Below are 72089 nucleotides of genomic sequence, written 5' to 3'. Positions count from 1 at the left end.
TACGTGTGCCTCAATTTGGCGCACGAACCCCTCCGCATCTGGTGGTGTGCTCACTGCTCGGGAAAGAGTGTCCGCCACGATGAGATCCTTCCCCGGAGTGTAGATCAGTTCGAAATCGTACCTCCTGAGTTTAAGTAAGATGCGCTGGAGGCGAGGAGTCATGTCGTTCAGGTCTTTGTTAATGATGTTGACCAGGGGGCGGTGGTCAGTTTCGACCGTAAATCGTGGCAGGCCATACACATAGTCGTGGAACTTGTCCAGTCCAGTTAACAAGCCCAGGCATTCTTTTTCGATTTGCGCGTAGCGCTGTTCGGTAGGGGTCATGGCTCGTGAGGCATATGCAACCGGGGCCCATGACGACGTGCTGTCTTTTTGCAGGAGTACCGCTCCAATACCAGATTGGCTGGCGTCTGTTGAGATCTTTGTAGGGCGAGTCGTGTCAAAGAAGGCCAGCACTGGTGCCGTGACCAGTTTGTGCTTGAGCTCCTCCCATTCCCGCTGATGCGATTGGTGCCAGTTGAATTCTGTCGATTTTTTTACGAGATGGCGCATATTTGTTGTATGAGAAGCCAGGTTGGGAATGAACTTCCCAAGGAAGTTGACCATGCCCAGGAATCTTAGGACAGCCTTCTTGTCAGCCGGTCGTGGCATGGCTGTGATGGCGCTAACCTTGTCTGCATCGGGACGGACCCCTGACCTTGAGATGTGGTCCCCGAGGAATTTCAGCTCCGCCTGGCCGAAGGCACACTTCGCACGGTTGAGACGCAGGCCATTTTGTCGTATGCGGGTGAAGACACGTCGTAGACGATGCATGTGTTCCTGCGGAGTGGTGGACCAAATGATGATATCGTCCACATATACACGTACCCCTTCGATGCCTTCCATCATCTGCTCCATAATGCGGTGGAAAACTTCAGATGCTGAAATGATGCCGAATGGCATCCGATTGTAGCAGAATCTGCCAAAAGGGGTGTTGAATGTGCATAGTCTTCGGCTGGCCGGGTCCAGTTGGATCTGCCAAAATCCTTTGGACGCATCCAATTTGGTGAATATTTTGGCTCGCGCCATCTCGCTGGTGAGGTCCTCTCGTTTCGGGATGGGATAGTGTTCCCGCATGATGTTGTTATTCAGATCTTTAGGATCTATACATATACGGAGCTCGCCAGAGGGCTTCTTTACACAGACCATGGAGCTGACCCATGGCGTGGGCTCCGTGACCCTGGATAGGACCCCTTGGTCCTGAAGAACCTGCAGTTGTACCTTGAGGCGGTCTTTGAGTGGCGCAGGAACCCTGCGAGGTGCGTGAACGACAGGGATGGCGTCCGGTCTGAGTCGAATCTTGTACGTGTATGGCAATGTCCCCATGCCTTCAAAAACCTCCTGGTTGTGAGCAAGGAGGGAATGGAGATTTGCGTGGAACTCAGCATCCGGGAAGTCGGATATCTCATCTGGAGAGAGAGACATAATGCGCTGTACCAGGTGAAGGACCTTACACGCCTGTGCGCCCAGTAACGAGTCCTTTGATGAGCCGACAACTTCGAAGGGGAGTGTAGCCGTGTGCATCTTGTGAGTTACCTGTAGCTGGCAAGATCCTATGGACGGGATGACGTTCCCGTTATAGTCAACCATCTTGAGCCGGGATGGCATGATGGGTGGTTTGACCTTCATGGCCTGGACTGCAGAATATGCAATCAGGTTGGCGGATGCGCCGGTGTCCAGACGGAAGGCGACGCGCGATCGGTTGACCGTCAGGGTGGCACACCACTCATCGGCTGGATTGATGGCATTGACCTTGTTGACATCGATGACGGAAACGCGGAAGGCATCCTGGTCATCTGCATCACTTAACTGGAAGTCTTGATGCGTGGGCTGGACGGTCCTGACTTGTCTGCGAGATTGTCGAGGATGCGCCGGATCCATGGGTTGAGCCGAACGACAGTGGGCTGCGTAGTGGCCCATCTTGCCACATCTGAGGCACTGTCGGTTTTTTGCAGGACATTGCCCTTTTAAATGTAGAGCTCCACAATTGCCGCACGTCATGACGTCACGGCGTTCGTTGCGCCACTGCGCATGCGCAGTGCGATCTTGCGGTGGGCGCGCCTGCACAGTGCGTCCCTCGTTGTGGCCGTTATTTTTGGCGCGCACCTGCGCGGGAGACCGCGAAAAGCGCGGGAAGCGGCCGCTGTCGTCCGGGCCGTGGGTCGGGAAGTAATCGACGGCCTGGATGCGTTCGACGTCGTGGGCGGCCTGGCTTGCCGATTCGACGGCTGGGGACCCCCTCCGTGCCAACTCGGACGCCTGAAATCGGGCAAAACGGCAGGTAGCATTTTCGTGGAGGACACAGGCTTCCACAGCAGACGCTAAGGTGAGGCTTTTTATTTTAAGAAGCTGCTGGCGTAGGCCACTAGAGGCAACGCCAAAAACAATCTGGTCCCTGATCATGGACTCTGTGGTGGTGCCGTAACCGCAGGACTGCGCTAGAATCCGGAGGTGCGTCAAGAAGGGTTGAAAAAGCTCCTCCTTACCTTGCAGGCGTTGCTGAAAGAGGTATCTTTCAAAACTTTCATTTACTTCAATTTGAAAGTGCTGGTCCAGTTTGAGGATGACCGTGTCATATTTGGATTGGTTTTCGCCTTCTTCGAACACCAGTGAGTTGAAGACGTCGGTGGCGTGCTGACCTGCGTAGAAGAGGAGCATTGCAATCTTCGTTTCATCCGAGGCACTCTGTTTTTCGGTGGCACGGATGTACAGGTCAAATCGCTGCCTGAAGAGCTTCCAATTGGTACCTAGGTTCCCCGCGACTTGCAACGGCTGCGGTTTGTCGGTGCGGTCCATGTCCAGAATGGCAGGTTAGTAGGCAGGTATCGATCCACTCCTGTACCATGTGGTGTTGGGTGTTCTGACACACAGATGAGCCAACACGGTTGTATATGGTACAACGCTATTTTATTCAAACTTACTATGTACAGTTTGGTCTTTGCACTCTGCACGTGGGGGTTCCCTGCTTGTGATGTTGTAACAGCTCTTCTCTGTTTCTTTGTCCCCAGACCTACTGACCACCAGGTGTCGTGCTCGTGCTTTTTATGTGGTTGGTGTTCTTGTCTGTGATTGGTTGTGGTGTTGTGTGCTCTGATTTGCCTGTTGGTGTGTCCATCATGATGTGTGTGTTTGAATATCATGACAGTCCAGTCCATACAGTGCCGGGGAAATCGTACTGTCACCTTCCCACAATGGGAAACATCGAACAAATGCCACTGGGGCCCCTCAAAAGAGCGCAAAAGTCTGTTTCTGGCGGGAGCTGCTGAACGTGCGACTTAGCTCAGCATAGCCGCAACCGGAAGTCGTATTTACCCATAGTCATCTTGTGCACATAACAGGGACTTTGTATTAATGAGCTCATTGTAGGTTAAGATGTATTTTGCAAACTGTGTTAATCTTAAAATCTGTGTGTTAAGCTAAGGGGGTAATAAAGGCTTATTGTATATTAATCAAATTTTTCTATGTATAATATTTTTTTCTTGCTAAAACTAATGAGTGGGCCTGTGACTCTGTTGCTTCACATTTTATAAAACATAAGAATAAAAGTTCGATCTTTTGAGCCAGAATTCCAGACTGGGATCTTCCCGTTCAGTTATAACATCAACTCGGATTGTAACAATTGTCACCATTACTCTCGTGTCTTTTGTTTCCTTCTCTCTGGAGTCTCTTTCGACCTGTTCTCTGGAGTCTTTTGTTGCCCTTGCCCGATTGGCATAGTCAGGGTTACCAGCCCAAATTTTAGACTTGCTCCATCTGAGATTAATGGCTCTTGTGCCCATCTATGATCTGGAATGCCAGATCTTCTTGCCATTGTATTAGGCTGTCAGGTTAATTTGTCCTCTCGCGATGGGTCTTGTGCTCTCTTACAGCCTCAATCTCACTTTCGAGCACTACATCACGATGAGGTACTCTGTACAGGTCTAAAAAGGACATTATGTTGCATGATTCACAAGGGGTAGTGCAGTGGTTCGTGCTGCAACCTCACAACACCGAGGACCCGGGTTCGATCCCGGCCCGGGTCACTGTCTGTGTAGAGTTTGCACAATCTCCCCATGTCTGCGTGAGTTTGACCCCCACAACCCAAAAACATGTGCAGGCTAGGTGGATTGGCCACACAAAATTGCCTCTTAATTAGAAAAAAATAATTGGGTACTCTAAAAAAAAGGGCACCCAAATATCTTTAAAAAGGGTTGCATGATAGCTATGGAGATAGCTATGGAGAATGATAGGTCTGGCCCAAGAGTTAAAATTCTTAATTGGGGCAAGGCCAATTTTGATGGTATCAGACAGGAACTTGCAGAGGTAGATTGGGGGAGACTGTTGGCAGGCAAAGGGACGGCTGGTAAATGGGAGGCTTTTAAAAATGTGTTAACCAGGGTGCAGGGTAAGCACATTCCCTTTAGAGTGAAGGGTAAGGCTGGTAGAAGTAGGGAACCCTGGATGACTCGAGATATTGAGACTCTGGTCAAAAAGAAGAAGGAGGCATATGACGTACATAAGCAACTGGGATCAAGTGGATCCCTTGAAGAGTATAGAGATTGTCGAAATAGAGTTAAGAGGGAAATCAGGAGGGCAAAAAGGGGACATGAAATTGCTTTGGCAAATAATGCAAGGGAGAATCCAAAGAGATTCTACAAATACATAAAGGGGAAAAGAGTAACTAGGGACAGAGTAGGGCCTCTTAAGGATCAACAAGGGCATCTATGTGCAGAGCCACAAGAGTTGGGTGAGATCCTGAATGAATATTTCTCATCGGTATTCACGGTGGAGAAAGGCATGGATGTTAGGAAACTAAGGGAAATAAATAGTGATGTCTTGAGAAGTGTGCATATTACAGAGGAGGAGGTGCTGGAAGTCTTAAAGCGCATCAAGGTAGATAAATCCCCGGGACCTGATGAAATGTATCCCAGGGTGTTGTGGGAGGATAGGGAGGAAATTGCGGGTCCCCTAACAGAGATATTTAAATCATCGGCAGCCACAGGTGAGGTGCCTGAAGATTGGAGAGTGGCGAATGTTGTGCCCTTGTTTAAGAAGGGCAGCAGGGAAAAGCCTGGGAACTACAGACCGGTGAGCCTAACGTCTGTAGTAGGTAAGTTGCTAGAAGGTATTCTGAGAGACAGGATCTACAAGCATTTAGAGAGGCAAGGACTGATTCGGGGCAGTCAGCATGGCTTTGTGCGTGGAAAATCATGTCTCACAAATTTGATTGAGTTTTTTGAGGGGGTGACCAAGAAGGTAGATGAGGGCAGTGTAGTAGACGTTGTCTACATGGACTTTAGCAAAGCCTTTGACAAGGTACCGCATGGTAGGTTGTTGCAGAAGGTTAAAGCTCACGGGATCCAGGGTGAGGTTGCCAATTGGATTCAAAATTGGCTGGACGACAGAGGGTGGTTGTAGAGGGTTGTTTTTCAAACTGGAGGCCTGTGACCAGTGGTGTGCCTCAGGGATCGGTGCTGGGTCCACTGTTATTTGTGATTTATATTAATGATTTGGATGAGAATTTAGGAGGCATGGTTAGTAAGTTTGCAGATGACACCAAGATTGGTGGCACAGTGGATAGTGAAGAAGGTTATCTAGGATTGCAACGGGATCTTGATCAATTAGGCCAGTGGGCCGACGAATGGCAGATGGAGTTTAATTTAGATAAATGTGAGGTGATGCATTTTGGCAGATCGAATCAGGCCAGGGCCTACTCAGTTAATGGTATGGCGTTGGGGAGAGTTATAGAACAAAGAGATCTAGGAGTACAGGTTCATAGCTCCTTGAAGGTGGAGTCGCAGGTGGACAGGGTGGTGAAGAAGGCATTCGGCATGCTTGGTTTCATTGGTCAGAACATTGAATACAGGAGTTGGGACGTCTTGTTGAAGTTGTACAAGACATTGGTACGGCCACACTTGGAATACTGTGTGCAGTTCTGGTCACCCTATTATAGGAAGGATATTATTAAACTGGAAAGAGTGCAGAAAAGATTTACTAGGATGTTGCTGGGACTTGATGGTTTGAGTTATAAGGAGAGGCTGGATAGACTGGGACTTTTTTCCTTGGAGCGTAGGAGGCTTAGGGGTGATCTTATAGAAGTCTATAAAATAATGAGGGGCATAGATAAGGTAGATAGTCAACATCTTTTCCCAAAGGTCGGGGAGTCTAAAACTAGAGGGCATAGGTTTAAGGTGAGAGGGGAGAGATTCAGAAGGGCCCAGAGGGGCAATTTCTTCACTCAGAGGGTAGTGAGTGTCTGGAATGGGCTGCCAGAGGTAGTAGTAGAGGCGGGTACAATTGGGTCTTTTAAAAAACATTTAGATAGTTACATGGGTAAGATGGGTATAGAGGGTTTTGGGCCAAGTGCGGGCAACTGGGACTAGCTTAATGGTAAAAACTGGGCAGCATGGACTGGTTGGGCCGAAGGGCCTGTTTCCATGCTGTAAACTTCTATGATTCTATGATTCTATGATGCACTTGTCCCTAATGGCCATCTCTTATCTGCTTGATGCTCTTCTCCTGTTGTCATCATGATGACAGTCACAAGCCATTTGTCTCCCTTAGACTTGACGGAACCACCTTTGGAAAGGGCACCCCAATATCTTGAAGGTCGAGGATGCTGGCGGGGCAAGCTCATTCAGAGCTGTCCCACCGTGTGACATTGTGGGATCCTCCTTCTGCAGGCTCATTCAGAGACTGTCCCACCGTGTGACCCACCTTCAGCAAGCTCATTCAGAGACTGTCCCATCATGTGACCCACCTTCAGCAAGCTCATTCAGAGACTGTCCCACCGTGTGACCCACCTTCAGCAAGCTCATTCAGAGACTGTCCGACCGTGGGACCCACCTTCAGCAAGCTCATTCAGAGACTGTCCCACCGTGGGACCCACCTTCAGCAAGCTCATTCAGAGACTGTCCCACTGTGTGACCCACCTTCAGCAAGCTCATTCAGAGACTGTCCCACCGTGTGACCCACCTTCAGCAAGCTCATTCAGAGACTGTCCCACCGTGGGACCCACCTTCAGCAAGCTCATTCAGAGACTGTCCCACCGTGGGACCCACCTTCAGCAAGCTCATTCAGAGACTGTCCCACCGTGGGACCCACCTTCAGCAAGCTCATTCAGAGACTGTCCCACCGTGGGACCCACCTTCAGCAAGCTCATTCAGAGACTGTCCCACCGTGGGACCCACCTTCAGCAAGCTCATTCAGAGACTGTCCCACCGTGGGACCCACATTCAGCAAGCTCATTCAGAGACTGTCCCACCGTGTGACCCACCTTCAGCAAGCTCATTCAGAGACTGTCCCACCGTGTGACCCACCTTCAGCAAGCTCATTCAGAGACTGTCCCACCGTGGGACCCACCTTCAGCAAGCTCATTCAGAGACTGTCCCACCGTGTGACCCACCTTCAGCAAGCTCATTCAGAGACTGTCCCACCGTGGGACCCACCTTCAGCAAGCTCATTCAGAGACTGTCCCACCGTGGGACCCACCTTCAGCAAGCTCATTCAGAGACTGTTCCACCGTGGGACCCACCTTCAGCAAGCTCATTCAGAAACTGTCCCACCGTGGGACCCACATTCAGCAAGCTCATTCAGAGACTGTCCCACCGTGTGACCCACCTTCAGCAAGCTCATTCAGAGACTGTCCCACCGTGGGACCCACATTCAGCAAGCTCATTCAGAGACTGTCCCACCGTGTGACCAACCTTCAGCAAGCTCATTCAGAGACTGTCCCACCGTGGGACCCACCTTCAGGAAGCTCATTCAGAGACTGTCCCACCGTGGAACCCACCTTCAGCAAGCTCATTCAGAGACTGTCCCACCGTGTGACCCGCCTTCAGCAAGCTCATTCAGAGACTGTCCCACCGTGTGACCCACCTTCAGCAAGCTCATTCAGAGACTGTCCCTCCGTGGAACCCACCTTCAGCAAGCTCATTCAGAGACTGTCCCACCGTGTGACCCACCTTCAGCAAGCTCATTCAGAGACTGTCCCACCGTGGGACCCACCTTCAGCAAGCTCATTCAGAGACTGTCCCACTGTGGGATCCACCTTCAGCAAGCTCATTCAGAGACTGTCCCACCGTGTGACCCACCTTCAGCAAGCTCATTGACAGACTGTGGGACCCACCTTCAGCAAGCTCATTCAGAGACTGTCCCACCGTGGGACCCACCTTCAGCAAGCTCATTCAGAGACTGTCCCACCGTGGGACCCACCTTCAGCAAGCTCATTCAGAGACTGTCCCACTGTGGGACCCACCTTCAGCAAGCTCATTCAGAGACTGTCCCACCGTGGGACCCACCTTCAGCAAGCTCATTCAGAGACTGTCCCACCGTGGGACCCACCTTCAGCAAGCTCATTCAGAGACTGTCCCACCGTGGGACCCACATTCAGCAAGCTCATTCAGAGACTGTCCCAGCGTGGGACCCACCTTCAGAAAGCTCATTCAGAGACTGTCCCACCGTGTGATCCACCTTCAGCAAGCTCATTCAGAGACTGTCCCACCGTGGGACCCACCTTCAGCAAGCTCACTCAGAGACTGTCCCACCGTGGGACCCACCTTCAGCAAGCTCATTCAGAGACTGTCCCACCGTGGGACCCACCTTCAGCAAGATCATTCAGAGACTGCCCCACCGTGTGACCCACATTCAGCAAGCTCATTCAGAGACTGTCCCACCGTGTGATCCACCTTCAGCAAGCTCATTCAGAGACTGTCCCACCGTGGGACCCACCTTCAGCAAGCTCATTCAGAGACTGTCCCACCGTGTGACCAACCTTCAGCAAGCTCATTCAGAGACTGTCCCACTGTGGGATCCACCTTCAGCAAGCTCATTCAGAGACTGTCCCACCGTGGGACCCACCTTCAGCAAGATCATTCAGAGACTGTCCCACCGTGGGACCCACCTTCAGCAAGCTCATTCAGAGACTGTCCCACCGTGGGACCCACCTTCAGCAAGCTCATTCAGAGACTGTCCCACCTTGGGACCCACCTTCAGCAAGATCATTCAGAGACTGTCCCATCATGTGACCCACCTTCAGCAAGCTCATTCAGAGACTGTCCCATCATGTGACCCACCTTCAGCAAGATCATTCAGAGACTGTCCCACCGTGGGACCCACCTTCAGCAAGCTCATTCAGAGACTGTCCCATCATGTGACCCACCTTCAGGAAGCTCATTCAGAGACTGTCCCATCGTGTGACCCACCTTCAGCAAGCTCATTCAGAGACTGTCCCACCGTGTGACCCACCTTCAGCAAGCTCATTCAGAGACTGTCCCACCGTGGGACCCACATTCAGCAAGCTCATTCAGAGACTGTCCGACCGTGGGACCCACCTTCAGCAAGCTCATTCAGAGACTGTCCCACCATGTGACCCACCTTCAGCAAGCTCATTAAGAGACTGTCCCACCGTGGGACCCACCTTCAGCAAGCTCATTCAGAGACTGTCCCACCGTGGGACCCACATTCAGCAAGCTCATTCAGAGACTGTCCCACCGTGTGACCCACCTTCAGCAAGCTCATTCAGAGACTGTCCCACCGTGTGACCCACCTTCAGCAAGCTCATTCAGAGACTGTCCCATCATGTGACCCACCTTCAGCAAGCTCATTCAGAGACTGTCCCACCGTGTGACCCACCTTCAGCAAGCTCACTCAGAGACTCTCCCACCGTGGGACCCACCCTCAGCAAGCTCATTCAGAGACTGTCCCACCGTGGGACCCACCTTCAGCAAGCTCATTCAGAGACTGTCCCACCGTGGGACCCACCCTCAGCAAGCTCATTCAGAGACTGTCCCACCGTGGGACCCACCTTCAGCAAGCTCATTCAGAGACTGTCCCACCGTGGGACCCACCTTCAGCAAGATCATTCAGAGACTGTCCCATCATGTGACCCACCTTCAGCAAGCTCATTCAGAGACTGTCCCATCATGTGACCCACCTTCAGCAAGATCATTCAGAGACTGTCCCACCGTGGGACCCACCTTCAGCAAGCTCATTCAGAGACTGTCCCATCATGTGACCCACCTTCAGCAAGCTCATTCAGAGACTGTCCCACCGTGGGACCCACCTTCAGCAAGCTCATTCAGAGACTGTCCCACCGTGGGACCCACCTTCAGCAAGCTCATTCAGAGACTGTCCCAGCGTGGGACCCACCTTCAGCAAGCTCACTCAGAGACTGTCCCACCGTGTGACCCACCTTCAGCAAGCTCATTCAGAGACTGTCCCACCGTGGGACCCACCTTCAGCAAGCTCATTCAGAGACTGTCCCAGCGTGGGACCCACCTTCAGCAAGCTCATTCAGAGACTGTCCCATCATGTGACCCACCCTCAGCAAGCTCATTCAGAGACTGTCCCACCGTGGAACCCACCTTCAGCAAGCTCATTCAGAGACTGTCCCACTGTGTGACCAACCTTCAGCAAGCTCATTCAGAGACTGTCCCACCGTGTGACCCACCTTCAGCAAGCTCATTCAGAGACTGTCCCACCGTGTGACCCACCTTCAGCAAGCTCACTCAGAGACTGTCCCACCGTGGGACCCACCTTCAGCAAGCTCATTCAGAGACTGTCCCACCGTGGGACCCACCTTCAGCAAGCTCATTCAGAGACTGTCCCACCGTGTGACCCACCTTCAGCAAGCTCATTCAGAGACTGTCCCACCGTGGGACCCACCTTCAGCAAGCTCATTCAGAGACTGTCCCATCATGTGACCCACCTTCAGCAAGCTCATTCAGAGACTGTCCCATCGTGGGACCCACCTTCAGCAAGCTCATTCAGAGACTGTCCCACCGTGTGACCCACCTTCAGCAAGCTCATTCAGAAACTGTCCCACCGTGGGACCCACCTTCAGCAAGCTCCTTCAGAGACTGTCCCACCGTGTGACCCACCTTCAGCAAGCTCATTCAGAGACTGTCCCACCGTGGGACCCACATTCAGCAAGCTCATTCAGAGACTGTCCCACCGTGGAACCCACCTTCAGCAAGCTCATTCAGAAACTGTCCCACCGTGTGACCCACCTTCAGCAAGCTCATTCAGAGACTGTCCCACCGTGTGACCCACCTTCAGCAAGCTCATTCAGAGACTGTCCCACTGTGGGACCCACCTTCAGCAAGCTCATTCAGAGACTGTCCCACCGTGCGACCCACCTTCAGCAAGCTCATTCAGAGACTGTCCCACCGTGGAACCCACCTTCAGCAAGCTCATTCAGAAACTGTCCCACCGTGTGACCCACCTTCAGCAAGCTCATTCAGAGACTGTCCCACCGTGGGACCCACCTTCAGCAAGCTCATTCAGAGACTGTCCCACCGTGGGACCCACCCTCATCAAGCTCACTCAGAGACTGTCCCACCGTGGGACCCACCTTCAGCAAGCTCATTCAGAGACTGTCCCACTGTGGGACCCACCTTCAGCAAGCTCATTCAGAGACTGTCACACCGTGTGACCCACCTTCAGCAAGCTCATTCAGAGACTGTCCCACCGTGGGACCCACCTTCAGCAAGCTCATTCAGAGACTGTCCCACCGTGGGACCCACCTTCAGCAAGCTCATTCAGAGACTGTCACACCGTGTGACCCACCTTCAGCAAGCTCATTCAGAGACTGTCCCACCGTGGGACCCACCTTCAGCAAGCTCATTCAGAGACTGTCCCACCGTGGGACCCACATTCAGCAAGCTCATTCAGAGACTGTCCCACCGTGGGACCCACCTTCAGCAAGCTCATTCAGAGACTGTCCCAGCGTGGGACCCACCTTCAGAAAGCTCATTCAGAGACTGTCCCACCGTGTGATCCACCTTCAGCAAGCTCATTCAGAGACTGTCCCACCGTGGGACCCACCTTCAGCAAGCTCATTCAGAGACTGTCCCACCGTGTGACCCACCTTCAGCAAGCTCACTCAGAGACTGTCCCACCGTGGGACCCACCCTCAGCAAGCTCATTCAGAGACTGTCCCACCGTGGGACCCACCTTCAGCAAGCTCATTCAGAGACTGTCCCACCGTGGGACCCACCCTCAGCAAGCTCATTCAGAGACTGTCCCACCGTGGGACCCACCTTCAGCAAGCTCATTCAGAGACTGTCCCACCGTGGGACCCACCTTCAGCAAGATCATTCAGAGACTGTCCCATCATGTGACCCACCTTCAGCAAGCTCATTCAGAGACTGTCCCATCATGTGACCCACCTTCAGCAAGATCATTCAGAGACTGTCCCACCGTGGGACCCACCTTCAGCAAGCTCATTCAGAGACTGTCCCATCATGTGACCCACCTTCAGCAAGCTCATTCAGAGACTGTCCCACCGTGGGACCCACCTTCAGCAAGCTCATTCAGAGACTGTCCCACCGTGGGACCCACCTTCAGCAAGCTCATTCAGAGACTGTCCCAGCGTGGGACCCAACTTCAGCAAGCTCACTCAGAGACTGTCCCACCGTGTGACCCACCTTCAGCAAGCTCATTCAGAGACTGTCCCACCGTGGGACCCACCTTCAGCAAGCTCATTCAGAGACTGTCCCAGCGTGGGACCCACCTTCAGCAAGCTCATTCAGAGACTGTCCCATCATGTGACCCACCCTCAGCAAGCTCATTCAGAGACTGTCCCACCGTGGAACCCACCTTCAGCAAGCTCATTCAGAGACTGTCCCACTGTGTGACCAACCTTCAGCAAGCTCATTCAGAGACTGTCCCACCGTGTGACCCACCTTCAGCAAGCTCATTCAGAGACTGTCCCACCGTGGGACCCACCTTCAGCAAGCTCACTCAGAGACTGTCCCACCGTGGGACCCACCTTCAGCAAGCTCATTCAGAGACTGTCCCACCGTGGGACCCACCTTCAGCAAGCTCATTCAGAGACTGTCCCACCGTGTGACCCACCTTCAGGAAGCTCATTCAGAGACTGTTCCACTGTGGGACCCACCTTCAGCAAGCTCATTCAGAGAGTGTCCCATCGTGGGATCCACCTTCAGCAAGCTCATTCAGAGACTGTCCCACCGTGTGACCCACCTTCAGCAAGCTCATTCAGAGACTGTCCCAGCGTGGGACCCACCTTCAGCAAGCTCATTCAGAGACTGTCCCACCGTGGAACCCACCTTCAGCAAGCTCATTCAGAAACTGTCCCACCGTGGGACCCACCTTCAGCAAGCTCATTCAGAGACTGTCCCACCGTGGGATCCACCTTCAGCAAGCCCATTCAGAGACTGTCCCACCGAGGAACCCACCTTCAGCAAGCTCATTCAGAGACTGTCCCACCGTGGGACCCACCCTCAGCAAGCTCATTCAGAGACTGTCCCAGCGTGGGACCCACCTTCAGCAAGCTCATTCAGAAACTGTCCCACCGTGGGACCCACCTTCAGCAAGATCATTCAGAGACTGTCCCACCGTGGGACCCACCTTCAGCAAGCTCATTCAGAGACTGTCCCACCGTGGGACCCACCTTCAGCAAGCTCATTCAGAGACTGTCCCAGCGTGTGACCAACCTTCAGCAAGCTCATTCAGAAACTGTCCCAGCGTGGGACCCACCTTCAGCAAGCTCATTCAGAGACTGTCCCACCGTGGGACCCACCTTCAGCAAGCTCATTCAGAGACTGTCCCAGCGTGTGACCAACCTTCAGCAAGCTCATTCAGAGACTGTCCCACCGTGTGACCAACCTTCAGCAAGCTCATTCAGAGACTGTCCCACCGTGGGACCCACCTTCAGGAAGCTCATTCAGAGACTGTCCCACCGTGGAACCCACCTTCAGCAAGCTCATTCAGAGACTGTCCCACCGTGGAACCCACCTTCAGCAAGCTCATTCAGAGACTGTCCCAGCGTGGGACCCACCTTCAGCAAGCTCATTCAGAGACTGTCCCAGCGTGGGACCCACCTTCAGCAAGCTCATTCAGAGACTGTCCCACCGTGGGACCCACCCTCAGCAAGCTCATTCAGAGACTGTCCCAGCGTGGGACCCACCTTCAGCAAGCTCATTCAGAGACTGTCCCACCGTGGGACCCACCTTCAGCAAGCTCATTCAGAGACTGTCCCACCGTGGGACCCACCTTCAGCAAACTCATTCAGAGACTGTCCCACCGTGTGACCCACCTTCAGCAAGCTCATTCAGAGACTGTCCCACCGTGTGACCCACCTTCAGCAAGCTCATTCAGAGACTGTCCCACCGTGGGACCCACCTTCAGCAAGCTCATTCAGAGACTGTCCCACCGTGTGACCCACCTTCAGCAAGCTCATTCAGAGACTGTCCCACCGTGGGACCCACCTTCAGCAAGCTCATTCAGAGACTGTCCCACCGTGGGACCCACCTTCAGCAAGCTCATTCAGAAACTGTCCCACCGTGGGATCCACCTTCAGCAAGCTCATTCAGAGACTGTCCCACCGTGCGACCCACCTTCAACAAGCTCATTCAGAGACTGTCCCACCGTGGAACCCACCTTCAGCAAGCTAATTCAGAGACTGTCCCACCGTGGAACCCACCTTCAGCAAGCTCATTCAGAGACTGTCCCACCGTGGGACCCACCTTCAGCAAGCTCATTCAGAGACTGTCCCACCGTGGGACCCACATTCAGCAAGCTCATTCAGAGACTGTCCCACCGTGGGACCCACCTTCAGCAAGCTCATTCAGAGACTGTCCCACCGTGGGACCCACCTTCAGCATGCTCATTCAGAGACTGTCCCAGCGTGGGACCCACCTTCAGAAAGCTCATTCAGAGACTGTCCCACCGTGGGACCCACCCTCAGCAAGCTCAATCAGAGACTGTCCCACCGTGGGATCCACCTTCAGCAAGCTCATTCAGAGACTGTCCCACCGTGCGACCCACCTTCAGCAAGCTCATTCAGAGACTGTCCCACCGTGGGACCCACCTTCAGCAAGCTCATTCAGAAACTGTCCCACCGTGGGACCCACCTTCAGCAAGCTCATTCAGAGACTGTCCCACCGTGGGACCCACCTTCAGCAAGCTCATTCAGAGACTGTCCCACCGTGTGACCCACCTTCAGCAAGCTCATTCAGAGACTGTCCCACCGTGGGACCCACCCTCAGCAAGCTCATTCAGAGACTGTCCCACCGTGCGACCCACCTTCAGCAAGCTCATTCAGAGACTGTCCCACCGTATGACCCACCTTCAGCAAGCTCATTCAGAGACTGTCCAACCGTGGGACCCACCTTCAGCAAGCTCATTCAGAGACTGTCCCACCGTGGGACCCACCTTCAGCAAGCTCATTCAGAGACTGTCCCACTGTGGGACCCACCTTCAGCAAGCTCATTCAGAGACTGTCCCAGCGTGGGACCCACATTCAGCAAGCTCATTCAGAGACTGTCCCACCGTGTGACCCACCTTCAGCAAGCTCACTCAGAGACTGTCCCACCGTGGGACCCACCTTCAGCAAGCTCATTCAGAGACTGTCCCACCGTGGGACCCACCTTCAGCAAGCTCATTCAGAGACTGTCCCACCGTGGGACCCTCCTTCAGCTAGCTCATTCAGAGACTGTCCCACCGTGGGACCCACCTTCAGCAAGCTCATTCAGAGACTGTCCCACCGTGTGAGCCACCTTCAGCAAGCTCATTCAGAGACTGTCCCACCGTGGGACCCACCTTCAGCAAGCTCATTCAGAGACTGTCCCACCGTGGGACCCACCTTCAGCAAGCTCATTCAGAGACTGTCCCACCGTGGGACCCACCTTCAGCAAGCTCATTCAGAGACTGTCCCACCGTGGGACCCACCTTCAGCAAGCTCATTCAGAGACTGTCCCATTATGTGACCCACCTTCAGCAAGCTCATTCAGAGACTGTCCGACCGTGGGACCCACCTTCAGCAAGCTCATTCAGAGACTGTCCCACCGTGGGACCCACCTTCAGCAAGCTCATTCAGAGACTGTCCCACCGTGGGACCCACCTTCAGCAAACTCATTCAGAGACTGTCCCACCGTGGGACCCACCTTCAGCAAGCTCATTCAGAGACTGTCCCACCGTGCGACCCACCTTCAGCAAGCTCATTCAGAGACTGTCCCACCGTGCGACCCACCTTCAGCAAGCTCATTCAGAGACTGTCCCACCGTGGGATCCACCTTCAGCAAGCTCATTCAGAGACTGTCCCACCGTGGGACCCACCTTCAGCAAGCTCATTCAGAGACTGTCCCACCGTGTGACCCACCTTCAGCAAGCTCACTCAGAGACTGTCCCACCGTGGGACCCACCCTCAGCAAGCTCATTCAGAGACTGTCCCACCGTGGGACCCACCTTCAGCAAGCTCATTCAGAGACTGTCCCACCGTGGGACCCACCCTCAGCAAGCTCATTCAGAGACTGTCCCACCGTGGGACCCACCTTCAGCAAGCTCATTCAGAGACTGTCCCACCGTGGGACCCACCTTCAGCAAGATCATTCAGAGACTGTCCCATCATGTGACCCACCTTCAGCAAGCTCATTCAGAGACTGTCCCATCATGTGACCCACCTTCAGCAAGATCATTCAGAGACTGTCCCACCGTGGGACCCACCTTCAGCAAGCTCATTCAGAGACTGTCCCATCATGTGACCCACCTTCAGCAAGCTCATTCAGAGACTGTCCCACCGTGGGACCCACCTTCAGCAAGCTCATTCAGAGACTGTCCCACCGTGGGACCCACCTTCAGCAAGCTCATTCAGAGACTGTCCCAGCGTGGGACCCACCTTCAGCAAGCTCACTCAGAGACTGTCCCACCGTGTGACCCACCTTCAGCAAGCTCATTCAGAGACTGTCCCACCGTGGGACCCACCTTCAGCAAGCTCATTCAGAGACTGTCCCAGCGTGGGACCCACCTTCAGCAAGCTCATTCAGAGACTGTCCCATCATGTGACCCACCCTCAGCAAGCTCATTCAGAGACTGTCCCACCGTGGAACCCACCTTCAGCAAGCTCATTCAGAGACTGTCCCACTGTGTGACCAACCTTCAGCAAGCTCATTCAGAGACTGTCCCACCGTGTGACCCACCTTCAGCAAGCTCATTCAGAGACTGTCCCACCGTGTGACCCACCTTCAGCAAGCTCACTCAGAGACTGTCCCACCGTGGGACCCACCTTCAGCAAGCTCATTCAGAGACTGTCCCACCGTGGGACCCACCTTCAGCAAGCTCATTCAGAGACTGTCCCACCGTGTGACCCACCTTCAGCAAGCTCATTCAGAGACTGTCCCACCGTGGGACCCACCTTCAGCAAGCTCATTCAGAGACTGTCCCATCATGTGACCCACCTTCAGCAAGCTCATTCAGAGACTGTCCCATCGTGGGACCCACCTTCAGGAAGCTCATTCAGAGACTGTCCCACCGTGGGACCCACCTTCAGCAAGCTCATTCAGAGACTGTCCCACCGTGTGACCCACCTTCAGCAAGCTCATTCAGAAACTGTCCCACCGTGGGACCCACCTTCAGCAAGCTCCTTCAGAGACTGTCCCACTGTGTGACCAACCTTCAGCAAGCTCATTCAGAGACTGTCCCACCGTGTGACCCACCTTCAGCAAGCTCATTCAGAGACTGTCCCAGCGTGTGACCCACCTTCAGGAAGCTCATTCAGAGACTGTCCCACTGTGTGACCCACCTTCAGGAAGCTCATTCAGAGACTGTCCCACTGTGGGACCCACCTTCAGCAAGCTCATTCAGAGAGTGTCCCATCGTGGGATCCACCTTCAGCAAGCTCATTCAGAGACTGTCCCACCGTGTGACCCACCTTCAGCAAGCTCATTCAGAGACTGTCCCAGCGTGGGACCCACCTTCAGCAAGCTCATTCAGAGACTGTCCCACCGTGGAACCCACCTTCAGCAAGCTCATTCAGAAACTGTCCCACCGTGGGACCCACCTTCAGCAAGCTCATTCAGAGACTGTCCCACCGTGGGATCCACCTTCAGCAAGCCCATTCAGAGACTGTCCCACCGAGGAACCCACCTTCAGCAAGCTCATTCAGAGACTGTCCCACCGTGGGACCCACGCTCAGCAAGCTCATTCAGAGACTGTCCCAGCGTGGGACCCACCTTCAGCAAGCTCATTCAGAAACTGTCCCACCGTGTGAGCCAACTTCAGCAAGCTCATTCAGAAACTGTCCCAGCGTGGGACCCACCTTCAGCAAGCTCATTCAGAGACTGTCCCACCGTGGGACCCACCTTCAGCAAGCTCATTCAGAGACTGTCCCAGCGTGTGACCAACCTTCAGCAAGCTCATTCAGAGACTGTCCCACCGTGTGACCCACCTTCAACAAGCTCATTCAGAGACTGTCCCACCGTGGGACCCACCTTCAGCAAGCTCATTCAGAGACTGTCCCACCGTGGGACCCACCTTCAGGAAGCTCATTCAGAGACTGTCCCACCGTGGAACCCACCTTCAGCAAGCTCATTCAGAGACTGTCCCACCGTGGAACCCACCTTCAGCAAGCTCATTCAGAGACTGTCCCACCGTGGAACCCACCTTCAGCAAGCTCATTCAGAGACTGTCCCACCGTGTGACCCGCCTTCAGCAAGCTCATTCAGAGACTGTCCCACCGTGTGACCCACCTTCAGCAAGCTCATTCAGAAACTGTCCCACCGTGGGATCCACCTTCAGCAAGCTCATTCAGAGACTGTCCCACCGTGGGACCCACCTTCAGCAAGCTCATTCAGAGACTGTCCCACCGTGGGACCCACCCTCAGCAAGCTCATTCAGAGACTGTCCCAGCGTGGGACCCACCTTCAGCAAGCTCATTCAGAGACTGTCCCACCGTGGGACCCACCTTCAGCAAGCTCATTCAGAGACTGTCCCACCGTGTGACCCACCTTCAGCAAGCTCATTCAGAGACTGTCCCACCGTGGGACCCACCTTCAGCAAGCTCATTCAGAGACTGTCCCACCGTGTGACCCACCTTCAGCAAGCTCATTCATAGACTGTCCCACCGTGGGACCCACCTTCAGCAAGCTCATTCAGAGACTGTCCCACCGTGGGACCCACCTTCAGCAAGCTCATTCAGAAACTGTCCCACCGTGGGATCCACCTTCAGCAAGCTCATTCAGAGACTGTCCCACCGTGCGACCCACCTTCAACAAGCTCATTCAGAGACTGTCCCACCGTGGAACCCACCTTCAGCAAGCTCATTCAGAGACTGTCCCACCGTGGAACCCACCTTCAGCAAGCTCATTCAGAGACTGTCCCACCGTGGGACCCACCTTCAGCAAGCTCATTCAGAGACTGTCCCACCGTGGGACCCACCTTCAGCAAGCTCATTCAGAGACTGTCCCACCGTGGGACCCACATTCAGCAAGCTCATTCAGAGACTGTCCCACCGTGGGACCCACCTTCAGCAAGCTCATTCAGAGACTGTCCCACCGTGTGACCCACCTTCAGCAAGCTCATTCAGAGACTGTCCCACCGTGTGACCCACCTTCAGCAAGCTCATTCAGAGACTGTCCCACCGTGGGACCCACCCTCAGCAAGCTCATTCAGAGACTGTCCCACCGTATGACCCACCTTCAGCAAGCTCATTCAGAGACTGTCCCATCATGTGACCCACCTTCAGCAAGCTCACTCAGAGACTGTCCCACCGTGGGACCCACCTTCAGCAAGCTCATTCAGAGACTGTCCCACCGTGGGACCCACCTTCAGCAAGCTCATTCAGAGACTGTCCCACCGTGGGACCCTCCTTCAGCAAGCTCATTCAGAGACTGTCCCACCGTGGGACCCACCTTCAGCAAGCTCATTCAGAGACTGTCCCACCGTGTGAGCCACCTTCAGCAAGCTCATTCAGAGACTGTCCCACCGTGGGACCCACCTTCAGCAAGCTCATTCAGAGACTGTCCCACCGTGGGACCCACCTTCAGCAAGCTCATTCAGAGACTGTCCCATCGTGGGATCCACCTTCAGCAAGCTCATTCAGAGACTGTCCCACCGTGGGACCCACCTTCAGCAAGCTCATTCAGAGACTGTCCCACCGTGGGACCCACCTTCAGCAAGCTCATTCAGAGACTGTCCCATTATGTGACCCACCTTCAGCAAGCTCATTCAGAGACTGTCCCACCATGGGACCCACCTTCAGCAAGCTCATTCAGAGACTGTCCCACCGTGGGACCCACCTTCAGCAAGCTCATTCAGAGACTGTCCCACCGTGGGACCCACCTTCAGCAAACTCATTCAGAGACTGTCCCACCGTGGGACCCACCTTCAGCAAGCTCATTCAGAGACTGTCCCACCGTGCGACCCACCTTCAGCAAGCTCATTCAGAGACTGTCCCACCGTGCGACCCACCTTCAGCAAGCTCATTCAGAGACTGTCCCACCGTGGGATCCACCTTCAGCAAGCTCATTCAGAGACTGTCCCACCGTGGGACCCACCTTCAGCAAGCTCATTCAGAGACTGTCCCACCGTGGAACCCACCTTCAGCAAGCTCATTCAGAGACTGTCCCACCGTGGGACCCACATTCAGCAAGCTCATTCAGAGACTGTCCCACCGTGGGACCCACCTTCAGCAAGCTCATTCAGAGACTGTCCCTCCGTGTGACCCACCTTCAGCAAGCTCATTCAGAGACTGTCCCACTGTGGGACCCACCTTCAGCAAGCTCATTCAGAGACTGTCCCAGCGTGGGACCCACCTTCAGCAAGCTCATTCAGAAACTGTCCCACCGTGGGACCCACCTTCAGCAAGCTCATTCAGAGACTGTGCCACCGTGGGACCCACCTTCAGCAAGCTCATTCAGAGACTGTCCCACCGTGGGACCCACCTTCAGCAAGCTCATTCAGAGACTGTCCCTCCGTGGGACCCACCTTCAGCAAGCTCATTCAGAGACTGTCCCACCGTGTGACCCACCTTCAGCAAGCTCATTCAGAGACTGTCCCACCGTGGGACCCACCTTCAGCAAGCTCATTCAGAGACTGTCCCTCCGTGGGACCCACCTTCAGCAAGCTCATTCAGAGACTGTCCCACCGTGTGACCCACCTTCAGCAAGCTCATTCAGAGACTGTCCCACCGTGTGACCCACCTTCAGCAAGCTCATTCAGAAACTGTCCCACCGTGGAACCCACCTTCAGCAAGCTCATTCAGAGACTGTCCCTCCGTGGGACCCACCTTCAGCAAGCTCATTCAGAGACTGTCCCACTGTGGGACCCACCTTCAGCAAGCTCATTCAGAAACTGTCCCACCGTGGGACCCACCTTCAGCAAGCTCATTCAGAGACTGTCCCTCCGTGGGACCCACCTTCAGCAAGCTCATTCAGAGACTGTCCCACTGTGGGACCCACCTTCAGCAAGCTCATTCAGAGACTGTCCCACCGTGGGACCCACCTTCAGCAAGCTCATTCAGAGACTGTCCCTCCGTGGGACCCACCTTCAGCAAGCTCATTCAGAGACTGTCCCACCGTGTGACCCACCTTCAGCAAGCTCATTCAGAGACTGTCCCACCGTGGGACCCACCTTCAGCAAGCTCATTCAGAGACTGTCCCTCCGTGGGACCCACCTTCAGCAAGCTCATTCAGAGACTGTCCCACCGTGTGACCCACCTTCAGCAAGCTCATTCAGAGACTGTCCCACCGTGTGACCCACCTTCAGCAAGCTCATTCAGAAACTGTCCCACCGTGGAACCCACCTTCAGCAAGCTCATTCAGAGACTGTCCCTCCGTGGGACCCACCTTCAGCAAGCTCATTCAGAGACTGTCCCACTGTGGGACCCACCTTCAGCAAGCTCATTCAGAAACTGTCCCACCGTGGGACCCACCTTCAGCAAGCTCATTCAGAAACTGTCCCACCGTGTGACCCACCTTCAGCAAGCTCATTCAGAAACTGTCCCACCGTGGAACCCACCTTCAGCAAGCTCATTCAGAAACTGTCCCACCGTGTGACCCACCTTCAGCAAGCTCATTCAGAGACTGTCCCACTGTGGGACCCACCTTCAGCAAGCTCATTCAGAGACTGTCCCACTGTGTGACCCACCTTCAGCAAGCTCATTCAGAGACTGTCCCACCGTGGGACCCACCTTCAGCAACCTCATTCAGAGACTGTCCCACCGTGGGACCCACCTTCAGCAACCTCATTCAGAGACTGTCCCACCGTGTGACCCACCTTCAGCAAGCTCACTCAGAGACTGTCCCACCGTGGGACCCACCTTCAGCAAGCTCATTCAGAGACTGTCCCACCGTGGGACCCACCTTCAGCAAGCTCATTCAGAAACTGTCCCGCCGTGCGACCCACCTTCAGCAAGCTCATTCAGAGACTGTCCCACAGTGTGACCCACCCTCAGCAAGCTCATTCAGAGACTGTCCCACCGTGGGACCCACCTTCAGCAAGCTCATTCAGAGACTGTCCCACCGTGTGACCCACCTTCAGCAAGCTCATTCAGAGACTGTCCCACCGTGGGACCCACCTTCAGAAAGCTCATTCAGAGACTGTCCCACTGTGTGACCCACCTTCAGCAAGCTCATTCAGAGACTGTCCCACCGTGCGACCCACCTTCAGCAAGCTCATTCAGAGACTGTCCCAGCGTGGGACCCACCTTCAGCAAGCTGATTCAGAGACTGTCCCACCGTGGGACCCACATTCAGCAAGCTCATTCAGAGACTGTCCCACCGTGGGACCCACCTTCAGCAAGCTCATTCAGAGACTGTCCCACCGTGGGACCCACATTCAGCAAGCTCATTCAGAGACTGTCCCAGCGTGGGACCCACCTTCAGCAAGCTCACTCAGAGACTGTCCCACCGTGCGACCCACCTTCAGCAAGCTCATTCAGAGACTGTCCCAGCGTGGGACCCACCTTCAGCAAGCTCATTCAGAGACTGTCCCACCGTGGGACCCACCTTCAGAAAGCTCACTCAGAGACTGTCCCACCGTGCGACCCACCTTCAGCAAGCTCATTCAGAGACTGTCCCAGCGTGGGACCCACCTTCAGCAAGCTCATTCAGAGACTGTCCCAGCGTGGGACCCACCTTCAGCAAGCTCATTCAGAGACTGTCCCACCGTGGGACCCACATTCAGCAAGCTCATTCAGAGACTGCCCCACTGTGGGACCCACCTTCACCAAGCTCATTCAGAGACTGTCCCAGCATGGGACCCACCTTCAGCAAGCTCATTCAGAGACCGTCCCACTGTGTGACCCACCTTCAGCAAGCTCATTCAGAGACTGTCCCACCGTGGGACCCACCTTCAGCAAGCTCATTCAGAGACTGTCCCAGCGTGGGACCCACCTTCAGCAAGCTCATTCAGAGACTGTCCCACCGTGGGACCCACATTCAGCAAGCTCATTCAGAAACTGTCCCACCGTGGGACCCACCTTCAGCAAGCTCATTCAGAGACTGTCCCACCGTGGGACCCACCTTCAGCAAGCTCATTCAGAGACTGTCCCAGCGTGGGACCCACATTCAGCAAGCTCATTCAGAGACTGTCCCACCGTGGAACCCACCTTCAGCAAGCTCATTCAGAGACTGTCCCATCGTGGGACCCACCTTCAGCAAGCTCATTCAGAGACTGTCCCACCGTGTGACCCACCTTCAGCAAGCTCATTCAGAGACTGTCCCACCGTGGGACCCACCTTCAGCAAGCTCATTCAGAGACTGTCCCATCATGTGACCCACCTTCAGCAAGCTCATTCAGAGACTGTCCCACCGTGGGACCCACCTTCAGCAAGCTCATTCAGAGACTGTCCCACCGTGGAACCCACCTTCAGCAAGCTCATTCAGAGACTGTCCCACCGTGTGACCCACCTTCAGCAAGCTCATTCAGAGACTGTCCCACCGTGGAACCCACCTTCAGCAAGCTCATTCAGAGACTGTCCCACCGTGTGACCCACCTTCAGCAAGCTCATTCAGAGACTGTCCCACTGTGTGACCCACCTTCAGCAAGCTCATTCAGAGACTGTCCCACCGTGGAACCCACCTTCAGCAAGCTCATTCAGAGACTGTCCCAGCGTGGGACCCACCTTCAGCAAGCTCATTCAGAGACTGTCCCACCGTGGGACCCACATTCAGCAAGCTCATTCAGAGACTGTCCCAGCGTGGGACCCACCTTCAGCAAGCTCATTCAGAAACTGTCCCACCGTGTGACCCACCTTCAGCAAGCTCATTCAGAGACTCTCCCAGCGTGGGACCCACCTTCAGCAAGCTCATTCAGAGACTGTCCCACCGTGTGACCCACCTTCAGCAAGCTCATTCAGAGACTGTCCCAGCGTGGGACCCACATTCAGCAAGCTCATTCAGAGACTGTCCCACCGTGGGACCCACCTTCAGCAAGCTCATTCAGAAACTGTCCCACTGTGGGACCCACCTTCAGCAAGCTCATTCAGAGACTGTCCCACCGTGGGACCCACCTTCAGCAAGCTCATTCAGAGACTGTGCCACCGTGGGACCCACCTTCAGCAAGCTCATTCAGAGACTGTCCCACCGTGGGACCCACCTTCAGCAAGCTCATTCAGAGACTGTCCCACCGTGGAACCCACCTTCAGCAAGCTCATTCAGAGACTGTCCCACCGTGTGACCCACCTTCAGCAAGCTCATTCAGAGACTGTCCCACCGTGGGACCCACCTTCAGCAAGCTCATTCAGAGACTGTCCCTCCGTGGGACCCACCTTCAGCAAGCTCATTCAGAGACTGTCCCACCGTGGGACCCACCATCAGCAAGCTCATTCAGAGACTGCCCCACTGTGTGACCCACCTTCAGCAAGCTCATTCAGAGACTGTCCCACCGTGGGACCCACCTTCAGCAAGCTCATTCAGAGACTGTCCCATCGTGTGACCCACCTTCAGCAAGCTCATTCAGAGACTGTCCCACCGTGGGACCCACCTTCAGCAAGCTCATTCAGAGACTGTCCCACCGTGGGACCCACCTTCAGCAAGCTCATTCAGAGACTGCCCCACTGTGTGACCCACCTTCAGCAAGCTCATTCAGAGACTGTCCCACTGTGTGACCCACCTTCAGCAAGCTCATTCAGAGACTGTCCCACTGTGTGACCCACCTTCAGCAAGCTCATTCAGAGACTGTCCCACCGTGGGACCCACCTTCAGCAAGCTCATTCAGAGACTGTCCCAGCGTGGGACCCACCTTCAGCAAGCTCATTCAGAGACTGTCCCACCGTGTGACCCACCTTCAGCAAGCTCATTCAGAGACTGTCCCACCGTGGGACCCACCTTCAGCAAGCTCATTCAGAAACTGTCCCCCCGTGGGACCCACCTTCAGGAAACTCATTCAGAGACTGTCCCACCGTGGGACCCACCTTCAGCAAGCTCATTCAGAGACTGTCCCACTGTGTGACCCACCTTCAGCAAGCTCATTCAGAGACTGTCCCACCGTGGGACCCACCTTCAGCAAGCTCATTCAGAGACTGTCCCACCGTGGGACCCACATTCAGCAAGCTCATTCAGAGACTGTCCCACCGTGGAACCCACCTTCAGCAAGCTCATTCAGAAACTGTCCCCCCGTGGGACCCACCTTCAGCAAGCTCACTCAGAGACTGTCCCACCGTGGGACCCACCTTCAGGAAGCTCATTCAGAGACTGTCCCACCGTGGGACCCACCTTCAGCAAGCTCACTCAGAGACTGTCCCACTGTGTGACCCACCTTCAGCACGCTCATTCAGAGACTGTCCCACTGTGTGACCCACCTTCAGCAAGCTCATTCAGAAACTGTCCCACCGTGGGATCCACCTTCAGCAAGCTCATTCAGAGACTGTCCCACCGTGGAACCCACCTTCAGCAAGCTCATTCAGAGACTGTCCCACCGTGGGACCCACCTTCAGCAAGCTCATTCAGAGACTGTCCCACCGTGTGACCCACCTTCAGCAAGCTCATTCAGAGACTGTCGCACCGTGGGACCCACATTCAGCAAGCTCATTCAGAGACTGTCCCAGCGTGGGACCCACCTTCAGCAAGCTCATTCAGAGACTGTCCCAGCGTGGGACCCACCTTCAGCAAGCTCATTCAGAGACTGTCCCACTGTGTGACCCACCTTCAGCAAGCTCATTCAGAGACTGTCCCACCGTGGGACCCACCTTCAGCAAGCTCATTCAGAGACTGTCCCACTGTGTGACCCACCTTCAGCAAGCTCATTCAGAGACTGTCCCACCGTGGGACCCACCTTCAGCAAGCTCATTCAGAGACTGTCCCACCGTGTGACCCACCTTCAGCAAGCTCATTCAGAAACTGTCCCACCGTGGGATCCACCTTCAGCAAGCTCATTCAGAGACTGTCCCACCGTGGGACCCACATTCAGCAAGCTCATTCAGAGACTGTCCCACCGTGGGACCCACATTCAGCAAGCTCATTCAGAGACTGCCCCACTGTGGGACCCACTTTCACCAAGCTCATTCAGAGACTGTCCCACCGTGGGACCCACATTCAGCAAGCTCATTCAGAGACTGCCCCACTGTGGGACCCACCTTCAGCAAGCTCATTCAGAGACTGTCCCACCGTGTGACCCACCTTCAGCAAGCTCATTCAGAGACTGTCCCAGCGTGGGACCCACCTTCAGCAAGCTCATTCAGAGACTGTCCCACTGTGTGACCCACCTTCAGCAAGCTCATTCAGAGACTGTCCCACCGTGGGACCCACCTTCAGCAAGCTCATTCAGAGACTGTCCCAGCGTGGGACCCACATTCAGCAAGCTCATTCAGAGACTGTCCCACCGTGGAACCCACCTTCAGCAAGCTCATTCAGAGACTGTCCCACCGTGGGACCCACCTTCAGCAAGCTCATTCAGAGACTGTCCCACCGTGGGACCCACCTTCAGCAAGCTCATTCAGAGACTGTCCCACCGTGTGACCCACCTTCAGCAAGCTCATTCAGAGACTGTCCCACCGTGAGACCCACCTTCAGCAAGCTCATTCAGAGACTGTCCCACCGTGGGACCCACCTTCAGCAAGCTCATTCTGAGACTGTCCCACCGTGGGACCCACCTTCAGCAAGCTCATTCAGAGACTGTCCCAGCGTGGGACCCACCTTCAGCAAGCTCATTCAGAGACTGTCCCACCGTGGGACCCACATTCAGCAAGCTCATTCAGAGACTGTCCCAGCGTGGGACCCACCTTCAGCAAGCTCATTCAGAAACTGTCCCACCGTGTGACCCACCTTCAGCAAGCTCATTCAGAGACTCTCCCAGCGTGGGACCCACCTTCAGCAAGCTCATTCAGAGACTGTCCCACCGTGTGACCCACCTTCAGCAAGCTCATTCAGAGACTGTCCCAGCGTGGGACCCACATTCAGCAAGCTCATTCAGAGACTGTGCCACCGTGGGACCCACCTTCAGCAAGCTCATTCAGAGACTGTCCCACCGTGGGACCCACCTTCAGCAAGCTCATTCAGAGACTGTCCCACCGTGGGACCCACCTTCAGCAAGCTCATTCAGAGACTGTCCCACCGTGGAACCCACCTTCAGCAAGCTCATTCAGAGACTGTCCCACCGTGTGACCCACCTTCAGCAAGCTCATTCAGAAACTGTCCCACCGTGCGACCCACCTTCAGCAAGCTCATTCAGAGACTGTCCCTCCGTGGGACCCACCATCAGCAAGCTCATTCAGAGACTGTCCCACCGTGGGACCCACCATCAGCAAGCTCATTCAGAGACTGCCCCACTGTGTGACCCACCTTCAGCAAGCTCATTCAGAGACTGTCCCACCGTGGGACCCACCTTCAGCAAGCTCATTCAGAGACTGTCCCATCGTGTGACCCACCTTCAGCAAGCTCATTCAGAGACTGTCCCACCGTGGGACCCACCTTCAGCAAGCTCATTCAGAGACTGTCCCACTGTGTGACCCACCTTCAGCAAGCTCATTCAGAGACTGCCCCACTGTGTGACCCACCTTCAGCAAGCTCATTCAGAGACTGTCCCACCGTGGGACCCACCTTCAGCAAGCTCATTCAGAGACTGTCCCACCGTGGGACCCACCTTCAGCAAGCTCATTCAGAGACTGTCCCACCGTGGGACCCACCTTCAGCAAGCTCATTCAGAGACTGTCCCACCGTGGAACCCACCTTCAGCAAGCTCATTCAGAGACTGTCCCACCGTGTGACCCACCTTCAGCAAGCTCATTCAGAGACTGTCCCACCGTGGGATCCACCTTCAGCAAGCTCATTCAGAGACTGTCCCACCGTGTGACCCACCTTCAGCAAGCTCATTCAGAGACTGCCCCACTGTGTGACCCACCTTCAGCAAGCTCATTCAGAGACTGTCCCACCGTGGGACCCACCTTCAGCAAGCTCATTCAGAGACTGTCCCTCCGTGGGACCCACCTTCAGCAAGCTCATTCAGAGACTGCCCCACTGTGTGACCCACCTTCAGCAAGCTCATTCAGAGACTGTCCCACCGTGGGACCCACCTTCAGCAAGCTCATTCAGAGACTGTCCCATCGTGTGACCCACCTTCAGCAAGCTCATTCAGAGACTGTCCCACCGTGGGACCCACCTTCAGCAAGCTCATTCAGAGACTGTCCCACCGTGGGACCCACCTTCAGCAAGCTCATTCAGAGACTGCCCCACTGTGTGACCCACCTTCAGCAAGCTCATTCAGAGACTGTCCCACCGTGGAACCCACCTTCAGCAAGCTCATTCAGAGACTGTCCCACTGTGTGACCCACCTTCAGCAAGCTCATTCAGAGACTGTCCCACTGTGTGACCCACCTTCAGCAAGCTCATTCAGAGACTGTCCCACCGTGGGACCCACCTTCAGCAAGCTCATTCAGAGACTGTCCCAGCGTGGGACCCACCTTCAGCAAGCTCATTCAGAGACTGTCCCACCGTGTGACCCACCTTCAGCAAGCTCATTCAGAGACTGTCCCACCGTGTGACCCACCTTCAGCAAGCTCATTCAGAGACTGTCCCACCGTGGGACCCACCTTCAGCAAGCTCATTCAGAGACTGTCCCACTGTGTGACCCACCTTCAGCAAGCTCATTCAGAGACTGTCCCACCGTGGGACCCACCTTCAGCAAGCTCATTCAGAGACTGTCCCACCGTGGGACCCACATTCAGCAAGCTCATTCAGAGACTGTCCCACCGTGGAACCCACCTTCAGCAAGCTCATTCAGAAACTGTCCCCCCGTGGGACCCACCTTCAGCAAGCTCACTCAGAGACTGTCCCACCGTGGGACCCACCTTCAGGAAGCTCATTCAGAGACTGTCCCACCGTGGGACCCACCTTCAGCAAGCTCACTCAGAGACTGTCCCACTGTGTGACCCACCTTCAGCAAGCTCATTCAGAGACTGTCCCACTGTGTGACCCACCTTCAGCAAGCTCATTCAGAAACTGTCCCACCGTGGGATCCACCTTCAGCAAGCTCATTCAGAGACTGTCCCACCGTGGAACCCACCTTCAGCAAGCTCATTCAGAGACTGTCCCACCGTGGGACCCACCTTCAGCAAGCTCATTCAGAGACTGTCCCACCGTGTGACCCACCTTCAGCAAGCTCATTCAGAGACTGTCGCACCGTGGGACCCACATTCAGCAAGCTCATTCAGAGACTGTCCCAGCGTGGGACCCACCTTCAGCAAGCTCATTCAGAGACTGTCCCAGCGTGGGACCCACCTTCAGCAAGCTCATTCAGAGACTGTCCCACTGTGTGACCCACCTTCAGCAAGCTCATTCAGAGACTGTCCCACCGTGGGACCCACCTTCAGCAAGCTCATTCAGAGACTGTCCCACTGTGTGACCCACCTTCAGCAAGCTCATTCAGAGACTGTCCCAGCGTGGGACCCACCTTCAGCAAGCTCATTCAGAGACTGTCCCAGCGTGGGACCCACATTCAGCAAGCTCATTCAGAGACTGTGCCACCGTGGGACCCACCTTCAGCAAGCTCATTCAGAGACTGTCCCACCGTGGGACCCACCTTCAGCAAGCTCATTCAGAGACTGTCCCACCGTGGGACCCACCTTCAGCAAGCTCATTCAGAGACTGTCCCACCGTGGAACCCACCTTCAGCAAGCTCATTCAGAGACTGTCCCACCGTGTGACCCACCTTCAGCAAGCTCATTCAGAAACTGTCCCACCGTGCGACCCACCTTCAGCAAGCTCATTCAGAGACTGTCCCTCCGTGGGACCCACCATCAGCAAGCTCATTCAGAGACTGTCCCACCGTGGGACCCACCATCAGCAAGCTCATTCAGAGACTGCCCCACTGTGTGACCCACCTTCAGCAAGCTCATTCAGAGACTGTCCCACCGTGGGACCCACCTTCAGCAAGCTCATTCAGAGACTGTCCCATCGTGTGACCCACCTTCAGCAAGCTCATTCAGAGACTGTCCCACCGTGGGACCCACCTTCAGCAAGCTCATTCAGAGACTGTCCCACTGTGTGACCCACCTTCAGCAAGCTCATTCAGAGACTGCCCCACTGTGTGACCCACCTTCAGCAAGCTCATTCAGAGACTGTCCCACCGTGGGACCCACCTTCAGCAAGCTCATTCAGAGACTGTCCCACCGTGGGACCCACCTTCAGCAAGCTCATTCAGAGACTGTCCCACCGTGGGACCCACCTTCAGCAAGCTCATTCAGAGACTGTCCCACCGTGGAACCCACCTTCAGCAAGCTCATTCAGAGACTGTCCCACCGTGTGACCCACCTTCAGCAAGCTCATTCAGAGACTGTCCCACCGTGGGATCCACCTTCAGCAAGCTCATTCAGAGACTGTCCCACCGTGTGACCCACCTTCAGCAAGCTCATTCAGAGACTGCCCCACTGTGTGACCCACCTTCAGCAAGCTCATTCAGAGACTGTCCCACCGTGGGACCCACCTTCAGCAAGCTCATTCAGAGACTGTCCCTCCGTGGGACCCACCTTCAGCAAGCTCATTCAGAGACTGCCCCACTGTGTGACCCACCTTCAGCAAGCTCATTCAGAGACTGTCCCACCGTGGGACCCACCTTCAGCAAGCTCATTCAGAGACTGTCCCATCGTGTGACCCACCTTCAGCAAGCTCATTCAGAGACTGTCCCACCGTGGGACCCACCTTCAGCAAGCTCATTCAGAGACTGTCCCACCGTGGGACCCACCTTCAGCAAGCTCATTCAGAGACTGCCCCACTGTGTGACCCACCTTCAGCAAGCTCATTCAGAGACTGTCCCACCGTGGAACCCACCTTCAGCAAGCTCATTCAGAGACTGTCCCACTGTGTGACCCACCTTCAGCAAGCTCATTCAGAGACTGTCCCACTGTGTGACCCACCTTCAGCAAGCTCATTCAGAGACTGTCCCACCGTGGGACCCACCTTCAGCAAGCTCATTCAGAGACTGTCCCAGCGTGGGACCCACCTTCAGCAAGCTCATTCAGAGACTGTCCCACCGTGTGACCCACCTTCAGCAAGCTCATTCAGAGACTGTCCCACCGTGTGACCCACCTTCAGCAAGCTCATTCAGAGACTGTCCCACCGTGGGACCCACCTTCAGCAAGCTCATTCAGAGACTGTCCCACTGTGTGACCCACCTTCAGCAAGCTCATTCAGAGACTGTCCCACCGTGGGACCCACCTTCAGCAAGCTCATTCAGAGACTGTCCCACCGTGGGACCCACATTCAGCAAGCTCATTCAGAGACTGTCCCACCGTGGAACCCACCTTCAGCAAGCTCATTCAGAAACTGTCCCCCCGTGGGACCCACCTTCAGCAAGCTCACTCAGAGACTGTCCCACCGTGGGACCCACCTTCAGGAAGCTCATTCAGAGACTGTCCCACCGTGGGACCCACCTTCAGCAAGCTCACTCAGAGACTGTCCCACTGTGTGACCCACCTTCAGCAAGCTCATTCAGAGACTGTCCCACTGTGTGACCCACCTTCAGCAAGCTCATTCAGAAACTGTCCCACCGTGGGATCCACCTTCAGCAAGCTCATTCAGAGACTGTCCCACCGTGGAACCCACCTTCAGCAAGCTCATTCAGAGACTGTCCCACCGTGGGACCCACCTTCAGCAAGCTCATTCAGAGACTGTCCCACCGTGTGACCCACCTTCAGCAAGCTCATTCAGAGACTGTCGCACCGTGGGACCCACATTCAGCAAGCTCATTCAGAGACTGTCCCAGCGTGGGACCCACCTTCAGCAAGCTCATTCAGAGACTGTCCCAGCGTGGGACCCACCTTCAGCAAGCTCATTCAGAGACTGTCCCACTGTGTGACCCACCTTCAGCAAGCTCATTCAGAGACTGTCCCACCGTGGGACCCACCTTCAGCAAGCTCATTCAGAGACTGTCCCACTGTGTGACCCACCTTCAGCAAGCTCATTCAGAGACTGTCCCAGCGTGGGACCCACCTTCAGCAAGCTCATTCAGAGACTGTCCCACCGTGGGACCCACCTTCAGCAAGCTCATTCAGAGACTGTCCCACCGTGTGACCCACCTTCAGCAAGCTCATTCAGAAACTGTCCCACCGTGGGATCCACCTTCAGCAAGCTCATTCAGAGACTGTCCCACCGTGGGACCCACATTCAGCAAGCTAATTCAGAGACTGTCCCACCGTGGGACCCACATTCAGCAAGCTCATTCAGAGACTGCCCCACTGTGGGACCCACCTTCAGCAAGCTCATTCAGAGACTGTCCCACCGTGTGACCCACCTTCAGCAAGCTCATTCAGAGACTGTCCCAGCGTGGGACCCACCTTCAGCAAGCTCATTCAGAGACTGTACCACTGTGTGACCCACCTTCAGCAAGCTCATTCAGAGACTGTCCCACCGTGGGACCCACCTTCAGCAAGCTCATTCAGAGACTGTCCCAGCGTGGGACCCACATTCAGCAAGCTCATTCAGAGACTGTCCCACCGTGGAACCCACCTTCAGCAAGCTCATTCAGAGACTGTCCCACCGTGGGACCCACCTTCAGCAAGCTCATTCAGAGACTGTCCCACCGTGGGACCCACCTTCAGCAAGCTCATTCAGAGACTGTCCCACCGTGTGACCCACCTTCAGCAAGCTCATTCAGAGACTGTCCCACCGTGGGACCCACCTTCAGCAAGCTCATTCAGAGACTGTCCCACCGTGGGACCCACCTTCAGCAAGCTCATTCAGAGACTGTCCCACCGTGGGACCCACCTTCAGCAAGCTCATTCAGAGACTGTCCCAGCGTGGGACCCACCTTCAGCAAGCTCATTCAGAGACTGTCCCACCGTGGGACCCACATTCAGCAAGCTCATTCAGAGACTGTCCCAGCGTGGGACCCACCTTCAGCAAGCTCATTCAGAAACTGTCCCACCGTGTGACCCACCTTCAGCAAGCTCATTCAGAGACTCTCCCAGCGTGGGACCCACCTTCAGCAAGCTCATTCAGAGACTGTCCCACCGTGTGACCCACCTTCAGCAAGCTCATTCAGAGACTGTCCCAGCGTGGGACCCACATTCAGCAAGCTCATTCAGAGACTGTCCCACCGTGTGACCCACCTTCAGCAAGCTCATTCAGAGACTGTCCCACCGTGGGACCCACCTTCAGCAAGCTCATTCAGAGACTGTCCCACCGTGGAACCCACCTTCAGCAAGCTCATTCAGAGACTGTCCCACCGTGTGACCCACCTTCAGCAAGCTCATTCAGAAACTGTCCCACCGTGCGACCCACCTTCAGCAAGCTCATTCAGAGACTGTCCCTCCGTGGGACCCACCTTCAGCAAGCTCATTCAGAGACTGTCCCACCGTGGGACCCACCATCAGCAAGCTCATTCAGAGACTGCCCCACTGTGTGACCCACCTTCAGCAAGCTCATTCAGAGACTGTCCCACCGTGGGACCCACCTTCAGCAAGCTCATTCAGAGACTGTCCCATCGTGTGACCCACCTTCAGCAAGCTCATTCAGAGACTGTCCCACCGTGGGACCCACCTTCAGCAAGCTCATTCAGAGACTGTCCCACCGTGGGACCCACCTTCAGCAAGCTCATTCAGAGATTGCCCCACTGTGTGGCCCACCTTCAGCAAGCTCATTCAGAGACTGTCCCACCGTGGGACCCACCTTCAGCAAACTCATTCAGAGACTGCCCCACTGTGTGACCCACCTTCAGCAAGCTCATTCAGAGACTGTCCCACTGTGTGACCCACCTTCAGCAAGCTCATTCAGAGACTGTCCCACCGTGGGACCCACCTTCAGCAAGCTCATTCAGAGACTGTCCCAGCGTGGGACCCACCTTCAGCAAGCTCATTCAGAGACTGTCCCACCGTGTGACCCACCTTCAGCAAGCTCATTCAGAGACTGTCCCATCATGGGACCCACCTTCAGCAAGCTCATTCAGAAACTGTCCCCCCGTGGGACCCACCTTCAGGAAGCTCATTCAGAGACTGTCCCACCGTGGGACCCACCTTCAGCAAGCTCATTCAGAGACTGTCCCACTGTGTGACCCACCTTCAGCAAGCTCATTCAGAGACTGTCCCACCGTGGGACCCACCTTCAGCAAGCTCATTCAGAGACTGTCCCACCGTGGGACCCACATTCAGCAAGCTCATTCAGAGACTGTCCCACCGTGGAACCCACCTTCAGCAAGCTCATTCAGAAACTGTCCCCCCGTGGGACCCACCTTCAGCAAGCTCACTCAGAGACTGTCCCACCGTGGGACCCACCTTCAGGAAGCTCATTCAGAGACTGTCCCACCGTGGGACCCACCTTCAGCAAGCTCACTCAGAGACTGTCCCACTGTGTGACCCACCTTCAGCAAGCTCATTCAGAGACTGTCCCACTGTGTGACCCACCTTCAGCAAGCTCATTCAGAAACTGTCCCACCGTGGGATCCACCTTCAGCAAGCTCATTCAGAGACTGTCCCACCGTGGAACCCACCTTCAGCAAGCTCATTCAGAGACTGTCCCACCGTGGGACCCACCTTCAGCAAGCTCATTCAGAGACTGTCCCACCGTGTGACCCACCTTCAGCAAGCTCATTCAGAGACTGTCGCACCGTGGGACCCACATTCAGCAAGCTCATTCAGAGACTGTCCCAGCGTGGGACCCACCTTCAGCAAGCTCATTCAGAGACTGTCCCAGCGTGGGACCCACCTTCAGCAAGCTCATTCAGAGACTGTCCCACTGTGTGACCCACCTTCAGCAAGCTCATTCAGAGACTGTCCCACCGTGGAACCCACCTTCAGCAAGCTCATTCAGAGACTGTCCCACTGTGTGACCCACCTTCAGCAAGCTCATTCAGAGACTGTCCCACCGTGGGACCCACCTTCAGCAAGCTCATTCAGAGACTGTCCCACCGTGTGACCCACCTTCAGCAAGCTCATTCAGAAACTGTCCCACCGTGGGATCCACCTTCAGCAAGCTCATTCAGAGACTGTCCCACCGTGGGACCCACATTCAGCAAGCTCATTCAGAGACTGTCCCAGCGTGGGACCCACCTTCAGCAAGCTCATTCAGAGACTGTCCCACCGTGTGACCCACCTTCAGCAAGCTCATTCAGAAACTGTCCCACCGTGGGATCCACCTTCAGCAAGCTCATTCAGAAACTGTCCCACCGTGGGATCCACCTTCAGCAAGCTCATTCAGAAACTCTCCCACCGTGGGATCCACCTTCAGCAAGCTCATTCAGAGACTGTCCCACCGTGGGACCCACATTCAGCAAGCTCACTCAGAGACTGTCCCTCCGTGGGACCCACCTTCAGCAAGCTCATTCAGAGACTGTCCCACCGTGTGACCCACCTTCAGCAAGCTCATTCAGAAACTGTCCCACTGTGGGACCCACCTTCAGCAAGCTCACTCAGAGACTGTCCCTCCGTGGGACCCACCTTCAGCAAGCTCATTCAGAGACTGTCCCACCGTGGGACCCACCTTCAGCAAGCTCATTCAGAGACTGTCCCACTGTGGGACCCACATTCAGCAAGCTCATTCAGAAACTGTCCCACCGTGGGACCCACCTTCAGCAAGCTCATTCAGAGACTGTCCCATCGTGTGACCCACCTTCAGCAAGCTCATTCAGAGACTGTCCCAGCGTGGGACCCACCTTCAGCAAGCTCATTCAGAGACTGTCCCATCATGTGACCCACCTTCAGCAAGCTCATTCAGAGACTGTCCCACCGTGGGACCAACTTCAGCAAGCTTATTCAGAAACTGTCCCACCGTGGGATCCACCTTCAGCAAGCTCATTCAGAGAATGTCCCACCGTGGGATCCACCTTCAGCAAGCTCATTCAGAGACTGTCCCACCGTGGGACCCACATTCAGCAAGCTCATTCAGAGACTGTCCCACTGTGCGACCCACCTTCAGCAAGCTCATTCAGAGACTGTCCCACCGTGGGACCCACCTTCAGCAAGCTCATTCAGAGAATGTCCCACCGTGGGATCCACCTTCAGCAAGCTCATTCAGAGACTGTCCCACCGTGTGACCCACCTTCAGCAAGCTCATTCAGAGACTGTCCCACCGTGGCACCCACATTCAGCAAGCTCATTCAGAGACTGTCCCACCGTGGGACCCACCTTCATCAAGCTCATTCAGAGAATGTCCCACCGTGGGATCCACCTTCAGCAAGCTCATTCAGAGACTGTCCCACCGTGTGACCCACCTTCAGCAAGCTTATTCAGAGAATGTCCCACCGTGGGATCCACCTTCAGCAAGCTCATTCAGAGACTGTCCCACCGTGTGACCCACCTTCAGCAAGCTCATTCAGAAACTGTCCCACCGTGGGATCCACCTTCAGCAAGCTCATTCAGAGACTGTCCCACCGTGGGACCCACATTCAGCAAGCTCATTCAGAGACTGTCCCAGCGTGGGACCCACCATCAGCAAGCTCATTCAGAGACTGTCCCTCCGTGGGACCCACCTTCAGCAAGCTCATTCAGAGACTGTCCCTCCGTGGGACCCACCTTCAGCAAGCTCATTCAGAGACTGTCCCAGCGTGGGACCCACCTTCAGCAAGCTCATTCAGAGACTGTCCCACCGTGGGACCCACCTTCAGGAAGCTCATTCAGAGACTGTCCCACCGTGGGACCCACCTTCAGCAAGCTCATTCAGAGACTGTCCCACCGTGGGACCCACCTTCAGCAAACTCATTCAGAGACTGTCCTACCGTGTGACCAACCTTCAGCAAGCTCACTCAGAGACTGTCCCACCGTGGGATCCTCCTTCTGCAGGCTCATTCAGAGACTGTCCCACCGTGTGACCAACCTTCAGCAAGCTCATTCAGAGACTGTCCCACCGTGTGACCCACCTTCAGCAAGCTCATTCAGAGAATGTCCCACCGTGGGATCCACCTTCAGCAAGCTCATTCAGAGACTGTCCCACCGTGTGACCCACCTTCAGCAAGCTCATTCAGAAACTGTCCCACCGTGGGATCCACCTCCAGCAAGCTCATTCAGAGACTGTCCCACCGTGGGACCCACATTCAGCAAGCTCATTCAGAGACTGTCCCAGCGTGGGACCCACCATCAGCAAGCTCATTCAGAGACTGTCCCTCCGTGGGACCCACCTTCAGCAAGCTCATTCAGAGACTGTCCCTCCGTGGGACCCACCTTCAGCAAGCTCATTCAGAGACTGTCCCAGCGTGGGACCCACCTTCAGCAAGCTCATTCAGAGACTGTCCCACCGTGGGACCCACCTTCAGGAAGCTCATTCAGAGACTGTCCCACCGTGGGACCCACCTTCAGCAAGCTCATTCAGAGACTGTCCCACCGTGGGACCCACCTTCAGCAAGCTCATTCAGAGACTGTCCCACCGTATGACCCACCTTCAGCAAGCTCATTCAGAGACTGTCCCACCGTGGGACCCACCTTCAGCAAGCTAATTCAGAGACTGTCCCACCGTGGGACCCACCTTCAGCAAGCTCATTCAGAGACTGTCCCACCGTGTGACCCACCTTCAGCAAGCTCACTCAGAGACTGTCCCACTGTGTGACGCACCTTCAGCAAGCTCATTCAGAGACTGTCCCACCGTGGGACCCACCTTCAGCAAGCTCATTCAGAAACTGTCCCCCCGTGTGACCCACCTTCAGCAAGCTCATTCAGAGACTGTCCCACCGTGGGACCCACCTTCAGCAAGCTAATTCAGAGACTGTCCCATCGTGGGACCCGCCTGCAGCAAACTCATTCAGAGACTGTCCCACCGTGGGACCCACCTTCAGCAAGCTCATTCAGAGACTGTCCCACCATGTGACCCACCTTCAGCAAGCTCATTCAGAGACTGTCCCACCATGTGACCCACCTTCAGCAAGCTCATTCAGAGACTGTCCCACCGTGGGACCCACCTTCAGCAAGCTAATTCAGAGACTGTCCCATCGTGGGACCCGCCTGCAGCAAACTCATTCAGAGACTGTCCCACCGTGGGACCCACCTTCAGCAAGCTCATTCAGAGACTGTCCCACCATGTGACCCACCTTCAGCAAGCTCATTCAGAGACTGTCCCATCGTGGGACGCGCCTGCAGCAAACTCATTCAGAGACTGTCCCACCGTGGGACCCACCTTCAGCAAGCTCATTCAGAGACTGTCCCACCATGTGACCCACCTTCAGCAAGCTCATTCAGAGACTGTCCCACCATGTGACCCACCTTCAGCAAGCTCATTCAGAGACTGTCCCACTGTGGGACCCACCTTCAGCAAGCTCATTCAGAGACTGTCCCTCCGTGGGACCCACCTTCAGCAAGCTCATTCAGAGACTGTCCCACCGTGCGACCCACCTTCAGCAAGCTCATTCAGAGACTGTCCCACCGTGGGATCCACCTTCAGCAAGCTCATTCAGAGACTGTCCCACCGTGTGACCAACCTTCAGCAAGCTCATTCAGAGACTGTCCCACCGTGCGACCCACCTTCAGCAAGCTCATTCAGAGACTGTCCCACCGTGGGACCCACCTTCAGCAAGCTCATTCAGAGACAGTCCCATCATGTGACCCACCTTCAGCAAGCTCATTCAGAGACTGTCCCACCGTGGGACCCACCTTCAGCAAGCTCATTCAGAGACTGTCCCATCATGTGACCCACCTTCAGCAAGCTCATTCAGAGACTGTCCCACCGTGGGACCCACCTTCAGCAAGCTCATTCAGAGACTGTCCCATCATGTGACCCACCTTCAGCAAGCTCATTCAGAGACTGTCCCACCGTGGGACCCACCTTCAGGAAGCTCATTCAGAGACTGTCCCACCGTGGGACCCACCTTCAGCAAGCTCATTCAGAAACTGTCCCCCCGTGGGACCCACCTTCAGGAAGCTCATTCAGAGACTGTCCCACCGTGGGACCCACATTCAGCAAGCTCATTCAGATACTGTCCCACCGTGTGACCCACCGTCAGCAAGCTCATTCAGAGACTGTCCCACCGTGGGACCCACCTTCAGCAAGCTCATTCAGAGACTGTCCCACCGTCGAACCCACCTTCAACAAGCTCATTCAGAGACTGTCCCACCGTGGAACCCACCTTCAGCAAGCTCATTCAGAGACTGTCCCACCGTGGAACCCACCTTCAGCAAGCTCATTCAGAGACTGTCCCACCGTGGGACCCACCTTCAGCAAACTCATTCAGAGACTGTCCCACTGTGGGACCCACCTTCAGCAAGCTCATTCAGAGACTGTCCCACCGTGGGACCCACCTTCAGCAAGCTCATTCAGAGACTGTCCCACTGTGGGACCCACCTTCAGCAAGCTCATTCAGAGACTGTCCCACCGTGGGACCCACCTTCAGCAAACTCATTCAGAGACTGTCCCACCGTGGGACCCACCTTCAGCAAGCTCATTCAGAGACTGTCCCATCGTGGGACCTACCTTCAGCAAGCTCATTCAGAGACTGTCCCACCGTGGGACCCACCTTCAGCAAGCTCATTCAGAGACTGTCCCACCGTGGGACCCACCTTCAGCAAGCTCATTCAGAGACTGTCCCACCGTGGGACCCACCTTCAGCAAGCTCATTCAGAGACTGTCCCACCGTGGGACCCACCTTCAGCAAGCTCATTCAGAGACTGTCCCACCGTGGGACCCACCTTCAGCAAGCTCATTCAGAGACTGTCCCACCGTGGGACCCACCTTCAGCAAGCTCATTCAGAGACTGTCCCACCGTGGGACCCACCTTCAGCAAGCTCATTCAGAGACTGTCCCAGCGTGGGACCCACCTTCAGCAAGCTCATTCAGAAACTGTCCCACCGTGTGACCCACCTTCAGCAAGCTCATTCAGATACTGTCCCACCGTGTGACCCACCTTCAGCAAGCTCATTCAGAAACTGTCCCAGCGTGGGATCCACCTTCAGCAAGCTCATTCAGATACTGTCCCACCGTGGGATCCACCTTCAGCAAGCTCATTCAGAGACTGTCCCACCGTGTGACCCACCTTCAGCAAGCTCATTCAGATACTGTCCCAGCGTGGGATCCACCTTCAGCAAGCTCATTCAGAGACTGTCCCACCGTGTGACCCACCTTCAGCAAGCTCATTCAGATACTGTCCCACCGTGTGACCCACCTTCAGCAAGCTCATTCAGAGACTGTCCCACCGTGTGACCCACCTTCAGCAAGCTCATTCAGAGACTGTCCCACCGTGGGACCCACCTTCAGCAAGCTCATTCAGATACTGTCCCAGCGTGGGATCCACCTTCAGCAAGCTCATTCAGATACTGTCCCACCGTGGGATCCACCTTCAGCAAGCTCATTCAGAGACTGTCCCACCATGGGACCCACATTCAGCAAGCTCATTCAGAGACTGTCCCACCGTGGGATCCACCTTCAGCAAGCTCATTCAGAGACTGTCCCACCGTGGGACCCACATTCAGCAAGCTCATTCAGATACTGTCCCACCGTGTGACCCACCTTCAGCAAGCTCATTCAGAAACAGTCCCACCGTGGGATCCACCTTCAGCAAGCTCATTCAGAGACTGTCCCACCGTGGGACCCACCTTCAGCAAGTTCATTCAGAGACTGTCCCAGCGTGTGACCCACCTTCAGCAAGCTCATTCAGAAACAGTCCCACCGTGGGATCCACCTTCAGCAAGCTCATTCAGAGACTGTCCCACCGTGGGACCCACATTCAGCAAGCTCATTCAGAGACTGTCCCATCGTGGGACCCACCTTCAGCAAGCTCATTCAGAGACTGTCCCAGCGTGGGATCGACCTTCAGCAAGCTCATTCAGAGACTGTCCCACCGTGGGACCCACCTTCAGCAAGCTCATTCAGAGACTGTCCCACCGTGGAACCCACATTCAGCAAGCTCATTCAGAGACTGTCCCACTGTGTGACCCACCTTCAGCAAGCTCATTCAGAGACTGTCCCACCGTGGGACCCACCTTCAGCAAGCTCATTCAGAGACTGTCCCAGCGTGGGACCCACCTTCAGCCAGCTCATTCAGAGACTGTCCCAGCGTGGGACCCACCTTCAGCAAGCTCATTCAGAGACTGTCCCACTGTGTGACCCACCTTCAGCAAGCTCATTCAGAGACTGTCCCACCGTGGGACCCACCTTCAGCAAGCTCATTCAGAGACTGTCCCACTGTGTGACCCACCTTCAGCAAGCTCATTCAGAGACTGTCCCACCGTGGGACACACCTTCAGCAAGCTCATTCAGAGACTGTCCCACCGTGGGACCCACCTTCAGCAAGCTCATTCAGAGACTGTCCCACCGTGGGATCCACCTTCAGCAAGCTCATTCAGAGACTGTCCCACCGTGGGACCCACATTCAGCAAGCTCATTCAGAGACTGTCCCTCCGTGGGACCCACCTTCAGCAAGCTCATTCAGAGACTGTCCCACTGTGTGACCCACCTTCAGCAAGCTCATTCAGAGACTGCCCCACCGTGGGACCCACCTTCAGCAAGCTCATTCAGATACTGTCCCACCGTGTGACCCACCTTCAGCAAGCTCATTCAGAGACTGTCCCACCGTGTGACCCACCTTCAGCAAGCTCATTCAGATACTGTCCCACCGTGTGACCCACCTTCAGCAAGCTCATTCAGAAACTGTCCCACCGTGGGATCCACCTTCAGCAAGCTCATTCAGAGACTGTCCCAGCGTGGGACCCACATTCAGCAAGCTCATTCAGAGACTGTCCCAGCGTGGGACCCACCTTCAGCAAGCTCATTCAGAGACTGTCCCAGCGTGGGATCCACCTTCAGCAAGCTCATTCAGAGACTGTCCCACCGTGGGACCCACCTTCAGCAAGCTCATTCAGAGACTGTCCCACTGTGGGACCCACATTCAGCAAACTCATTCAGAGACTGTCCCAGCGTGGGACCCACCTTCAGCAAGCTCATTCAGAGACTGTCCCAGCGTGGGACCCACCTTCAGCAAGCTCACTCAGAGACTGTCCCTCCGTGGGACCCACCTTCAGCAAGCTCATTCAGAAACTGTCCCACTGTGGGACCCACCTTCAGCAAGCTCATTCAGAGACTGTCCCACCGTGTGACCCACCTTCAGCAAGCTCATTCAGAAACTGTCCCACTGTGGGACCCACCTTCAGCAAGCTCACTCAGAGACTGTCCCTCCGTGGGACCCACCTTCAGCAAGCTCATTCAGAGACTGTCCCACCGTGGGACCCACCTTCAGCAAGCTCATTCAGAGACTGTCCCACCGTGGGACCCACCTTCAGCAAGCTCATTCAGAGACTGTCCCACCGTGGGACCCACCTTCAGCAAGCTCATTCAGAGACTGTCCCACCGTGTGACCCACCTTCAGTAAGCTCATTCAGAAACTGTCCCATCATGTGACCCACCTTCAGCAAGCTCATTCAGAGACTGTCCCATCGTGGGACCCACCTTCAGGAAGCTCATTCAGAGACTGTCCCACCGTGGGACCCACCTTCAGCAAGCTTATTCAGAAACTGTCCCACCGTGCGATCCACCTTCAGCAAGCTCATTCAGAGAATGTCCCACCGTGGGATCCACCTTCAGCAAGCTCATTCAGAGACTGTCCCACCGTGGGACCCACATTCAGCAAGCTCATTCAGAGACTGTCCCACCGTGGGACCCACCTTCAGGAAGCTCATTCAGAGACTGTCCCACCGTGGGATCCACCTTCAGCAAGCTCATTCAGAGACTGTCCCACCGTGGGACCCACATTCAGCAAGCTCATTCAGAGACTGTCCCACCGTGGGACCCACCTTCAGCAAGCTCATTCAGAGACTGTCCCACCGCGGGACCCACCGTCAGCAAGCTCATTCAGAGACTGTCCCACCGTGGAACCCACCTTCAGCAAGCTCATTCAGAGAATGTCCCACCATGGGATCCACCTTCAGCAAGCTCATTCAGAGACTGTCCTACCGTGGGACCCACCTTCAGCAAGCTCATTCAGAGAATGTCCCACCGTGGGATCCACCTTCAGCAAGCTCATTCAGAGACTGTCCCACCGTGGGACCCACCTTCAGCAAGCTCATTCAGAGACTGTCCCACCGTGTGACCCACCTTCAGCAAGCTCATTCAGAGACTGTCCCACCGTGTGACCCACCTTCAGCAAGCTCATTCAGAGACTGTCCCACCGTGGGACCCACCTTCAGCAAGCTCATTCAGAGACTGTCCCACCGTGCGACCCACCTTCAGCAAGCTCATTCAGAGACGGTCCCACCGTGGGACCCACCTTCAGCAAGCTCATTCAAATACTGTCCCACCTTCAGCAAGCTCATTCAGAGACTGTCCCACCGTGTGACCCACCTTCAGCAAGCTCATTCAGAGACTGTCCCACCGTGTGACCCACCTTCAGCAAGCTCATTCAGAGACTGTCCCACCGTGGGACCCACCTTCAGCAAGCTCATTCAGAGACTGTCCCACCGTGTGACCCACCTTCAGCAAGCTCATTCAGAGACTGTCCCACCGTGGGACCCACCTTCAGCAAGCTCATTCAGAGACTGTCCCACCGTGGGACCCACCTTCAGCAAGCTCATTCAGAAACTGTCCCACCGTGGGACCCACCTTCGGCAAGCTGATTCAGAGACTGTCCCTCCGTGGGACCCACCCTCAGCAAGCTCATTCAGAGACTGTCCCACCGTGGAACCCACCTTCAGCAAGCTCATTCAGAGACTGTCCCACCGTGGGACCCACCTTCAGCAAGCTCATTCAGAGACTGTCCCACCGTGGAACCCACCTTCAGCAAGCTCATTCAGAGACTGTCCCACCGTGTGACCCACCTTCAGCAAGCTCATTCAGAGACTGTCCCACTGTGTGACCCACCTTCAGCAAGCTCATTCAGAGACTGTCCCACCGTGGGACCCACATTCAGCAAGCTCATTCAGAGACTGTCCCATCATGTGACCCACCTTCAGCAAGCTCATTCAGAGACTGTCCCACCGTGGGACCCACCTTCAGCAAGCTCATTCAGAGACTGTCCCACCGTGGGACCCACCTTCAGCAAGCTCATTCAGAGACTGTCCCACCGTGGGACCCACCTTCAGCAAGCTCATTCAGAGACTGTCCCACCGTGGGACCCACCTTCAGCAAGCTCATTCAGAGACTGTCCCACCGTGGGACCCACCTTCAGCAAGCTCATTCAGAAACTGTCCCACCGTGGGACCCACATTCAGCAAGCTCATTCAGAGACTGTCCCACCGTGGAACCCACCTTCAGCAAGCTCATTCAGAGACTGTCCCAGCGTGGGACCCACCTTCAGCAAGCTCATTCAGAGACTGTCCCACCGTGGGACCCACCTTCAGCAAGCTCATTCAGAGACTGTCCCACCGTGGAACCCACCTTCAGCAAGCTCATTCAGAGACTGTCCCACCGTGGAACCCACCTTCAGCAAGCTCATTCAGAAACTGTCCCACCGTGGGACCCACATTCAGCAAGCTCATTCAGAGACTGTCCCACCGTGGAACCCACCTTCAGCAAGCTCATTCAGAGACTGTCCCAGCGTGGGACCCACCTTCAGCAAGCTCATTCAGAGACTGTCCCACTGTGTGACCCACCTTCAGAAAGCTCATTCAGAGACTGTCCCACCGTGGGACCCACCTTCAGCAAGCTCATTCAGAGACTGACCCACCGTGGGACCCACCTTCAGCAAGCTCATTCAGAGACTGTCCCACTGTGTGACCCACCTTCAGAAAGCTCATTCAGAGACTGTCCCACCGTGGAACCCACCTTCAGCAAGCTCATTCAGAAACTGTCCCACCGTGGGACCCACCTTCAGCAAGCTCATTCAGAGACTGTCCCACTGTGTGACCCACCTTCAGCAAGCTCATTCAGGGACTGTCGCACCGTGTGACCCACCTTCAGCAAGCTCATTCAGAGACTGTCCCACTGTGTGACCCACCTTCAGCAAGCTCATTCAGAGACTGTCCCACTGTGTGACCCACCTTCAGCCATCTCATTCAGAGACTGTCCCACCGTGGAACCCACCTTCAGCAAGCTCATTCAGAGACTGTCCCAGCGTGGGACCCACCTTCAGCAAGCTCATTCAGAGACTGTCCCATTGTGTGACCCACCTTCAGCAAGCTCATTCAGAGACTGTCCCACCGTGGGACCCACCTTCAGCAAGCTCATTCAGAGACTGTCCCACTGTGGGACCCACCTTCAGCAAGCTCATTCAGAGATTGTCCCACTGTGTGACCCACCTTCAGCAAGCTCATTCAGAGACTGTCCCACCGTGGGACCCACCTTCAGCAAGCTCATTCAGAGACTGTCCCACTGTGGGACCCACCTTCAGCAAGCTCATTCAGAGACTGTCCCACTGTGTGACCCACCTTCAGCAAGCTCATTCAGAGACTGTCCCACCGTGGGACCCACCTTCAGCAAGCTCATTCAGAGACTGTCCCACCGTGGGACCCACCTTCAGCAAGCTCATTCAGAGACTGTCCCACCGTGGGACCCACCTTCAGCAAGCTCATTCAGAGACTGTCCCACTGTGGGACCCACCTTCAGCAAGCTCATTCAGAGACTGTCCCACTGTGTGACCCACCTTCAGCAAGCTCATTCAGAGACTGTCCCACCGTGGGACCCACCTTCAGCAAGCTCATTCAGAGACTGTCCCACCGTGGGACCCACCTTCAGCAAACTCATTCAGAGACTGTCCCACCGTGGGACCCACCTTCAGCAAGCTCATTCAGAGACTGTCCCACCGTGTGACCCACCTTCAGCAAGCTCATTCTGAGACTGTCCCACCGTGTGACCCACCTTCAGCAAGCTCATTCAGAAACTGTCCCAGCGTGGGACCCACCTTCAGCAAGCTCATTCAGAGACTGTCCCATCGTGTGACCCACCTTCAGCAAGCTCATTCAGAGACTGTCCCACCGTGTGACCCACCTTCAGCAAGCTCATTCTGAGACTGTCCCACCGTGTGACCCACCTTCAGCAAGCTCATTCAGAAACTGTCCCAGCGTGGGACCCACCTTCAGCAAGCTCATTCAGAGACTGTCCCACCGTGTGACCCACCTTCAGCAAGCTCATTCAGAGACTGTCCCACCGTGGGACCCACCTTCAGCAAGCTCATTCAGAGACTGTCCCACCGTGGGACCCACCTTCAGCAAGCTCATTCAGAGACTGTCCCACCGTGGAACCCACCTTCAGCAAGCTCATTCAGAGACTGTCCCACCATGGAACCCACCTTCAGCAAGCTCATTCAGAAACTGTCCCACCGTGGGACCCACATTCAGCAAGCTCATTCAGAGACTGTCCCACCGTGGAACCCACCTTCAGCAAGCTCATTCAGAGACTGTCCCAGCGTGGGACCCACCTTCAGCAAGCTCATTCAGAGACTGTCCCACTGTGTGACCCACCTTCAGAAAGCTCATTCAGAGACTGTCCCACCGTGGGACCCACCTTCAGCAAGCTCATTCAGAGACTGTCCCACCGTGGGACCCACCTTCAGCAAGCTCATTCAGAGACTGTCCCACTGTGTGACCCACCTTCAGAAAGCTCATTCAGAGACTGTCCCACCGTGGGACCCACATTCAGCAAGCTCATTCAGAAACTGTCCCACCGTGGGACCCACCTTCAGCAAGCTCATTCAGAGACTGTCCCACTGTGTGACCCACCTTCAGCAAGCTCATTCAGGGACTGTCGCACCGTGTGACCCACCTTCAGCAAGCTCATTCAGAGACTGTCCCACAGTGTGACCCACCTTCAGCAAGCTCATTCAGAGACTGTCCCACTGTGTGACCCACCTTCAGCCATCTCATTCAGAGACTGTCCCACCGTGGAACCCACCTTCAGCAAGCTCATTCAGAGACTGTCCCAGCGTGGGACCCACCTTCAGCAAGCTCATTCAGAGACTGTCCCATTGTGTGACCCACCTTCAGCAAGCTCATTCAGAGACTGTCCCACCGTGGGACCCACCTTCAGCAAGCTCATTCAGAGACTGTCCCACTGTGGGACCCACCTTCAGCAAGCTCATTCAGAGACTGTCCCACTGTGTGACCCACCTTCAGCAAGCTCATTCAGAGACTGTCCCACCGTGGGACCCACCTTCAGCAAGCTCATTCAGAGACTGTCCCACTGTGGGACCCACCTTCAGCAAGCTCATTCAGAGACTGTCCCACTGTGTGACCCACCTTCAGCAAGCTCATTCAGAGACTGTCCCACCGTGGGACCCACCTTCAGCAAGCTCATTCAGAGACTGTCCCACCGTGGGACCCACCTTCAGCAAACTCATTCAGAGACTGTCCCACCGTGGGACCCACCTTCAGCAAGCTCATTCAGAGACTGTCCCACCGTGTGACCCACCTTCAGCAAGCTCATTCTGAGACTGTCCCACCGTGGGACCCACCTTCAGCAAGCTCATTCAGAGACTGTCCCACCGTGGGCCCTACCTTCAGCTAGCTCATTCAGAGACTGTCCCACCGTGCGACCCACCTTCAGCAAGCTAATTCAGAGACTGTCCCACCGTGGGACCCACCTTCAGCAAGCTCATTCAGAGACTGTCCCACCGTGGGACCCACCTTCAGCAAGCTCATTCAGAGACTGTCCCACCGTGCGACCCACCTTCAGCAAGCTAATTCAGAGACTGTCCCACCGTGCGACCCACCTTCAGCAAGCTCATTCAGAGACTGTCGCACCGTGTGATCCACCTTCAGCAAGCTCATTCAGAGACTGTCCCAGCGTGGGACCCACCTTCAGCAAGCTCACTCAGAGACTGTCCCCCTGTGCGACCCACCTTCAGCAAGCTCATTCAGAGACTGTCCCACCGTGTGACCCACCTTCAGCAAGCTCATTCAGAGACTGTCCCACCGTGTGACCCACCTTCAGCAAGCTCATTCAGAGACTGTCCCACCGTGGGACCCACCTTCAGCAAGCTCATTCAGAGACTGTCCCATTGTGTGACCCACCTTCAGCAAGCTCATTCAGAGACTGTCCCACCGTGGGACCCACCTTCAGCAAGCTCATTCAGAGACTGTGCCACCGTGGGACCCACCTTCAGCAAGCTCATTCAGAGACTGTCCCACCGTGGGACCCACCTTCAGCAAGCTCATTCAGAGACTGTCCCACCGTGGAACCCACCTTCAGCAAGCTCATTCAGAGACTGTCCCACCGTGGGACCCACCTTCAGCAAGCTCATTCAGAGACTGTCCCTCCGTGGGACCCACCTTCAGCAAGCTCATTCAGAGACTGTCCCACCGTGGGACCCACCATCAGCAAGCTCATTCAGAGACTGCCCCACTGTGTGACCCACCTTCAGCAAGCTCATTCAGAGACTGTCCCACCGTGGGACCCACCTTCAGCAAGCTCATTCAGAGACTGTCCCATCGTGTGACCCACCTTCAGCAAGCTCATTCAGAGACTGTCCCACCGTGGGACCCACCTTCAGCAAGCTCATTCAGAGACTGTCCCACCGTGGGACCCACCTTCAGCAAGCTCATTCAGAGACTGCCCCACTGTGTGACCCACCTTCAGCAAGCTCATTCAGAGACTGTCCCACTGTGTGACCCACCTTCAGCAAGCTCATTCAGAGACTGTCCCACCGTGGGACCCACCTTCAGCAAGCTCATTCAGAGACTGTCCCACTGTGTGACCCACCTTCAGCAAGCTCATTCAGAGACTATCCCACCGTGGGACCCACCTTCAGCAAGCTCATTCAGAAACTGTCCCCCCGTGGGACCCACCTTCAGGAAGCTCATTCAGAGACTGTCCCACCGTGGGACCCACCTTCAGCAAGCTCATTCAGAGACTGTCCCACTGTGTGACCCACCTTCAGCAAGCTCATTCAGAGACTGTCCCACCGTGGGACCCACCTTCAGCAAGCTCATTCAGAGACTGTCCCACCGTGGGACCCACCTTCAGCAAGCTCATTCAGAAACTGTCCCCCCGTGTGACCCACCTTCAGCAAGCTCATTCAGAGACTGTCCCACCGTGGGACCCACCTTCAGCAAGCTAATTCAGAGACTGTCCCATCGTGGGACCCGCCTGCAGCAAACTCATTCAGAGACTGTCCCACCGTGGGACCCACCTTCAGCAAGCTCATTCAGAGACTGTCCCACCATGTGACCCACCTTCAGCAAGCTCATTCAGAGACTGTCCCACCATGTGACCCACCTTCAGCAAGCTCATTCAGAGACTGTCCCACCGTGGGACCCACCTTCAGCAAGCTAATTCAGAGACTGTCCCATCGTGGGACCCGCCTGCAGCAAACTCATTCAGAGACTGTCCCACCGTGGGACCCACCTTCAGCAAGCTCATTCAGAGACTGTCCCACCATGTGACCCACCTTCAGCAAGCTCATTCAGAGACTGTCCCATCGTGGGACGCGCCTGCAGCAAACTCATTCAGAGACTGTCCCACCGTGGGACCCACCTTCAGCAAGCTCATTCAGAGACTGTCCCACCATGTGACCCACCTTCAGCAAGCTCATTCAGAGACTGTCCCACCATGTGACCCACCTTCAGCAAGCTCATTCAGAGACTGTCCCACTGTGGGACCCACCTTCAGCAAGCTCATTCAGAGACTGTCCCTCCGTGGGACCCACCTTCAGCAAGCTCATTCAGAGACTGTCCCACCGTGCGACCCACCTTCAGCAAGCTCATTCAGAGACTGTCCCACCGTGGGATCCACCTTCAGCAAGCTCATTCAGAGACTGTCCCACCGTGTGACCAACCTTCAGCAAGCTCATTCAGAGACTGTCCCACCGTGCGACCCACCTTCAGCAAGCTCATTCAGAGACTGTCCCACCGTGGGACCCACCTTCAGCAAGCTCATTCAGAGACAGTCCCATCATGTGACCCACCTTCAGCAAGCTCATTCAGAGACTGTCCCACCGTGGGACCCACCTTCAGCAAGCTCATTCAGAGACTGTCCCATCATGTGACCCACCTTCAGCAAGCTCATTCAGAGACTGTCCCACCGTGGGACCCACCTTCAGCAAGCTCATTCAGAGACTGTCCCATCATGTGACCCACCTTCAGCAAGCTCATTCAGAGACTGTCCCACCGTGGGACCCACCTTCAGGAAGCTCATTCAGAGACTGTCCCACCGTGGGACCCACCTTCAGCAAGCTCATTCAGAAACTGTCCCCCCGTGGGACCCACCTTCAGGAAGCTCATTCAGAGACTGTCCCACCGTGGGACCCACATTCAGCAAGCTCATTCAGATACTGTCCCACCGTGTGACCCACCTTCAGCAAGCTCATTCAGAGACTGTCCCACCGTGGGACCCACCTTCAGCAAGCTCATTCAGAGACTGTCCCACCGTGGAACCCACCTTCAACAAGCTCATTCAGAGACTGTCCCACCGTGGAACCCACCTTCAGCAAGCTCATTCAGAGACTGTCCCACCGTGGAACCCACCTTCAGCAAGCTCATTCAGAGACTGTCCCACCGTGGGACCCACCTTCAGCAAACTCATTCAGAGACTGTCCCACTGTGGGACCCACCTTCAGCAAGCTCATTCAGAGACTGTCCCACCGTGGGACCCACCTTCAGCAAGCTCATTCAGAGACTGTCCCACCGTGGGACCCACCTTCAGCAAGCTCATTCAGAGACTGTCCCACCGTGGGACCCACCTTCAGCAAACTCATTCAGAGACTGTCCCACCGTGGGACCCACCTTCAGCAAGCTCATTCAGAGACTGTCCCATCGTGGGACCCACCTTCAGCAAGCTCATTCAGAGACTGTCCCACGGTGGGACCCACCTTCAGCAAGCTCATTCAGAGACTGTCCCACCGTGGGACCCACCTTCAGCAAGCTCATTCAGAGACTGTCCCACCGTGGGACCCACCTTCAGCAAGCTCATTCAGAGACTGTCCCACCGTGGGACCCACCTTCAGCAAGCTCATTCAGAGACTGTCCCACCGTGGGACCCACCTTCAGCAAGCTCATTCAGAGACTGTCCCACCGTGGGACCCACCTTCAGCAAGCTCATTCAGAGACTGTCCCACCGTGGGACCCACCTTCAGCAAGCTCATTCAGAGACTGTCCCAGCGTGGGACCCACCTTCAGCAAGCTCATTCAGAAACTGTCCCACCGTGTGACCCACCTTCAGCAAGCTCATTCAGATACTGTCCCACCGTGTGACCCACCTTCAGCAAGCTCATTCAGAAACTGTCCCAGCGTGGGATCCACCTTCAGCAAGCTCATTCAGATACTGTCCCACCGTGGGATCCACCTTCAGCAAGCTCATTCAGAGACTGTCCCACCGTGTGACCCACCTTCAGCAAGCTCATTCAGATACTGTCCCAGCGTGGGATCCACCTTCAGCAAGCTCATTCAGAGACTGTCCCACCGTGTGACCCACCTTCAGCAAGCTCATTCAGATACTGTCCCACCGTGTGACCCACCTTCAGCAAGCTCATTCAGAGACTGTCCCACCGTGTGACCCACCTTCAGCAAGCTCATTCAGAGACTGTCCCACCGTGGGACCCACCTTCAGCAAGCTCATTCAGATACTGTCCCAGCGTGGGATCCACCTTCAGCAAGCTCATTCAGATACTGTCCCACCTTGGGATCCACCTTCAGCAAGCTCATTCAGAGACTGTCCCACCATGGGACCCACATTCAGCAAGCTCATTCAGAGACTGTCCCACCGTGGGATCCACCTTCAGCAAGCTCATTCAGAGACTGTCCCACCGTGGGACCCACATTCAGCAAGCTCATTCAGATACTGTCCCACCGTGTGACCCACCTTCAGCAAGCTCATTCAGAAACAGTCCCACCGTGGGATCCACCTTCAGCAAGCTCATTCAGAGACTGTCCCACCGTGGGACCCACCTTCAGCAAGTTCATTCAGAGACTGTCCCAGCGTGTGACCCACCTTCAGCAAGCTCATTCAGAAACAGTCCCACCGTGGGATCCACCTTCAGCAAGCTCATTCAGAGACTGTCCCACCGTGGGACCCACATTCAGCAAGCTCATTCAGAGACTGTCCCATCGTGGGACCCACCTTCAGCAAGCTCATTCAGAGACTGTCCCAGCGTGGGATCGACCTTCAGCAAGCTCATTCAGAGACTGTCCCACCGTGGGACCCACCTTCAGCAAGCTCATTCAGAGACTGTCCCACCGTGGAACCCACATTCAGCAAGCTCATTCAGAGACTGTCCCACTGTGTGACCCACCTTCAGCAAGCTCATTCAGAGACTGTCCCACCGTGGGACCCACCTTCAGCAAGCTCATTCAGAGACTGTCCCAGCGTGGGACCCACCTTCAGCCAGCTCATTCAGAGACTGTCCCAGCGTGGGACCCACCTTCAGCAAGCTCATTCAGAGACTGTCCCACTGTGTGACCCACCTTCAGCAAGCTCATTCAGAGACTGTCCCACCGTGGGACCCACCTTCAGCAAGCTCATTCAGAGACTGTCCCACTGTGTGACCCACCTTCAGCAAGCTCATTCAGAGACTGTCCCACCGTGGGACACACCTTCAGCAAGCTCATTCAGAGACTGTCCCACCGTGGGACCCACCTTCAGCAAGCTCATTCAGAGACTGTCCCACCGTGGGATCCACCTTCAGCAAGCTCATTCAGAGACTGTCCCACCGTGGGACCCACATTCAGCAAGCTCATTCAGAGACTGTCCCTCCGTGGGACCCACCTTCAGCAAGCTCATTCAGAGACTGTCCCACTGTGTGACCCACCTTCAGCAAGCTCATTCAGAGACTGCCCCACCGTGGGACCCACCTTCAGCAAGCTCATTCAGATACTGTCCCACCGTGTGACCCACCTTCAGCAAGCTCATTCAGAGACTGTCCCACCGTGTGACCCACCTTCAGCAAGCTCATTCAGATACTGTCCCACCGTGTGACCCACCTTCAGCAAGCTCATTCAGAAACTGTCCCACCGTGGGATCCACCTTCAGCAAGCTCATTCAGAGACTGTCCCAGCGTGGGACCCACATTCAGCAAGCTCATTCAGAGACTGTCCCAGCGTGGGACCCACCTTCAGCAAGCTCATTCAGAGACTGTCCCAGCGTGGGATCCACCTTCAGCAAGCTCATTCAGAGACTGTCCCACTGTGGGACCCACATTCAGCAAGCTCATTCAGAGACTGTCCCAGCGTGGGACCCACCTTCAGCAAGCTCATTCAGAGACTGTCCCAGCGTGGGACCCACCTTCAGCAAGCTCACTCAGAGACTGTCCCTCCGTGGGACCCACCTTCAGCAAGCTCATTCAGAAACTGTCCCACTGTGGGACCCACCTTCAGCAAGCTCATTCAGAGACTGTCCCACCGTGTGACCCACCTTCAGCAAGCTCATTCAGAAACTGTCCCACTGTGGGACCCACCTTCAGCAAGCTCACTCAGAGACTGTCCCTCCGTGGGACCCACCTTCAGCAAGCTCATTCAGAGACTGTCCCACCGTGGGACCCACCTTCAGCAAGCTCATTCAGAGACTGTCCCACCGTGGGACCCACCTTCAGCAAGCTCATTCAGAGACTGTCCCACCGTGGGACCCACCTTCAGCAAGCTCATTCAGAGACTGTCCCACCGTGTGACCCACCTTCAGTAAGCTCATTCAGAAACTGTCCCATCATGTGACCCACCTTCAGCAAGCTCATTCAGAGACTGTCCCATCGTGGGACCCACCTTCAGGAAGCTCATTCAGAGACTGTCCCACCGTGGGACCCACCTTCAGCAAGCTCATTCAGAGACTGTCCCACCGTGGGACCCACATTCAGCAAGCTCATTCAGAGACTGTCCCACCGTGGGACCCACCTTCAGCAAGCTCATTCAGAGACTGTCCCACCGCGGGACCCACCGTCAGCAAGCTCATTCAGAGACTGTCCCACCGTGGAACCCACCTTCAGCAAGCTCATTCAGAGAATGTCCCACCATGGGATCCACCTTCAGCAAGCTCATTCAGAGACTGTCCTACCGTGGGACCCACCTTCAGCAAGCTCATTCAGAGAATGTCCCACCGTGGGATCCACCTTCAGCAAGCTCATTCAGAGACTGTCCCACCGTGGGACCCACCTTCAGCAAGCTCATTCAGAGACTGTCCCACCGTGTGACCCACCTTCAGCAAGCTCATTCAGAGACTGTCCCACCGCGGGACCCACCGTCAGCAAGCTCATTCAGAGACTGTCCCACCGTGGAACCCACCTTCAGCAAGCTCATTCAGAGAATGTCCCACCATGGGATCCACCTTCAGCAAGCTCATTCAGAGACTGTCCTACCGTGGGACCCACCTTCAGCAAGCTCATTCAGAGAATGTCCCACCGTGGGATCCACCTTCAGCAAGCTCATTCAGAGACTGTCCCACCGTGGGACCCACCTTCAGCAAGCTCATTCAGAGACTGTCCCACCGTGTGACCCACCTTCAGCAAGCTCATTCAGAGACTGTCCCACCGTGGGACCCACCTTCAGCAAGCTCATTCAGAGACTGTCCCACCGTGCGACCCACCTTCAGCAAGCTCATTCAGAGACGGTCCCACCGTGGGACCCACCTTCAGCAAGCTCATTCAGAGACTGTCCCACCGTGGGACCCACCTTCAGCAAGCTCATTCAGAGACTGTCCCACTGTGTGACCCACCTTCAGCAAGCTCATTCAGGGACTGTCCCACCGTGGGACCCACCTTCAGCAAGCTCATTCAGAAACTGTCCCACCGTGGGACCCACCTTCAGCAAGCTCATTCAGAGACTGTCCCTCCGTGGGACCCACCCTCAGCAAGCTCATTCAGAGACTGTCCCACCGTGGAACCCACCTTCAGCAAGCTCATTCAGAGACTGTCCCACTGTGTGACCCACCTTCAGCAAGCTCATTCAGAGACTGTCCCACCGTGGGACCCACATTCAGCAAGCTCATTCAGAGACTGTCCCATCATGTGACCCACCTTCAGCAAGCTCATTCAGAGACTGTCCCACCGTGGGACCCACCTTCAGCAAGCTCATTCAGAGACTGTCCCACCGTGGGACCCACCTTCAGCAAGCTCATTCAGAGACTGTCCCACCGTGGGACCCACCTTCAGCAAGCTCATTCAGAGACTGTCCCACCGTGGGACCCACCTTCAGCAAGCTCATTCAGAGACTGTCCCACCGTGGAACCCACCTTCAGCAAGCTCATTCAGAGACTGTCCCACCGTGGGACCCACCTTCAGCAAGCTCATTCAGAAACTGTCCCACCGTGGGACCCACATTCAGCAAGCTCATTCAGAGACTGTCCCACCGTGGAACCCACCTTCAGCAAGCTCATTCAGAGACTGTCCCAGCGTGGGACCCACCTTCAGCAAGCTCATTCAGAGACTGTCCCACCGTGGGACCCACCTTCAGCAAGCTCATTCAGAGACTGTCCCACCGTGGAACCCACCTTCAGCAAGCTCATTCAGAGACTGTCCCACCGTGGAACCCACCTTCAGCAAGCTCATTCAGAAACTGTCCCACCGTGGGACCCACATTCAGCAAGCTCATTCAGAGACTGTCCCACCGTGGAACCCACCTTCAGCAAGCTCATTCAGAGACTGTCCCAGCGTGGGACCCATCTTCAGCAAGCTCATTCAGAGACTGTCCCACTGTGTGACCCACCTTCAGAAAGCTCATTCAGAGACTGTCCCACCGTGGGACCCACCTTCAGCAAGCTCATTCAGAGACTGTCCCACCGTGGGACCCACCTTCAGCAAGCTCATTCAGAGACTGTCCCACTGTGTGACCCACCTTCAGAAAGCTCATTCAGAGACTGTCCCACCGTGGAACCCACCTTCAGCAAGCTCATTCAGAAACTGTCCCACCGTGGGACCCACCTTCAGCAAGCTCATTCAGAGACTGTCCCACCGTGGGACCCACCTTCAGCAAGCTCATTCAGAGACTGTCCCACTGTGTGACCCACCTTCAGCAAGCTCATTCAGGGACTGTCGCACCGTGTGACCCACCTTCAGCAAGCTCATTCAGAGACTGTCCCACTGTGTGACACACCTTCAGCAAGCTCATTCAGAGACTGTCCCACTGTGTGACCCACCTTCAGCCATCTCATTCAGAGACTGTCCCACCGTGGAACCCACCTTCAGCAAGCTCATTCAGAGACTGTCCCAGCGTGGGACCCACCTTCAGCAAGCTCATTCAGAGACTGTCCCATTGTGTGACCCACCTTCAGCAAGCTCATTCAGAGACTGTCCCACCGTGGGACCCACCTTCAGCAAGCTCATTCAGAGACTGTCCCACTGTGGGACCCACCTTCAGCAAGCTCATTCAGAGACTGTCCCACTGTGTGACCCACCTTCAGCAAGCTCATTCAGAGACTGTCCCACCGTGGGACCCACCTTCAGCAAGCTCATTCAGAGACTGTCCCACTGTGGGACCCACCTTCAGCAAGCTCATTCAGAGACTGTCCCACTGTGTGACCCACCTTCAGCAAGCTCATTCAGAGACTGTCCCACCGTGGGACCCACCTTCAGCAAGCTCATTCAGAGACTGTCCCACCGTGGGACCCACCTTCAGCAAACTCATTCAGAGACTGTCCCACCGTGGGACCCACCTTCAGCAAGCTCATTCAGAGACTGTCCCACCGTGTGACCCACCTTCAGCAAGCTCATTCTGAGACTGTCCCACCGTGTGACCCACCTTCAGCAAGCTCATTCAGAAACTGTCCCAGCGTGGGACCCACCTTCAGCAAGCTCATTCAGAGACTGTCCCATCGTGTGACCCACCTTCAGCAAGCTCATTCAGAGACTGTCCCACCGTGTGACCCACCTTCAGCAAGCTCATTCTGAGACTGTCCCACCGTGTGACCCACCTTCAGCAAGCTCATTCAGAAACTGTCCCAGCGTGGGACCCACCTTCAGCAAGCTCATTCAGAGACTGTCCCACCGTGTGACCCACCTTCAGCAAGCTCATTCAGAGACTGTCCCACCGTGGGACCCACCTTCAGCAAGCTCATTCAGAGACTGTCCCACCGTGGGACCCACCTTCAGCAAGCTCATTCAGAGACTGTCCCACCGTGGAACCCACCTTCAGCAAGCTCATTCAGAGACTGTCCCACCGTGGAACCCACCTTCAGCAAGCTCATTCAGAAACTGTCCCACCGTGGGACCCACATTCAGCAAGCTCATTCAGAGACTGTCCCACCGTGGAACCCACCTTCAGCAAGCTCATTCAGAGACTGTCCCAGCGTGGGACCCACCTTCAGCAAGCTCATTCAGAGACTGTCCCACTGTGTGACCCACCTTCAGAAAGCTCATTCAGAGACTGTCCCACCGTGGGACCCACCTTCAGCAAGCTCATTCAGAGACTGTCCCACCGTGGGACCCACCTTCAGCAAGCTCATTCAGAGACTGTCCCACTGTGTGACCCACCTTCAGAAAGCTCATTCAGAGACTGTCCCACCGTGGAACCCACCTTCAGCAAGCTCATTCAGAAACTGTCCCACCGTGGGACCCACCTTCAGCAAGCTCATTCAGAGACTGTCCCACTGTGTGACCCACCTTCAGCAAGCTCATTCAGGGACTGTCGCACCGTGTGACCCACCTTCAGCAAGCTCATTCAGAGACTGTCCCACTGTGTGACCCACCTTCAGCAAGCTCATTCAGAGACTGTCCCACTGTGTGACCCACCTTCAGCCATCTCATTCAGAGACTGTCCCACCGTGGAACCCACCTTCAGCAAGCTCATTCAGAGACTGTCCCAGCGTGGGACCCACCTTCAGCAAGCTCATTCAGAGACTGTCCCATTGTGTGACCCACCTTCAGCAAGCTCATTCAGAGACTGTCCCACCGTGGGACCCACCTTCAGCAAGCTCATTCAGAGACTGTCCCACTGTGGGACCCACCTTCAGCAAGCTCATTCAGAGACTGTCCCACTGTGTGACCCACCTTCAGCAAGCTCATTCAGAGACTGTCCCACCGTGGGACCCACCTTCAGCAAGCTCATTCAGAGACTGTCCCACTGTGGGACCCACCTTCAGCAAGCTCATTCAGAGACTGTCCCACTGTGTGACCCACCTTCAGCAAGCTCATTCAGAGACTGTCCCACCGTGGGACCCACCTTCAGCAAGCTCATTCAGAGACTGTCCCACCGTGGGACCCACCTTCAGCAAACTCATTCAGAGACTGTCCCACCGTGGGACCCACCTTCAGCAAGCTCATTCAGAGACTGTCCCACCGTGTGACCCACCTTCAGCAAGCTCATTCTGAGACTGTCCCACCGTGGGACCCACCTTCAGCAAGCTCATTCAGAGACTGTCCCACCGTGGGACCTACCTTCAGCTAGCTCATTCAGAGACTGTCCCACCGTGCGACCCACCTTCAGCAAGCTAATTCAGAGACTGTCCCACCGTGGGACCCACCTTCAGCAAGCTCATTCAGAGACTGTCCCAGCGTGGGACCCACCTTCAGCAAGCTCATTCAGAGACTGTCCCACCGTGGGACCCACCTTCAGCAAGCTCATTCAGAGACTGTCCCACCGTGCGACCCACCTTCAGCAAGCTAATTCAGAGACTGTCCCACCGTGCGACCCACCTTCAGCAAGCTCATTCAGAGACTGTCGCACCGTGTGATCCACCTTCAGCAAGCTCATTCAGAGACTGTCCCAGCGTGGGACCCACCTTCAGCAAGCTCACTCAGAGACTGTCCCCCTGTGCGACCCACCTTCAGCAAGCTCATTCAGAGACTGTCCCACCGTGTGACCCACCTTCAGCAAGCTCATTCAGAGACTGTCCCACCGTGTGACCCACCTTCAGCAAGCTCATTCAGAGACTGTCCCACCGTGGGACCCACCTTCAGCAAGCTCATTCAGAGACTGTCCCATTGTGTGACCCACCTTCAGCAAGCTCATTCAGAGACTGTCCCACCGTGGGACCCACCTTCAGCAAGCTCATTCAGAGACTGTGCCACCGTGGGACCCACCTTCAGCAAGCTCATTCAGAGACTGTCCCACCGTGGGACCCACCTTCAGCAAGCTCATTCAGAGACTGTCCCACCGTGGAACCCACCTTCAGCAAGCTCATTCAGAGACTGTCCCACCGTGGGACCCACCTTCAGCAAGCTCATTCAGAGACTGTCCCTCCGTGGGACCCACCTTCAGCAAGCTCATTCAGAGACTGTCCCACCGTGGGACCCACCATCAGCAAGCTCATTCAGAGACTGCCCCACTGTGTGACCCACCTTCAGCAAGCTCATTCAGAGACTGTCCCACTGTGTGACCCACCTTCAGCAAGCTCATTCAGAGACTGTCCCACTGTGTGACCCACCTTCAGCAAGCTCATTCAGAGACTATCCCACCGTGGGACCCACCTTCGGCAAGCTCATTCAGAAACTGTCCCCCCGTGGGACCCACCTTCAGGAAGCTCATTCAGAGACTGTCCCACCGTGGGACCCACCTTCAGCAAGCTCATTCAGAGACTGTCCCACTGTGTGACCCACCTTCAGCAAGCTCATTCAGAGACTGTCCCACCGTGGGACCCACCTTCAGCAAGCTCATTCAGAGACTGTCCCACCGTGGGACCCACATTCAGCAAGCTCATTCAGAGACTGTCCCACCGTGGAACCCACCTTCAGCAAGCTCATTCAGAAACTGTCCCCCCGTGGGACCCACCTTCAGCAAGCTCACTCAGAGACTGTCCCACCGTGGGACCCACCTTCAGGAAGCTCATTCAGAGACTGTCCCACCGTGGGACCCACCTTCAGCAAGCTCACTCAGAGACTGTCCCACTGTGTGACCCACCTTCAGCAAGCTCATTCAGAGACTGTCCCACTGTGTGACCCACCTTCAGCAAGCTCATTCAGAAACTGTCCCACCGTGGGATCCACCTTCAGCAAGCTCATTCAGAGACTGTCCCACCGTGGAACCCACCTTCAGCAAGCTCATTCAGAGACTGTCCCACCGTGGGACCCACCTTCAGCAAGCTCATTCAGAGACTGTCCCACCGTGTGACCCACCTTCAGCAAGCTCATTCAGAGACTGTCGCACCGTGGGACCCACATTCAGCAAGCTCATTCAGAGACTGTCCCAGCGTGGGACCCACCTTCAGCAAGCTCATTCAGAGACTGTCCCAGCGTGGGACCCACCTTCAGCAAGCTCATTCAGAGACTGTCCCACTGTGTGACCCACCTTCAGCAAGCTCATTCAGAGACTGTCCCACCGTGGGACCCACCTTCAGCAAGCTCATTCAGAGACTGTCCCACCGTGTGACCCACCTTCAGCAAGCTCATTCAGAAACTGTCCCACCGTGGGATCCACCTTCAGCAAGCTCATTCAGAGACTGTCCCACCGTGGGACCCACCTTCAGCAAGCTCATTCAGAAACTGTCCCACCGTGGGATCCACCTTCAGCAAGCTCATTCAGAGACTGTCCCACCGTGGGACCCACATTCAGCAAGCTCATTCAGAGACTGTCCCACCGTGGGACCCACATTCAGCAAGCTCATTCAGAGACTGTCCCACCGTGGGACCCACATTCAGCAAGCTCATTCAGAGACTGTCCCACCGTGGGACCCACATTCAGCAAGCTCATTCAGAGACTGTCCCACCGTGTGACCCACCTTCAGAAAGCTCATTCAGAGACTGCCCCACTGTGGGACCCACCTTCACCAAGCTCATTCAGAGACTGTCCCACCGTGGGACCCACATTCAGCAAGCTCATTCAGAGACTGCCCCACTGTGGGACCCACCTTCAGCAAGCTCATTCAGAGACTGTCCCACCGTGTGACCCACCTTCAGCAAGCTCATTCAGAGACTGTCCCAGCGTGGGACCCACCTTCAGCAAGCTCATTCAGAGACTGTCCCACTGTGTGACCCACATTCAGCAAGCTCATTCAGAGACTGTCCCACCGTGGGACCCACCTTCAGCAAGCTCATTCAGAGACTGTCCCAGCGTGGGACCCACATTCAGCAAGCTCATTCAGAGACTGTCCCACCGTGGAACCCACCTTCAGCAAGCTCATTCAGAGACTGTCCCACCGTGTGACCCACCTTCAGCAAGCTCATTCAGAGACTGTCCCACCGTGGGACCCACCTTCAGCAAGCTCATTCAGAGACTGTCCCACCGTGTGACCCACCTTCAGCAAGCTCATTCAGAGACTGTCCCACCGTGGGACCCACCTTCAGCAAGCTCATTCAGAGACTGTCCCACCGTGGGACCCACCTTCAGCAAGCTCATTCAGAGACTGTCCCACCGTGGGACCCACCTTCAGCAAGCTCATTCAGAGACTGTCCCAGCGTGGGACCCACCTTCAGCAAGCTCATTCAGAGACTGCCCCACTGTGTGACCCACCTTCAGCAAGCTCACTCAGAGACTGTCCTACCGTGGGACCCACCTTCAGCAAGCTCATTCAGAGACTGTCCCACCGTGGGACCCACCTTCAGCAAGCTCATTCAGAGACTGTCCCACCGTGGGACCCACATTCAGCAAGCTCATTCAGAGACTGTCCCAGCGTGGGACCCACCTTCAGCAAGCTCATTCAGAAACTGTCCCACCGTGTGACCCACCTTCAGCAAGCTCATTCAGAGACTCTCCCAGCGTGGGACCCACCTTCAGCAAGCTCATTCAGAGACTGTCCCACCGTGTGACCCACCTTCAGCAAGCTCATTCAGAGACTGTCCCAGCGTGGGACCCACATTCAGCAAGCTCATTCAGAGACTGTCCCACCGTGGGACCCACCTTCAGCAAGCTCATTCAGAAACTGTCCCACCGTGGGACCCACCTTCAGCAAGCTCATTCAGAGACTGTCCCACCGTGGGACCCACCTTCAGCAAGCTCATTCACAGACTGTCCCATTGTGTGACCAACCCTCAGCAAGCTCATTCAGAGACTGTCCCACCGTGGGACCCACCTTCAGCAAGCTCATTCAGAGACTGTGCCACCGTGGGACCCACCTTCAGCAAGCTCATTCAGAGACTGTCCCACCGTGGGACCCACCTTCAGCAAGCTCATTCAGAGACTGTCCCACCGTGGAACCCACCTTCAGCAAGCTCATTCAGAGACTGTCCCACCGTGTGACCCACCTTCAGCAAGCTCATTCAGAGACTGTCCCACCGTGGGACCCACCTTCAGCAAGCTCATTCAGAGACTGTCCCTCCGTGGGACCCACCTTCAGCAAGCTCATTCAGAGACTGTCCCACTGTGGGACCCACCTTCAGCAAGCTCATTCAGAGACTGCCCCACTGTGGGACCCACCTTCAGCAAGCTCATTCAGAGACTGCCCCACTGTGTGACCCACCTTCAGCAAGCTCATTCAGAGACTGTCCCACTGTGTGACCCACCTTCAGCAAGCTCATTCAGAGACTGTCCCACTGTTGACCCACCTTCAGCAAGCTCATTCAGAGACTGTCCCACCGTGGGACCCACCTTCAGCAAGCTCATTCAGAGACTGTCCCAGCGTGGGACCCACCTTCAGCAAGCTCATTCAGAGACTGTCCCACCGTGTGACCCACCTTCAGCAAGCTCATTCAGAGACTGTCCCATCATGGGACCCACCTTCAGCAAGCTCATTCAGAAACTGTCCCCCCGTGGGACCCACCTTCAGGAAGCTCATTCAGAGACTGTCCCACCGTGGGACCCACCTTCAGCAAGCTCATTCAGAGACTGTCCCACCGTGGGACCCACCTTCAGCAAGCTCATTCAGAGACTGTCCCACCGTGGGACCCACATTCAGCAAGCTCATTCAGAGACTGTCCCACCGTGGAACCCACCTTCAGCAAGCTCATTCAGAAACTGTCCCCCCGTGGGACCCACCTTCAGCAAGCTCATTCAGAGACTGCCCCACGGTGTGACCCACCTTCAGCAAGCTCATTCAGAGACTGTCCCACCGTGGGACCCACCTTCAGGAAGCTCATTCAGAGACTGTCCCACCGTGGGACCCACCTTCAGCAAGCTCACTCAGAGACTGTCCCACTGTGTGACCCACCTTCAGCAAGCTCATTCAGAGACTGTCCCACTGTGTGACCCACCTTCAGCAAGCTCATTCAGAAACTGTCCCACCGTGGGATCCACCTTCAGCAAGCTCATTCAGAGACTGTCCCACCGTGGAACCCACCTTCAGCAAGCTCATTCAGAGACTGTCCCACCGTGGGACCCACCTTCAGCAAGCTCATTCAGAGACTGTCCCACCGTGTGACCCACCTTCAGCAAGCTCATTCAGAGACTGTCGCACCGTGGGACCCACATTCAGCAAGCTCATTCAGAGACTGTCCCAGCGTGGGACCCACCTTCAGCAAGCTCATTCAGAGACTGTCCCAGCGTGGGACCCACCTTCAGCAAGCTCATTCAGAGACTGTCCCACTGTGTGACCCACCTTCAGCAAGCTCATTCAGAGACTGTCCCACCGTGGGACCCACCTTCAGCAAGCTCATTCAGAGACTGTCCCACTGTGTGACCCACCTTCAGCAAGCTCATTCAGAGACTGTCCCACCGTGGGACCCACCTTCAGCAAGCTCATTCAGAGACTGTCCCACCGTGTGACCCACCTTCAGCAAGCTCATTCAGAAACTGTCCCACCGTGGGATCCACCTTCAGCAAGCTCATTCAGAGACTGTCCCACCGTGGGACCCACATTCAGCAAGCTCATTCAGAGACTGTCCCAGCGTGGGACCCACCTTCAGCAAGCTCATTCAGAGACTGTCCCACCGTGTGACCCACCTTCAGCAAGCTCATTCAGAAACTGTCCCACCGTGGGATCCACCTTCAGCAAGCTCATTCAGAAACTGTCCCACCGTGGGATCCACCTTCAGCAAGCTCATTCAGAGACTGTCCCACCGTGTGACCCACCTTCAGCAAGCTCATTCAGAAACTGTCCCACTGTGGGACCCACCTTCAGCAAGCTCACTCAGAGACTGTCCCTCCGTGGGACCCACCTTCAGCAAGCTCATTCAGAGACTGTCCCACCGTGGGACCCACCTTCAGCAAGCTCATTCAGAGACTGTCCCACTGTGGGACCCACATTCAGCAAGCTCATTCAGAAACTGTCCCACCGTGGGACCCACCTTCAGCAAGCTCATTCAGAGACTGTCCCATCGTGTGACCCACCTTCAGCAAGCTCATTTAGAGACTGTCCCATCGTGGGACCCACCTTCAGGAAGCTCATTCAGAGACTGTCCCAGCGTGGGACCCACCTTCAGCAAGCTCATTCAGAGACTGTCCCATCATGTGACCCACCTTCAGCAAGCTCATTCAGAGACTGTCCCACCGTGGGACCAACTTCAGCAAGCTTATTCAGAAACTGTCCCACCGTGGGATCCACCTTCAGCAAGCTCATTCAGAGAATGTCCCACCGTGGGATCCACCTTCAGCAAGCTCATTCAGAGACTGTCCCACCGTGGGACCCACATTCAGCAAGCTCATTCAGAGACTGTCCCACTGTGCGACCCACCTTCAGCAAGCTCATTCAGAGACTGTCCCACCGTGGGACCCACCTTCAGCAAGCTCATTCAGAGAATGTCCCACCGTGGGATCCACCTTCAGCAAGCTCATTCAGAGACTGTCCCACCGTGTGACCCACCTTCAGCAAGCTCATTCAGAGACTGTCCCACCGTGGCACCCACATTCAGCAAGCTCATTCAGAGACTGTCCCACCGTGGGACCCACCTTCAGCAAGCTCATTCAGAGAATGTCCCACCGTGGGATCCACCTTCAGCAAGCTCATTCAGAGACTGTCCCACCGTGTGACCCACCTTCAGCAAGCTCATTCAGAGAATGTCCCACCGTGGGATCCACCTTCAGCAAGCTCATTCAGAGACTGTCCCACCGTGTGACCCACCTTCAGCAAGCTCATTCAGAAACTGTCCCACCGTGGGATCCACCTTCAGCAAGCTCATTCAGAGACTGTCCCACCGTGGGACCCACATTCAGCAAGCTCATTCAGAGACTGTCCCAGCGTGGGACCCACCATCAGCAAGCTCATTCAGAGACTGTCCCTCCGTGGGACCCACCTTCAGCAAGCTCATTCAGAGACTGTCCCTCCGTGGGACCCACCTTCAGCAAGCTCATTCAGAGACTGTCCCAGCGTGGGACCCACCTTCAGCAAGCTCATTCAGAGACTGTCCCACCGTGGGACCCACCTTCAGGAAGCTCATTCAGAGACTGTCCCACCGTGGGACCCACCTTCAGCAAGCTCATTCAGAGACTGTCCCACCGTGGGACCCACCTTCAGCAAACTCATTCAGAGACTGTCCTACCGTGTGACCAACCTTCAGCAAGCTCACTCAGAGACTGTCCCACCGTGGGATCCTCCTTCTGCAGGCTCATTCAGAGACTGTCCCACCGTGTGACCAACCTTCAGCAAGCTCATTCAGAGACTGTCCCACCGTGTGACCCACCTTCAGCAAGCTCATTCAGAGAATGTCCCACCGTGGGATCCACCTTCAGCAAGCTCATTCAGAGACTGTCCCACCGTGTGACCCACCTTCAGCAAGCTCATTCAGAAACTGTCCCACCGTGGGATCCACCTTCAGCAAGCTCATTCAGAGACTGTCCCACCGTGGGACCCACATTCAGCAAGCTCATTCAGAGACTGTCCCAGCGTGGGACCCACCATCAGCAAGCTCATTCAGAGACTGTCCCTCCGTGGGACCCACCTTCAGCAAGCTCATTCAGAGACTGTCCCTCCGTGGGACCCACCTTCAGCAAGCTCATTCAGAGACTGTCCCAGCGTGGGACCCACCTTCAGCAAGCTCATTCAGAGACTGTCCCACCGTGGGACCCACCTTCAGGAAGCTCATTCAGAGACTGTCCCACCGTGGGACCCACCTTCAGCAAGCTCATTCAGAGACTGTCCCACCGTGGGACCCACCTTCAGCAAGCTCATTCAGAGACTGTCCCACCGTATGACCCACCTTCAGCAAGCTCATTCAGAGACTGTCCCACCGTGGGACCCACCTTCAGCAAGCTCATTCAGAGACTGTCCCACCGTGGGACCCACCTTCAGCAAGCTCATTCAGAGACTGTCCCACCGTGTGACCCACCTTCAGCAAGCTCACTCAGAGACTGTCCCACTGTGTGACGCACCTTCAGCAAGCTCATTCAGAGACTGTCCCACCGTGGGACCCACCTTCAGCAAGCTCATTCAGAAACTGTCCCCCCGTGTGACCCACCTTCAGCAAGCTCATTCAGAGACTGTCCCACCGTGGGACCCACCTTCAGCAAGCTAATTCAGAGACTGTCCCATCGTGGGACCCGCCTGCAGCAAACTCATTCAGAGACTGTCCCACCGTGGGACCCACCTTCAGCAAGCTCATTCAGAGACTGTCCCACCATGTGACCCACCTTCAGCAAGCTCATTCAGAGACTGTCCCACCATGTGACCCACCTTCAGCAAGCTCATTCAGAGACTGTCCCACCGTGGGACCCACCTTCAGGAAGCTCATTCAGAGACTGTCCCTCCGTGGGACCCACCTTCAGCAAGCTCATTCAGAGACTGTCCCACCGTGGAACCCACCTTCAGGAAGCTCATTCAGAGACTGTCCCACCGTGGGACCCACCTTCAGCAAGCTCATTCAGAGACTGTCCCACCGTGTGACCCACCTTCAGCAAGCTCATTCAGAGACTGTCCCACCGTGCGACCCACCTTCAGCAAGCTCATTCAGAGACTGTCCCACCGTGGGACCCACCTTCAGCAAGCTCATTCAGAGACTGTCCCATCATGTGACCCACCTTCAGCAAGCTCATTCAGAGACTGTCCCATCGTGTGACCCACCTTCAGCAAGCTCATTCAGAGACTGTCCCACCGTGCGACCCACCTTCAGCAAGCTCATTCAGAGACTGTCCCACCGTGTGACCCACCTTCAGCAAGCTCATTCAGAGACTGTCCCATCATGTGACCCACCTTCAGCAAGCTCATTCAGAGACTGTCCCACCGTGGGACCCACCTTCAGGAAGCTCATTCAGAGACTGTCCCACCGTGGGACCCACATTCAGCAAGCTCATTCAGATACTGTCCCACCGTGTGACCCACCTTCAGCAAGCTCATTCAGAGACTGTCCCATCATGTGACCCACCTTCAGGAAGCTCATTCAGAGACTGTCCCACCGTGGGACCCACATTCAGCAAGCTCATTCAGATACTGTCCCACCGTGTGACCCACCTCCAGCAAGCTCATTCAGAGACTGTCCCACCGTGGGACCCACCTTCAGCAAGCTCATTCAGAGACTGTCCCACCGTGGGACCCACCTTCAGCAAGCTCATTCAGAGACTGTCCCACCGTGGAACCCACCTTCAGCAAGCTCATTCAGAGACTGTCCCACCGTGGAACCCACCTTCAGCAAGCTCATTCAGAGACTGTCCCACCGTGGAACCCACCTTCAGCAAGCTCATTCAGAGACTGTCCCACCGTGGGACCCACCTTCAGCAAACTCATTCAGAGACTGTCCCACCGTGGGACCCACCTTCAGCAAGCTCATTCAGAGACTGTCCCACCGTGGGACCGACCTTCAGCAAGCTCATTCAGAGACTGTCCCACCGTGGGACCCACCTTCAGCAAACTCATTCAGAGACTGTCCCACCGTCGGACCCACCTTCAGCAAGCTCATTCAGAGACTGTCCCATCGTGGGACCCACCTTCAGCAAGCTCATTCAGAGACTGTCCCACCGTGGGACCCACCTTCAGCAAGCTCATTCAGAGACCATCCCACCGTGGGACCCACCTTCAGCAAGCTCATTCAGAGACTGTCCCACCGTGGGACCCACCTTCAGCAAGCTCATTCAGAGACTGTCCCACCGTGGGACCCACCTTCAGCAAGCTCATTCAGAGACTGTCCCACCGTGGGACCCACCTTCAGCAAGCTCATTCAGAGACTGTCCCACCGTGGGACCCACCTTCAGCAAGCTCATTCAGAGACTGTCCCACCGTGGGACCCACCTTCAGCAAGCTCATTCAGAGACTGTCCCAGCGTGGGACCCACCTTCAGCAAGCTCATTCAGAAACTGTCCCACCGTGTGACCCACCTTCAGCAAGCTCATTCAGATACTGTCCCACCGTGTGACCCACCTTCAGCAAGCTCATTCAGAAACTGTCCCAGCGTGGGATCCACCTTCAGCAAGTTCATTCAGATACTGTCCCACCGTGGGATCCACCTTCAGCAAGCTCATTCAGAGACTGTCCCACCGTGTGACCCACCTTCAGCAAGCTCATTCAGATACTGTCCCAGCGTGGGATCCACCTTCAGCAAGCTCATTCAGAGACTGTCCCACCGTGTGACCCACCTTCAGCAAGCTCATTCAGATACTGTCCCACCGTGTGACCCACCTTCAGCAAGCTCATTCAGAGACTGTCCCACCGTGTGACCCACCTTCAGCAAGCTCATTCAGAGACTGTCCCACCGTGTGACCCACCTTCAGCAAGCTCATTCAGAAACAGTCCCACCGTGGGATCCACCTTCAGCAAGCTCATTCAGAGACTGTCCCACCGTGGGACCCACATTCAGCAAGCTCATTCAGAGACTGTCCCATCGTGGGACCCACCTTCAGCAAGCTCATTCAGAGACTGTCCCAGCGTGGGATCCACCTTCAGCAAGCTCATTCAGAGACTGTCCCACCGTGGGACCCACCTTCAGCAAGCTCATTCAGAGACTGTCCCACCGTGGGACCCACATTCAGCAAGCTCATTCAGAGACTGTCCCACTGTGTGACCCACCTTCAGCAAGCTCATTCAGAGACTGTCCCACCGTGGGACCCACCTTCAGCAAGCTCATTCAGAGACTGTCCCAGCGTGGGACCCACCTTCAGCCAGCTCATTCAGAGACTGTCCCAGCGTGGGACCCACCTTCAGCAAGCTCATTCAGAGACTGTCCCACTGTGTGACCCACCTTCAGCAAGCTCATTCAGAGACTGTCCCACCGTGGGACCCACCTTCAGCAAGCTCATTCAGAGACTGTCCCACTGTGTGACCCACCTTCAGCAAGCTCATTCAGAGACTGTCCCACCGTGGGACACACCTTCAGCAAGCTCATTCAGAGACTGTCCCACCGTGGGACCCACCTTCAGCAAGCTCATTCAGAGACTGTCCCACCGTGGGATCCACCTTCTGCAAGCTCATTCAGAGACTGTCCCACCGTGGGACCCACATTCAGCAAGCTCATTCAGAGACTGTCCCTCCGTGGGACCCACCTTCAGCAAGCTCATTCAGAGACTGTCCCACTGTGTGACCCACCTTCAGCAAGCTCATTCAGAGACTGCCCCACCGTGGGACCCACCTTCAGCAAGCTCATTCAGATACTGTCCCACCGTGTGACCCACCTTCAGCAAGCTCATTCAGAGACTGTCCCACCGTGTGACCCACCTTCAGCAAGCTCATTCAGATACTGTCCCACCGTGGGACCCACATTCAGCAAGCTCATTCAGAGACTGTCCCAGCATGGGACCCACCTTCAGCAAGCTCATTCAGAGACTGTCCCAGCGTGGGATCCACCTTCAGCAAGCTCATTCAGAGACTGTCCCACCGTGGGACCCACCTTCAGCAAGCTCATTCAGAGACTGTCCCACTGTGGGACCCACATTCAGCAAGCTCATTCAGAGACTGTCCCAGCGTGGGACCCACCTTCAGCAAGCTCATTCAGAGACTGTCCCAGCGTGGGACCCACCTTCAGCAAGCTCATTCAGAGACTGTCCCACTGTGTGACCCACCTTCAGCAAGCTCATTCAGAGACTGTCCCACCGTGTGACCCACCTTCAGCAAGCTCATTCAGAGACTGTCCCAGCGTGGGACCCACCTTCAGCAAGCTCATTCAGAGACTGTCCCAGCGTGGGACCCACCTTCAGCAAGCTCATTCAGAGACTGTCCCACTGTGTGACCCACCTTCAGCAAGCTCACTCAGAGACTGTCCCTCCGTGGGACCCACCTTCAGCAAGCTCATTCAGAAACTGTGCCACTGTGGGACCCACCTTCAGCAAGCTCATTCAGAGACTGTCCCACCGTGTGACCCACCTTCAGCAAGCTCATTCAGAAACTGTCCCACTGTGGGACCCACCTTCAGCAAGCTCACTCAGAGACTGTCCCTCCGTGGGACCCACCTTCAGCAAGCTCATTCAGAGACTGTCCCACCGTGGGACCCACCTTCAGCAAGCTCATTCAGAGACTGTCCCACCGTGGGACCCACCTTCAGCAAGCTCATTCAGAGACTGTCCCACCGTGGGACCCACCTTCAGCAAGCTCATTCAGAGACTGTCCCACCGTGTGACCCACCTTCAGTAAGCTCATTCAGAAACTGTCCCATCATGTGACCCACCTTCAGCAAGCTCATTCAGAGACTGTCCCATCGTGGGACCCACCTTCAGGAAGCTCATTCAGAGACTGTCCCACCGTGGGATCCACCTTCAGCAAGCTCATTCAGAGACTGTCCCACCGTGGGACCCACATTCAGCAAGCTCATTCAGAGACTGTCCCACCGTGGGACCCACCTTCAGCAAGCTCATTCAGAGACTGTCCCACCGCGGGACCCACCTTCAGCAAGCTCATTCAGAGACTGTCCCACCGTGGAACCCACCTTCAGCAAGCTCATTCAGAGAATGTCCCACCATGGGATCCACCTTCAGCAAGCTCATTCAGAGACTGTCCTACCGTGGGACCCACCTTCAGCAAGCTCATTCAGAGAATGTCCCACCGTGGGATCCACCTTCAGCAAGCTCATTCAGAGACTGTCCCACCGTGGGACCCACCTTCAGCAAGCTCATTCAGAGACTGTCCCACCGTGTGACCCACCTTCAGCAAGCTCATTCAGAGACTGTCCCACCGTGGGACCCACCTTCAGCAAGCTCATTCAGAAACTGTCCCACCGTGGGACCCACCTTCAGCAAGCTCATTCAGAGACTGTCCCTCCGTGGGACCCACCTTCAGCAAGCTCATTCAGAGACTGTCCCACCGTGGAACCCACCTTCAGCAAGCTCATTCAGAGACTGTCCCACCGTGTGACCCACCTTCAGCAAGCTCATTCAGAGACTGTCCCACCGTGGAACCCACCTTCAGCAAGCTCATTCAGAGACTGTCCCACCGTGGAACCCACCTTCAGCAAGCTCATTCAGAGACTGTCCCACCGTGTGACCCACCTTCAGCAAGCTCATTCAGAGACTGTCCCACTGTGTGACCCACCTTCAGCAAGCTCATTCAGAGACTGTCCCACCGTGGGACCCACATTCAGCAAGCTCATTCAGAGACTGTCCCATCATGTGACCCACCTTCAGCAAGCTCATTCAGAGACTGTCCCACCGTGGGACCCACCTTCAGCAAGCTCATTCAGAGACTGTCCCACCGTGGGACCCACCTTCAGCAAGCTCATTCAGAGACTGTCCCACCGTGGGACCCACCTTCAGCAAGCTCATTCAGAGACTGTCCCACCGTGGGACCCACCTTCAGCAAGCTCATTCAGAGACTGTCCCACCGTGTGACCCACCTTCAGCAAGCTCATTCAGAGACTGTCCCACCGTGGAACCCACCTTCAGCAAGCTCATTCAGAAACTGTCCCACCGTGGGACCCACATTCAGCAAGCTCATTCAGAGACTGTCCCACCGTGGAACCCACCTTCAGCAAGCTCATTCAGAGACTGTCCCACCGTGGGACCCACCTTCAGCAAGCTCATTCAGAGACTGTCCCACCGTGGAACCCACCTTCAGCAAGCTCATTCAGAGACTGTCCCACCGTGGAACCCACCTTCAGCAAGCTCATTCAGAAACTGTCCCACCGTGGGACCCACATTCAGCAAGCTCATTCAGAGACTGTCCCACCGTGGAACCCACCTTCAGCAAGCTCATTCAGAGACTGTCCCAGCGTGGGACCCACCTTCAGCAAGCTCATTCAGAGACTGTCCCACTGTGTGACCCACCTTCAGAAAACTCATTCAGAGACTGTCCCACCGTGGGACCCACCTTCAGCAAGCTCATTCAGAGACTGTCCTACCGTGGGACCCACCTTCAGCAAGCTCATTCAGAGACTGTCCCATTGTGTGACCCACCTTCAGAAAGCTCATTCAGAGACTGTCCCACCGTGGAACCCACCTTCAGCAAGCTCATTCAGAAACTGTCCCACCGTGGGACCCACCTTCAGCAAGCTCATTC

This window comes from Scyliorhinus torazame, chromosome 4 (genome assembly GCF_047496885.1).
Source record: "Scyliorhinus torazame isolate Kashiwa2021f chromosome 4, sScyTor2.1, whole genome shotgun sequence".
In the NCBI taxonomy this organism is placed as follows: Eukaryota; Metazoa; Chordata; class Chondrichthyes; order Carcharhiniformes; family Scyliorhinidae; genus Scyliorhinus; species Scyliorhinus torazame.
The sequence above is the reverse complement of the archived record's forward strand: the minus strand, read 5'-3'. Positions refer to the sequence as shown.